At 40.6% G+C, this 72,089-nt stretch overlaps 2 protein-coding genes across 2 annotated transcripts; both read right to left on the bottom strand.

The window, feature by feature from the left end:
• Positions 1 to 26,396: 26,396 nt before the first annotated feature.
• Positions 26,397 to 41,010, bottom strand: ERP27 (endoplasmic reticulum protein 27). The gene is made up of 7 exons (XM_016197499.2): positions 40,917 to 41,010; positions 40,445 to 40,536; positions 38,678 to 38,815; positions 31,823 to 31,939; positions 28,206 to 28,331; positions 26,916 to 27,113; positions 26,397 to 26,510 (listed from the first exon to the last, which is right to left on the bottom strand). Exons 1-7 carry the CDS (start codon positions 41,008 to 41,010, stop codon positions 26,463 to 26,465), a joined length of 813 nt encoding a protein of 270 aa, XP_016052985.2. The 3' UTR covers positions 26,397 to 26,462.
• A 1,080-nt stretch (positions 41,011 to 42,090) lies between these two features.
• On the bottom strand, positions 42,091 to 60,059 carry ARHGDIB (Rho GDP dissociation inhibitor beta). The gene is made up of 6 exons (XM_016197498.2): positions 60,021 to 60,059; positions 50,881 to 51,066; positions 50,100 to 50,183; positions 48,090 to 48,166; positions 44,950 to 45,013; positions 42,091 to 42,766 (listed from the first exon to the last, which is right to left on the bottom strand). Exons 2-6 carry the CDS (start codon positions 51,056 to 51,058, stop codon positions 42,567 to 42,569), a joined length of 603 nt encoding a protein of 200 aa, XP_016052984.1. The 5' UTR covers positions 51,059 to 51,066; positions 60,021 to 60,059; the 3' UTR covers positions 42,091 to 42,566.
• Between the last annotated feature and the right edge of the window lie 12,030 nt (positions 60,060 to 72,089).

The following is a 72,089-nucleotide window of genomic DNA, read 5'->3' as shown; positions in this document are numbered from 1 at the left end:
TATGATTTGTCTTGGTGTGGGTCTCTTTGGGTTCATCCTGTTTGGGACTCTTTGTGCTTCCTGGACCTGTATGCCTGTTTCCTTCACCAAGTTAGGAAAGTTTTCTATCATTTTCAAATAGGTTTTCAATTTCTTACTCTCTCTCTTTTCCTTCCAGTACCTCTATGATGCAAATGTTGGTTCTCTTGAGGTTGTCTCAGAGGCTCCTTACACTGTCCTCATTTTTTGTATTCTTTTTGCTTTTTTGATTGGGTGTTTATTGCTTCCTTATATTCCAAATTGCTTTGATCCTTAGCTTCATCTACTCTACTGTTGATTCCCTGCAAATTATTCTTTATTTCAGTTAGAGTGTCCTTTATTTCTGAATTGTCCTTTTTCATGCTATTGAAGATCTCACTAAGTTCATTGAGTATCCTTATAACCAGTGTTTTGAACTCTGCATTTAGTAGATTGCTTGTCTCCATTTTGTTTGTTATTTTTCTGGAGTTTTGTTCTGTTCTTTCATTTTGGACATGTTCTTTTGTTTTCTCATTTTGGCAGCCTCCCTGTGTTTAAACTTCTATATCTCCTAGGCTTGGTAGAGTAGCCTAATGTAGTAGGAAGGTCTGTATTTTCTTAATTGAGATATCTTGTAAAGACTAGACCACATGAAGCTCCAACTTACATTTGAATTTCAAATAATTATAAAAGACATTTACATAGATATCTCCACCTAGCTAAAGAGGAGTATTCTTCAGTGGAGAGAATATCTGAAAACCCTCTCAGAAGTGATGACAAAGGTATGAGAGAGACAATAATATGATTGCCAAGTGTTTTTTGTTGTTGTTGTGAATCCTCACCTGAGGATATTTTTCCCATTGATCTTCAGAGGGAGTGGAAGGGAGGGGGAGAGAGAGAGGGAAGGAAACATTGATGTGAGAGAGACACATGGGTTGGTTGCTTCTAGAAGGCACCCTAACCAGGGCCAGGGATCAAATCTGCAACCCAGGTACATGCCTTTGACCAGGAATTGAACCCTTGACCCTTTGGTCTGTGGGCTGATGCTCTAACCACTGAGAAAAACACCCAGGGCCCAATTGCTTTTTTTGATTGTACAGAATCTCAGGCAAGATTGACAATGTGGTGCAACCCAGGCAACAGAAGTCACAGAATGCTGCAAGATCTCTTATTCCACCAGCCCTCAGTAGGAAACGAGAAGCATAACCACACCTTTCAAAGCCAGAAGTAGTCTCATGGTTTTAGTCCTTCCTTATCCACTCATTCAATAAAGTATTGAACATCTATTGTTTGTCAATTCTAAGCTGGAAATATAGTAGAGAAAATAAAGATATAGAACTTACTCTTATGAGTCAAGTGTGCTATTAGATCACAAACTTAATTAGTGGCTTCTCTGCCCAAAATGAGAGGCCACCATGGACATCCCTGCATCCCCTGTTTGGGTGGAGGGTTTGGGGGAGGTCTTCTGAGTCCCCCTGTGCTGGCAGCAGTGTTGGAGGTTCCCTGGTGGTTTGTAAGGCTGATCCACTGCCGTCTGTTACAGGAAACTAGTAGGAAGAAGGGCCACTACCAGCCACCTGCAGTTGTCACTTGGCTGGCAAGTTGGCCCTAACTCTTGAGTGTTAGTCATGGTGACAAGAGTAATATGTGGGGAATAAATAGACACCATGACCTCTAAAAATATGTATTTAAGCATCCAATTTGTCCTAGAGAAGGCCAAATGATATGCATTCTCATTGGGCTTACCTTTTTTATGGGCACTCAGGAACATCTTTGCAGAACATTGCAAAAAACAATGAGTACAAGCTCAGATAATTCTGACTTCAGGGAGAGAGTGGAAAAGAGGAAACATTGGCAGAGCTGCCAGTAATTATTGTGGGGGAGAAGCTTCTCAGAAAAGCATCTTTGCTGAAGGATATCCCATAGAGTTATCCCTTTTCTATAGTATTTCCATGACTAAAATGATGGCACAGTGATAAGAAAGTGAATGTATTTCCCCACCAATTCTACTTCTTCCTCTCTGCCATAGCTTATTCTTTCTCTAGTCTTTTTCAGGCTGTTAGGCATTTTGTTTCTTTGAGAAATTTTCCTAACTTCAGTCAGTTTTTTTTTTTTGTGTGTGTGTTTTTGTTTTTTTGTTTTTTGCTGTTCAATGATATTCATCTTAAAGAATGTTGGTTTTATGGAGTTAATATTATTATTTTACTGGCAGCAATAAGACTCTTACTCTTGCCAGTAAAGAAAAAAGGCAAAGGAGAGGAGAAGAGAAGAGTTAGGAAGCAGCTGCCCTGAAAATAAAAACAGAAATTACTTTCTAGGGCATCAAAAGACGACACATGAGAGACAGAAATTCAGCCAACTTCATGGGACAGGGCCGACCTCTTAGTTATGTTTTTTTAGGGAAGCCCCTTGAATGGAACATCTCATATTTCTTTATTGACATAGCTTCCCATGCACCCAACCCCTCAGTCCTTCTGTTAATTTGTCTTAGCTGAACTAAGTGAAAATAAATGCTTATCAAACTCAGGTCTGGGAAGAGCATCTAGGGAATCATGGCTAGAAAGTTCTGGGAAATGAATGATGGAGAAATCTGGATATTAAATAAACTGAGCTCTCAGTTGGGAACAGCTGTAATTTTTCTTTTCTTCCCATAGATAATTTATCTACCCTTTTTATTTCCATTAAAAACTTCAAATTTTAAATAAGATAGCAGATATCAAATGAAAATTATACAACTATCCAAATAATATTATCATATATCATGTGCTTACTATCCACCAGGTACCATGATAATCACTTTTTATTGATTGTGTTATTTACTTCTTATAATAATCCTACAAACTGAGTATAATTGCCCACATGCATATAAGAGAAAATTAAGCTCAAAGAAATTATATATTTTATCCAAACTTACACAACAACAAAAAAGCAAAATCAGGATTCAAACACAGGGTTGTTTGATTTCAAAGAATATAATTTTAACCATTAATACAATCATGCAATATTTCCTAAGTTTTTGACAGCTGCTCAAATAATTCTGTAATTATGTCTATAGAGATTCTTGAGTCCTTGGTTTCAGAGCTAAAGTTAAGTTATATAAAGATTATATGTATTTTAAATGATAAGTTCTTCAATATCCTTTAAAATAGGACAATAGGAATAAAAGATTATCCTATTGCCTCTTAAGCTCATTTGGTTAAATGACTTGAAAAATCAGAAAAAAGGATGATCTTAATATTGGAACCCAACTCCCCCTTTCTCTATCCAGAACTCTGCATACTAACTTTTCTGTCCAACCAAGCTCCAACTCAAATAAGTTGTTCCTAAAACCTTTAAGTTTACTTCAGGATTCACCAAGTCTCATCTCAGTCTATGACCACTCTTGTTTGCTGACTGTCACCTGGCACTAACCCTGGTTTGGTATAAAAATACAGGCTCCGCTGTGTCTACAAAGTCAATTTCTACAGTTACTTGGACCCCAAGCAAAACTGGAAATCTAGGCTCAATTTACAGCATGCTTCTTCAACTCAAAGTGAAATAGAGAACAGGTTCGGTTTCCTGTCCTGACTGGAGATGAAGTTAGGAAAGGCTGGCTATTTACTCATCAGACCCTGGATACTTTTTCTGGGTGAGGTGTGAAGTTAAACCCAACCCAGAACTGTTGGATGGATTAAGTAAGACAATAAATGTAGAGCTCCTAGATTAATGGCTGGCATGTAATGCTATGGAGTACACACAAAACAAATGTTATTTCAAAAAAGATTGGTTTACCTCTATTGGTTTAGTGTTACTTTCAATTTTCCCTAGTAGTGGAGGAATAATAGATTGCTGAGGATAATCTAAGCAAAAGAGAAAATGCAAAAAATGGGAATGATTGAACCAGCAAGATCTCATACAATGGGAGTCAATTTGAGAGCTGAAAGAACTCAATTTAGTTCTGACATTGCCAGGTGATGCCTGTGTGACTTTTGAACATATCACTTAATTCTCTTTTAAACATGAGTTTGAATAAACTTCTATAGTTTTGTGCTTTTAGATTATCTCATCCTTTAAACATAAACAAGATAAATTATTGTCTAATCCAGTGTTTAAAGGAACACTGTTCTTAATGCTCTTGTGCAAGTGATACTCTTAAGGGTAGGGCTGTTGACCAGTGTTTGGCTGTCCATCGCTGGCCCTGAAATCCACAAGCAAGACTCCATTCAAATCACTGCCTGCTGAGTAGGCCCTATCTGCTGTTATTTCCCAGGGTAGTCAGATAACTTAATTCAATTGAGTTGGATGTTGAAATGCTTTGAAATCATTCAGACAAAAAAGGCAATCTTTTTATCCAGGGTTTGGTCAGTGAGCGAAAAATCTTGTGGAAGAGATATGACACTGCAATTTCTCTCCTTGTTTCATCATCTAGTCATTGTAACCCCTGAAAACAGGAGGAAATTCAAGAAAAAAAGTTTAGAGAGGACAAAGAAAAAATTCAGGTTAATATTAGGGAGAGTATAGTGCAGAACAATCCTTTGCTGATCAAGCCACGAAGTAAGCAGACTGTGAAACAGATTATTTCCACATCTGATTTCTTCCTGGTAGGCCTGCAATGGAAAATGATACAGTGACATGTGGATTGGGATGACCTGTGGAAATTTAATTCAGCTCTGCTCTATGGCATTAAGGTAAACAGTCCTACCACCAGTGCTTATCTGAATCTTAGGGAGCCTCCTCCTGACTCTGATTCTTCCAATTTGTCATTCTCTGTGTTTCTTGTCTTTCTCATAATATTAGATTATTTCTTTTCTGCCACTATGGAATTTTGAAAAAGACTTTTATTTTGTTGATGGAATAGAAGGATTTTTAATTGGAGTTCTTTCTCTGGCTTTTGGTAGAAGATAAATGAGTGGGAGTAAGAATGGAGTCAAAAGGAAGGGGAAGATAAACGATGGGAACAAGATATAATGAAGTTTCTTGTTTTGTTTGGAGACAACAATAGAAAGACGGGTGAAATGGATATGGGCTGGGGTGTGGGGTTAGTAATGACACCATGAATGCTTGTTTGTTTTGCTCTTCCACCAGACTGTGAGGTCTTTAAATTTAGCTTCTGGATCATATTCATCTTAAAAACATACAATAGCGACCCATTGCTTGAATGAAGCCAATATCCCTCTTATCTGCACCCCCAATTTTCTGATGACATTACAGATAGTGGAAAAGAAGAAATCACATGGTGACTGGTAGGAGGCATGGAGATGAGAAAAGGGCTAGTCCCACATCTATGAGTAGCAGATGAAAATTGGGAGGGACATCTCAGCTGTGGAGGTCCTCCCGAAAGAGTGAGCATTCCCATATCCAGACAAGGTCCCCCAGACCAGGGTGTGAGTGTCAGGAAAAGAAGACCCCATAACTTTTGGTTGTGAAAACCGGCAGTGATTGTAGCTGAGGGAGATGGAGGACTACTGGAGTCCCAGGCAGTTTCTCTTAAAGGGCCCACATACAGATCTACTTGGACCCAGTCCCTCTGAGTTCTAGTGCTGAAACAGCAACTCAAAATGCACCAGGGACATATGGGGAGGAACTGAATTATTATCTGGCATCAGGGCAAGAGCTGGGGGATCAGCTTTCTTTCAGACAGAAGTGCTGGCAGAGGCCATTGTTCCTTTTCTGAGTCCTTCCCCTATAGAGCCTGCAAGTGGGCACTATATATGAGTTTCCATCAACCTGGCTATCACTATTTGCCTTTCCCTGGTGATTTCTTGAGACCCCGCCCCACCAACTTTTGGATCCACCCAAGCTGTTTCCAGTGGCTTTTCCACATGAATGGTCTGTCTTGGCTCATGCTTCAGACTTTCCTAAGATCTCTCAAACAAGCAGCATCTGGCCTTGGTGTGCCCTGTACCTCTCACTAATTGGTCCCAGGCTTAGCACTAGAGGCAGCCAGCCTTGGTTCACAGCTTGGTCTCTCATGGGCACCTCCAAGTTCAACACAAGCAGCAGCCATCTGCAGACCACTTTGTAGCTCATGCCGAGTGGCCCTGGGCAGAACACAGGTGACTGTTGACTTGGCTTGCACCTCCCGGGAAGCTTCAGAGCCAATGCTCCACGTGAATAGCTTCAGCCCACACCAAAGCACCACCCAACCACCTCCACAATTGACACAGTGGAAGGGAAGACTCAGAGGCCACTGGAGCCCCGCTGAAGTAAGTCCTGCTCTGTGGTGTGGGCCCCTGCACAATGATCCTCCATGGTGGTTGCAGCCAGTCCTTGCAGCTGATCAACCTGGGGGTAAATCCCTTCTGTTGATGTGCCAACAGCAATCAAGGGTCAAATAAAAGAGGAGGGTGTACAGAGCCCACACAAGGAGAGGTGGGGGCACATCTGGAGTGCCCAGCTCAGGTGAATGGGGAGGCTGTGCCACTGAACCCTGCAGGACACATACTATATTAGGCCCCTCTACCAAGCCTGGGAGACATAGCAGCTATATCTAATACACAGAAAAAAACACAAGGAGGTTGCCAAAATGAGGAGACAAAGAAACAGGTCCTAAATGAAAGTACAGAACAAAACTTAAGAAAAAGAACTAAACAAAATTAAGAAAAGCAATCTACTAGGTGCAGAGCTCAAAACACTGGTTCTAAGGATGCTTAATGAACTTAAGGGAAGAGTAGATGAACTTAGAACTTCAACAGCATAAAAAAGGACCTGGAAACCATAAAAAAGAACCAGTCAGATCTGAAGGATACACTAACTGAAATGAAGAATAATTATAGGGAATCAACAGTAGAATAAGTGAAGCTGAGAGTTGAAACAACGATTTGGAAGATGGAAAAAAAAAATATATATATATCACATACCACCCAATCAGAACAGCAAAAGAAAAAAAGAATCACCCCAAATGAAGATAGTTTAAGGAGCTTCTGGGACAACATCAAGCATGTCAATATTTGCATCATGCAGGTGTCTGAAGGAGAAGAGAGCGAGCAAGAAGTTGAAAATCTATTTGAAAAAATAATGACAGAGCCTGGCCGGTGTGGCTCAGTGGTTGAGCACTGACTTAGGTCATGTTTCGATTCCCAGTCAGGGCTCATGCCTGGGTTGTGGGCTGGATCCCCAGTAGTGGTCGTGCAGGATGCAGCTGATTGATGATGTTTCTCTCATTGATATTTCTAGCCCTCTATTCTTCTCCCTTTCTATGTCTCTAAAAATCAATACAAATATATTTAAAAAAGAATGACAGAAAACTTTCTTAGCTTGGTGAAGGAAATAGACATACAAGTCCAGGAAGTGAAGAGAGTACCAAACAAGATGAATCCAAAGAGACCCACACCAAGACACATCATAATTAAAATTCAAAAGGTTAAAGACAGAGAGAGAATGTTAAAAGCAGTAAGAGAAAAGCAGTTAGTTACCTACAAGGGAGCTCCCATGAGACTGTCAGTTGATTTCTCAACAGAAACTTTGCAAGCCAGAAGGGATTGGCAAGAAATTTTCAAAGTGATGAAAAGCAAAGACCTACAACCAAGATTACTCTACCTATCACAGCTATCATTTAGAATAGGACAAATAAAGAGCTTCCCAGACAAGAAAAATCTAAAGAAGTTCATCATCAACAAACCAGTATTACATGAAATGTTAAAGGGTCTTCTTTGAGAAGAAGGAAGAAAAGATAAAAAATATGAACAATAAAATGGCAATAACTACATATTTATCAATAATTGACTCTAAAAAACAAAATAAATGAACAAGCAGAACAGAAACAGACTCATAGATATAGAGAATATTCTGACAGTTGCCAGATGGGAAGAGGTATTAGAGGGATGGCTGAAAAAGGTGAAGGGATTAAGAAATACAAATTGGTTGTTTCAGAATAGTCATGGGACTATACAGTGCAGCATAGAGAATATAGTCAATAATATGTGAATAACTATGTATGGTGTCATATGGGTGTGGAATTTATGGGGATGGTCACTTAATAAGTTACGTACTGTCTAATCACTGGGGTGTACACTTGAAACTAATATAATGTATGCCAACTGAAATAAAAAAATTAAAAAATATATAAAAGCATAGAAAACAATAGGGGTGATAATGGAATGTAGTTTATAGAGTTGTCGTGGGATTAAATGAGATAATGCATGTGAACATCTAGCTGGCACAGTGCTGGCATAGAGTAAATGTTCCATGAAAGTAGCTATTATTATTATTATTATTTTAATGAGTTATGTGACCTTGAATAAGTAATTTTCTCACTGTAGAATGTGAATGATGACAATTGTTACATACATTGTTATAAAGATATAATGAGATAGTCCTTGCAAAATTTCCAGTGTCTTTAAGATTGTAGTTGCTCATTAAATGTTGGTTCATGTGCCTGTATTCCCAGCTGCCTTTCCTGTACTTTGCTTTCACTATTTCCTAGCATGTAACCAATACTTAAGCCAAACTGAGCAACTTTTTCCTAAGATGCCCTTCACACCTTTGTTCATTTATTGCATATTCTCTTTTTCTGCTTTCCTGTCTCTGTCTGAAACAATATTGGGCATCTTTTAAGGCTTATTTCAAATACCACCTACTTCCTGATGTATTACATAAGTAAGCTTCCCAGCTAGGTTATTTTTCATTCTTTTCAACACGCCCTTAGCACTCTTTTAATTTTTTGCTAGCACATATCTTCTTCCTTTTTGAATTACAGGCATTTCTGTTCTCCATCTTGCCTGAATGGAAGAAAAACTGCAGGACTGGTTTGGACAGTAAGCCTTGGTTTGGACACAACCTTTTCCAATCAATGGTATCTTTTTCTTCTTCCACCCCAAACACATTTATCTTAAAATGAGCTTAAAATTCAGTGTAAGAATTTCAGCAAGAAAGAATTCAGCCTCCTTAGAGATGACAGCTTTTTAGATAATAAATCAGAGTCTGGTTTAAAATATTGAGTTAAATGCCTCCAGTGTGTTCTCATAGTTAGTCTGGGACATCCTTTCATAGATTACTTAATTTCAGTACAGAATACTGAAACTGTTTGCATTACTGGGTCTTACACTGAATTTTAAGCTCTCTAGGGAAGTCAGGGCTTGTATTCTATTCATTGTTGCAGCTCCCGTTCCATACACATTGTCTTATGTGCAAACCTAGTGCAGTGCTTGAGAACCACAGTGCTCAATGAAGTTGTCTTTAACAATCCACTCCAGCAGGCTCAAAACACACTCAAAATATCTCTGACCTTTAATTGAAGTATAAATTTAATTTCTTGTGAAGTTAGGAAATTGTTATAATTTGAAAAACTAAATAATTTTAAGTATGCTCAAAGAAGAGAAAAATGCTCATTCACTCATATTTTTTTCCATCTTTGGCTTATGTAGCAATTAAATTAAATTAGCCAATTATCCTCAGTGAAATAGCAATATTTCCCCAAAATTTCCAGAGAATAACATTGTAAAGATAAATTGTAGTGTAAATACATGGAGAAGTATATTCTCTTTCCCAGGAAAATCATGTGAACAGCAAGAATTCCTCTGGAAGAGTAAAACAGGAAATGTCCTCTTACTGTGTGTGGGCTGTATACTCTCCCTTATGTACTCACCTTTACTTCTCCGTATTTATACATTGATCTACCGGAGTAGGCCTGTGTATGCAGCTGAGGTCATATAACGAAACTAACTCCATGCACAGTGCCAAATGTTTGCAAATTATAGATATAAGAAGTTCAAGGGCCTGGCCAGCGTGGCTCAGAAGTTGAGTGTTGACCTAGGATCCAGGAGATCTCGATTCCCGGTCCTGGCACATGCCCAGGTTGTGGGCTTGATCCCCAGCAGGGGCGTGCAGGACGCAGCACATCAATGACTCTCTCACCATTGATGTTTCTATCTCTCTCTCCCTCTCCCTACCTATCTCTGAAATCAATAAAGACATATTAAAAAAAAAATCTCAAGGGAAAGAAAACAGGAATGTCTAAAAGGTTGCCAAAGGGCAGAATTAATTAATTATTCATTAAATTAAAAGTGAATAATTAATCTTTATTAATTAAATTGTGTTTCATTTATTTCTTTTCTCCACCTTTTTTCTGGTCCACTGAAGAAATCTCTCATCTGTGCCAAACAGCTTAACACAAAGCACATTTTATAGTTTGAAAGGGACAAATATGACAGCCTTATCTATAAATAATGGACAAAAATTAATTCCTGAAAAAGAGAGAGTATAGCAATCCAAAAGCTTCTCCTCTCTCCGTACATGCAAAATTTTTACATTCACTGAAAACTTACTAAATAGCTGAAAAGAAGAAGATTTTGTACCATTCTCTTTTCCCAGAAGCTGTGCTGTATTTGTTAGAATGACTTTCAGAACTCTCTTCCCATCTTCAAATGATGAAGACATGAACTTTCTCACAAGGTCAGCAGCCAGAGCTGGAGGATTTGTGGGGATGCATGTTCTGAAGCCAGAGATTTTTGGGAAAGAGAAGAACTTGGATATAGATATTGACTGTTCTCTGTACTGTGGACACTGAAGAAAAGCAGTGCTTAAATACCTAATATTTTGGTGCCAGAAATAAATTAAATAGACAATGGCCCAAAAGTAAAAATGCCCCTGGAACAACTGGAGGTCAATTTTGACCTTAGCTAGTCTGGTAACCTTAACTTGGATTTCTCAGTCCCCACATTTGGTTTTCATAGTGTGTTTTGTACATGGACTCACCCCTTCTAGGGCCAGACACGGTTCATCTGGCTGGGATTTTCCCTGTGTATACTAAAAGATAAGCACAAAACTGACTCACTGCTCTTCTTGCCAGCGTGTCTCACTGTTGCACAAAAAGAAAGCAACAACATAGGCTCCCATGAATAGATTTGGCAAGGCTGACTTGTAGGAATGACTTCCATATGGTGTAAGATTACAATTAATTATTCAAACACATGGCATTTGAAGAACCCTAAGGCACTGTGAGTGTGCTGAAATCAAAGATCAAGAAAGAAAAAAATACTGAAAAACTTCAGTGATTTTCTAAATAACTTTATACAGTCCACGGTATATAGTCAATTATTTAAACTACTTGGGTTTAAATGATTATTTAAGAAAAAAAATTCCCACTGATGGCATGGGCCAAAATGGAAATAAAATAAAATAAGAAAGGCAATTTTTTATTACTTGTCAAAGAGGAGTAGGAATAAAAGATATGTAAACAGCCAGGCAAATCTATAATAAAATTGATATATGCACATGAATATAAAATATAGCCCAAATATTACCTTGCTGTAGAAAATATCATTTATTTTTATAGGGTTCTTATGGGCAAATGGAAGCTCAGAGTTGTCAACTGACTTGTCCAAAGGGGTACTATGGACTTGCATGTTTCTCGTTTTACCTGACTTAGAACAGTTCTCTGTGTACATATTTATATGTTTATGTATAAATCATTTGCACTAGATTGTATATAATTCATACTGTTATAGACATCTGAAGAGTGAAGATTGTGTTCAACTCATATCTGTATTCTAACGTAGCACATGGCACATTGCTTGGCAAATAGTAAGCACTTGGTAATTATTTGGTAAATAGAATTTATAAAAACAAGTTAACATTATTAGTGACAAGGCTTTCCAAGCACAATAATGATAATTCATTCACTTGCTCATTTATTTTACAAACACTTACAAACTGTCTACTCTATTCCAGATACCATATTAATTAGAATTCATATTGGTCTTCAACAAAATTACAGTCTGTAAAGGGATAGAAAGATATATAAACAAATAATTGTAAGTACTGTGAGAATTACTTAATATTAGTTCTATACGAAATTATACTGTAGAAAATAATCCTAATATAGTGGTAATTCCAGTGAATGTAAATGGGCCAACCTCACCAATTAAATACAGACTATCAGAATATGTTTTTAAAAATAATTCTAATAATATATGGTCTCTAAATAACACATTTAAGACAAAACATATAGGAAGGTTTAAAATAAAATAATGGAAAAATTATTTCAAGCAAATTTAAACCAAAAGAAAGCTGAAGTGTCAATCTCAATGTCTGACAAAATAGAAGTCAAGGAAAAATGTCAAAAAGGACAATGGAGCATGTTTCATACTGGAAAACACCAATAGAACAGGAAAACATAACCATCAGTAACCATCAGGAGGGGTACAGTTAACATTTTAACACATGTACACCCCACCTTGCAACCCGAGAATTAACCAAACAATAAGTTAATTCTAAAACTGGTTAACATACCTTTCTTTGCTTACCAAACAAAGAACATACATTTTGTTACTATATTTTAAAGTTATTCTGTATCATACCACAAAGGAAGCTTCAATAATTCCAAAGTATCAATATAATATAGGCTATATTTTTTCATCATAATGCAATAAAATTAGAATTTAATGCCAAAAAGATAACCAAAAAGCCAAACATTTGGAAATTAAAAATATGTCACCAAAGAATCCCTAGGATAAAATGAAATAAAAGGTTAAAGGAAACAAAGGAATGCTTAGATCTGGGTAATAATGAGCACTGCAGCCCTGGCCGGGAAGCTCTCTTGGTTGGAGCCTACTCCAGATGCACTGGGGTTGTGGGATCCATACTCCATTGGGGCACGTGCAGGAGTGGACGGCGAATGCATGGATGGGTGAAACAACAGATCAGTGTTTTTTTTCTCTCTCTCCCTTCCTCGGTAAAGATCAATAAATAAAATTTAAAAAATAATGATAGCGCTACATATCAAAATTTGTGATAGAATTAAATTAGTGCCGAGAGTGCATAGCTTTGCATACATTAATCAGAAAACAAAAGAGGTTGAAAACAAATGAGCTAACTCAAGAAGCTGGAAAAAGAAGAGAGCAACTCAAGAGAAGAAATTTTAAAATTTTATCTGGACATTCATTTTTCAGACCATCTATTTATTAAGCCCCCTCCTATGTGCAAGTACTGCTGCTCCAGGCACTGAGAATACAGCATTGAGCAAAGCAGGCAAAATCCCTGATCTCATGGAGATTAATTTTTGCAGACAAACAGTAACCTAATAAAGGTAAGTAAATCGTTTTCTATAAAATAGTGGTAAATGCTAAGAGGAAACAAAAAGATTACGGGAATTGCTTTGAGGCTCTGCACCTGTTCCACATTACCTGCAGTTCACTCACTCATGCTTGGATGTTCCTTTGGATTAGCTCACCCCATCTACCTCCAACACGTGTTCATCAATGTGTTGTGCTAAGCTAATGAGCAAGCTGGATAGAGCTCTACCCTCGTGGAACACGTAGGTGTGTGGAATGAGATAATTATGAAAATGCATGATCATAAATTTTGATAAATATGATGAAGAAAAGGTACTCCCAGTTAAGAAAGTACATGACAGAGGATTTAGGCTTAGTTTAGGGGGTTGAGAAGAAATTTCTTGAAGAAGAAAGTTTGATCTGAAATTTGAAGTACAACTAAGAGTTAAATGTATAAAGAGGGAAGTAAGAACAGGAAGAGAAAGAGTCTTACAGGCTGAAAGAAAGGTAACTGTATAAGTTATAAGGTGGAATGAGTCTTCATGTATTAAAACGCACAAGATCTTAAGTGTTCTCACTACACACACACACTATATGAGGTGATGGATGAGTTAATTAATGACTATGGTAATCATTTCACAATGTGTATTAAATCACTACATTGTATACTTTAAAAATTCATGTTGTGCAACCTAAATATATACAATTATTATTTGTTAATCATGCCTCAACAAAACTGGGCAAAAAAGACACAAGACAAAGCTAAGGAAATAGGCAGGACCATATGAAAATGCCAAAGATGTAACTTTTTTGTCTTAAAGGTAACTGAAAACCATTGAAAAACTGTAAGAAAGAGAAGAGAGACATAATCAATATATTTTTAAAAAAATGACTCTAGATTAGAAAAGGGCAAGAGTTAATGCAGGAAGATCATTTGGGGGTCATTGTAGTAGTCCAGTGTTAGGTAGTTTAAACTAAGATGATGTTTAAAAAGGAAAACAGGAGGAAGGATGTGAAAGTTACTTAGAAGGTAATATTGAACCAATGAATGTAGAGATAAAGGTGTGGAGTAAAAAATGGCTCCTTTGCTTCTGGATTGCGTAGTTGGTGCTAATCTAGAGTAGTTCACAGTTTACAGGGAGAAATGAAAATGGGCATAATGAGTTGGTGTGTTTTGTATTATCTAGATAGAAATATAGATTACGTGGTTGGGTTGGGGTTCAGTGTCTGATCTGAACTGGAAATACAAATTTGAGAGTCTTCAGCCAACCCAATAAGACACTTACACTTATTTTTAAAAATATATAAAAAGACACACTTCCCTAAATGGTTCCACCTGTATTGCTTCATAGAATGAACGAACTGCTTTGTATTCAGGGATGTATGAAGGAGATGAGTCCTTAGGAATAAGTGTCTGTCATTTTATTTTGCTTACTATTTTTAACTCCTTCATGAGTAATAATAATAAAACCAAACAGTATGTTGCATAATCTCAACAAAGTTAAGTTATATAGAGAGAGGTTAAACCACATAAGTCCATTGGGATGATTTGCTCAGAGTAGGCGATCGATACATATTTGTTGTTTGACCAAGTCACACTCAACATATTGCTAAATCGCTTTTATAATTGAGTTTGTTGTATGAAACAGGACTGTTACCAAAGATACTTCTAGAGTCCCCTTTAAGAAGACAAGAGAAAGCCCTTCCCATTCTGGAGAGGCTGACTTTGGCTACATAGTTCAGTGACCTGGCATAACCTCACAACCAAAGTTTCAGTCTGTCACTTAGCCTTTGGTGGGCCATCGGCCCTCTCAGCTAATATAATTTGGCAAACATGAAGTGTTTTATGAGACAGGCTATGTGGAAAGAACTCTGTAATTTTGAAAAAAATTTTGCCAATGTTTTTAACCACTCACCTTCCCAAATCCTCTGCCTCAGTCGAATTCATTTATAAATACCTTGTATTTTCCATGTCTTTTTCCATTCCCTCTCTAGGGACTTAGTACTCGGCATAAACCTTAGCTATAATAGCCCCATGGGATCAGGCTGAGTTATCAGCTGGAGGGACCAGAAAAAGACACTATTTAAGGGGCAAGTTCAAATTATTATCAAGAAAAAGGAGTCAGGGGATAAAACAAGCAGGATAGTGTTACATGTTGCACCCTAGGGTAAGTTCAAGGCTGTATATGGGAAAATGTGGCAAGAAGTCAAGGGATCAGCATTAGATCTCTGAGCTATTGTAAGGAAGCAAGGAATTAAGAATATGGACCAAGGTCCAGAATGTAGCTCTGGATAAAGCAAGAGTGTCAGGAGTTTTTTTCAATGGGCTGGGAAGTGGGATGTTTAGAGGCTCAGAGTCATCTCAGACACCTGTATCCCTTTTCTTCCCACCACTCCCTTCCTTTGAAATTCTTTCCCTTTGCCCATCTAAATCTTTTCTATTTGCTGTGGACCAGCTCAAGTCCTACGTCTTGTATGAACACTGATATAATATTTAATTGGCCTGAGAACAATTGGCTGAAAACCTATTCCCTAATAAAAATGCCAAGTCATTGTAGTATTTGTTTTAGGAGGTAAATTTTGCAACTTTTTATGTCTCTCTAAGCATATTGCTTTCTTTTCCCCAGAACTTTCAGAGGGTTTTTCTCTTCTTTTGCTTTTAAAAAATTTCTATTTTCAGGAAATCATTATTAAAGATGTTTTAGTCATATTTTTAAATGTAATGTATCATATACTTACTGCTTATAGACCTGCTTAAGGTTAAGGCTCATGTTTTATTTACATTGCTTTATATACTTGCTAATAATAATAATATACTTGATAATAATAATAATATCTATTATTTATTAAGTGCCAGTTATATTTAGATACTTCACTTATATCATTTCTAGTTTTCTTAAAAATTCTTCCAGGTATGCATGTTATCCCCATTTTGGGCTTGGAAACGTTAACTTGTTCAAAGATTGAACCAGTAAGTCCTGAGGCTGAGATGAAAACTCGTATCTGAGCCCTCTTCACTACTGCAGGCTGCCTTGGAATATCTAAATTTTTGGTTATGTAGTTTATGTCCCTCATCTCCTGGAGCTTCTGCGACCGTCTCCAGAGCCAGTCTACACAGACACCAATGGGGGGTGGGGAACGTTTTATGCTTCCTAATTTCATCTGAGAAAATCTCCAGTTTTTTTCTCCTTTTTGTTTTTTATTTTTTTTCTCTTTTGCCTTCACTGTTCTTTGTCTGTTTCCTTAAAGACAAAGAACAGTGAGTTCATAAACACTCATTTATTTAAAAATGAGTTTAGTTCAACCCTTCCTCCTAGCTCCCTATAAAATTTCCCCTCAGTAAATACCAGGTCTAATCTATACTTAGAATTTGCCAAAGGCTCTTTAGGTAACTGTTTAAATTCCAAAAAGTTAATTTGCCCAGCAGTGGCTCATATGTATGGCCTTCAGTAGAGGTGGGAGAATGGAGGTGGGGGCATTGTAACATTCAGTTTCTTAGAGGAGAAAGTAGGGGAGTTGTGAGGGTTCACGCGGTGATGAAGTAGTAGAACCAGGCTGTGTCACCCCAGCGCTTATGTGCCTAACCGCCGCCTTATATTGCCTCCTATCAGGCTCTTCCACGGGTTTGCTCAAGAAACAGAAATCATTATTAATGGAGTTCCTTTTTCAGGTCACTTGTGTACTTCGTTAATTATAAGCCCCTATATATATAATATATGTCTTTATTGATTTCAGAGAGAGGAAGGGAAAGGGAGAGAGGGATAGAAACATCGATGAGAGTCATTGATCGGCTGCCTCCTGCACTCTCCCCACTGGGGATCAAGCCTGAAACCCGGGCATGTGCCCTGACTGGGAATCGAACTTCAATCTCCTGGATCATGGGTCGATGCTCAACCGCTGAGCCATGCTGGCCAGGCACCCCTATATTCTAACAGCACTTCACAAAATCCCCTGAGGAGGGAAGGAAGAGGCAAACCCAATAGGAAAGGAAAACCCTAAAAGGTCTAAGGGTGAGAGCTGACAACAAATTCGATTCTGGATTTAGTCAGGGATCTGAATACCCTGTTGGGACAGGAAGTGATAAGGGTCACCGTCCTTAATTAAGCTAGAAGGGCAGTGAATGCCAAAAGTCATGGAATGCAGGATCCAGACAAAAACCTGTCTCATTCACTGGGATTAATGTGCCAGCTTTTATGAAAGGAAAGTAAAAGAAATTACGAGGGTTCAGGTAGTTATTTTTTTGTCATGTTCAGCTCGTGTTACCGTTAGCTGCCTTTAAGAACGCCTTGTATTCTTGGCTTTATTTTTCACAAAGGGGTCAGGTGTTCAACATGGATCTGGGGCAATAACCACACGTGGGAGCCTGGATTCCAAGGGTTTGGGGAGCGGATTTGTGAGAAAAGAGTGGACAGGAAATAAGGAGGAGGATGTTTATTTTTAATAAAGAGAACCTGCCCTAACTTCCTGAACTCCAACCAGTCTAGACTTGTTTTTTTCCATTTTACACAATGTCCGCAACAACAGAATAAATTTATTAAAACCAAACAAAGTGGGGGTTGCGTTTGGCATTGAAAATCAGACAGGAATAGAATCAGCTGCTTTTGAATTGAGTCTAGTGGCTGATTTACAAACAAGTGGTAGATTAAGGCTGCATTGGCCTTAACTGAACCAAAACTATTTTCACTACGAGGAGACAATGGGGAGGCAAAATGTCTGGCCAGAGGCCCAGGACATGAACTTGTCAGCTCATCAGGTCTGCTCTCCTTTTCCTACAATTTTCAAAATTCAAAAGTCAATGAACCCTTACAGTCATTTTTCCCATCACCTTATTTTGTGTGGAGGGAACTGAGACTCAGAGAAGTTAGATGTTTCCCTCTTCCAGTCACAGCATTTAGAGTAAACAAAATACTGCTAAGTTACCCGGGTGTACCTACCAAAGGGAAGGTTCAGTTTGGGCTCTTCTGGGTTGGGGAGAATAATGTGGAAACGATTTAATTTACATATACTTAAGCATAAATTCATGGTCGACTCTATTAATTGCTAGGTTCTGTGTTTGAGGATTCCCCAGTTTTCTCCCATTTCCTTCTTAGCCATCTCAGGCCGCCTTTTGGGTGCTTTGGCATCTAGACAAGGGGTGCCTGTGTGTTTGTGGAGTGCTCGTTCATAGGAGTTTCTGAGTCGAGGCCAAAGTCAATGTGTATTTTTACATTTCAGAATGCTTTCCATTCCTCATCTCATTGTATCCTTGCTCTATACTTGTGAGGAGACAGAAAGTTAAAGCGAACTCCATGTTTCACATGTAGGGAAATCAGACACAGTGATGTTCCCAAGATGACGTGATGAATTGAATGGGGAGTCCAGATTTGAACCCAAATATCCTCTCTCTTGCTTCAGTTTTTCAAACAGCAGGGCACACTTTCCCACCTCTCCCTTCTGTTAATATGAATTAGAGAAGTTGTACAATAAATGAATACTGGAAGGTCCATATGCTTCTATCTTCATTTTTACAAAAGATGTTTCTAGTTAATTTGTTTTGGTTAATTTTGAAGAGATGTATGGCATTTAAAATCGTAAGAGTCACTTCTTCTCTGGAGCCCATTGTTTTAAAATTTAACTCTCCAGGCCTAACGAGGCAGAGCCTTTCCCGGCCTTTTTGTGATGAACACTACTCCATGGCTGACTCTTATAATGTCCAGTCATTTTACTATGACCTTATAAAAGACAAGATGTCTTAACTAAATGAAACCCTATGACAGTCTTTCATGTGCTGAGCAGAGAAATAACTCCAATGGAAGGAGTAGCTGCTTGGAGCAGTGACTTTTTCTTAGATTTCCTAGTCCCTTCAAGTTTTTCCCTTCATACAACGGTGACCACTTTGCTCAGATCTTAGAGGCTTGATCTCTACAGAAACAAACCAACAAAACCCTTTTATCTTGATGGATTTTTGAGTGTCTGTTTATTCAAGGGGTATGTCCCTGGTCAAGAATTTGTAGAGGTGCATGAGAAATTAACAGTAGCTCCAAAAACAACAAAGCCTTTGCTGTGGTTAGGTTCTCTTTTGTTTTTGGTGACTAAGAACTGTAACTAACAAGTGTCCTCTTTCAAATGCATCCCTTTTAAGGTCCTGCTTGATGGTTATCACAGCTTTCCTTACTCGAATCAGTTATCTAGCAACAAAGTCCTTTGAGTTTATTGTTAAAATTTCTATCTCTACTTGGAGCTCAAAAATTGTGCTTAGAACTAGGCATTTCGAGAACGATGTGGAAATTGTGTGTCGTGACTTGAGCCTTTTGGAAAAGGCTGCGCTGAGGTACTAAGATGTAATTAGAATCACACAGATTGGAAAATGGTGACTTTCTCCTTGAGGAAACCCAGATAAACTTGAGTATTCTGTAATTTGGAAAATTGGAAAATGAGAAGGTGGAAGAAGAGCTAGAGGGTCATAAACGGATGACAGTTCTAAAACTAGTCCTTAGAAACTCTCCATTTTAGCACTTGCTCTGGCGTCCATAATTGTATTCAGCCTTAAACTCACTGGCTACCATTCTTTTTCAGACAGCAGCTGGCCCCAGCAGAGCGATGATTCTCTGCCCTTTAGCCCTCACCTTTTACAAATCAACATCACATTATTGGCCACTACCATTCTTGCATTTCACAATCATGTAAATACCTCACCACAAACCACATTCCTGCACGAACACCTAACATTTCCACTTGTTGACTGACCTAGCCCCTTCCCGTCTCCGCCCCAGCATATCATTAGTGGCGTGAAGGGAAAAGAGCACGTGGAGTACACAGGATGAGTCAATCCAAGAGAGGCTGCAGGTCCGAGTTAAATCGCAAGTAAGTATTTCCCATTTTCATTCTGCCCCATTTTCACATGTTTGTAAAAGTGTGATGAAGTGCCCTTTGGAACTAGGAAGATTCTCATGGTCACGGGATTAAAAAGTAGAGATTGCAGGTCAGGGCCAGAGCTCTCAATATACTGTTCAGTATGTGTTCATTTCCCTTCAGATAATTCTTTCCCTGACCATGTTCCCTTTGCACTCAGCCTTCATACTATATAATTCAACCTGCTTCCACCTCTGCCCCAAGCAGTGACCTGGAGCAACACTCTAGGAAGAGGTGCAGATGGAAGAAGAAGCAGAGACAGAGGCCATGAGTTGGTAGGAAAGTAATAAAGATGGACCACAGGGTGGGGAATTATTAGCAAAATGTGACTATACCAGGAGTGAGGAGCAGCAGGAAGTGAAGACAGGAAGGTAAGGCACTGTTCACTCTGGATATAAAAGGAGATGATATTTAACAAAAAATATGATAGGGTCCATGAAATTTAGTTGGTATAAATAACCATTATGATCAGAACTTGGAGTTAAATCTAACATTGGTTTTTACTCACAAATTACTATTCAAGTCTTTGCTTTCTCTTTATTGAGCACACATCATCATCACCATTATCATCATTAAAATACTTGACTATCTACTCAGTACATCAGAAATTCAGACCATGTTGGAGGAGGTCATTGAGAGGACATGACCTGAGAGCTGGAACTGGGCAATTAGAGCTCCTTACTCCCTCTCCTGTCCTTGGAATGTACGTGCTGCCCACAATTTCCCATAGTGGAAGCTGTTTCAAAGACCTAGCTTTGAGAGAGAAAGGTGTTGTTGAGAATGTCTGAAATGAATACGTGGACTGAACTTAGCTATGGCCTTTATATAAACTTTTAAGATTGGGGTGGGTGGGTGCAGAGACCTTGGTGTGTTTTTTTGGTTTTTTTTTTGGTCTCTTCTTACCCTCTGTGTACAGGTACTGATTTCAGATCTCACTCAGGGAACTCCCAAGTTTGCATACCATTCCTCAAAGTTTTGGTTAACTTCTTATTTGTTTCCCCCTGGGGAACCAGATGACTGAGGATGGGAGGGGGTGAAGTCAACATTATGCTTTGTGGGGTCTGCTCTGTTTCCTGATACATTTTATCTCATGGTAGAGGTACTCAATAAATGCTTGATGAAGGCATGAATGAGTGAACGACTGTGAGAATGAGTACTTAGTACTGTCCTTGGAAACCTGCTCTAATCCTTATTGTGAATTAACTCCAGTTCAATAAAGGGGCTACATATTGTATTTGATAAAATGAACTTCTCATTCTTCTGCATGGCATTGGTATGGTGATTTTGGTAGTCTGAAAGAAAACACGTTTGGGCTGCTATAAAAATATCACAGACTGAGTGGCTTACATACAACAGAAATTCATTTCTCACAGCTCTGTAGGCTGGAAGTTTGAGATTAGGTTGCCAGCATGGTCAGGAGGAGGAGCCTCTTCTGGGTTACAGACTTGTCATTGTCGCCTCACTCACATGGTAGAAGGGGAGGGAATATCTCTGGGCCGTCTTTTATAAAGGCACTATTCCTATCCATGAGGATGCCACTCTCATGACCTGATCACCTCTCAAAGGCTCTGCCTCCTAATACAATCATATTGGGCATTAGGATTTGGCATATGACATTTGGGGGCACACACACACTCAGACCACTGCTGCTGGGTGTGTCGACAGATGACAGTACTTTGCCAAATCCCATTCACCAATGTCTAGCCCAGAGATTGCCCTTTGCTGAGGTGATCACGCACCTTTCCAGTGTACAGCCTGTACCACTGAATGTTCAAAGTGAGCATCTAAAGCCCTGGCCTCCATTCTCCAGTTTGGGACAACTCTGCAAGGACATTTCAGCACCCAATATCGTCATGGGATAACCTGAGCTCTTGTTGTGACTACATCACTCAGCTTTTCCTCCTGCTTAATCCTACTTTCTTCATTTCCCCACAAGTCCCAAGAGTACTCCCCATGAAACTTCCTGCAAGGAAATTCAGTCTCAGGGTCTTCTCCCTGGGAAACATGACCTCTCACAACATGTTTGTTAATTTTAAAACTCTTACTTCACCAGAGCTAAAATGATGTCAAATCTCTTCTATTTTTTTCTTCCTTAAGCCTCAGCTAATACCACATTACCATTTTGAGACCAGAGGGCTTAATGTAGAAATTGAATCTAGCTATTAAGACTTAGAGCAATTTTTTTTTGGAAAATAAAACATTGAAGTCTGGATTCCACACGGCTCTTCATAACCTATACAAGTAGCTTAACCCCTTAACACTTCACTCCCCATTACTTCTACTCCTAGTGTGACTCAGACATTTCACTGTTAAATCCACAGAAACAAAGCCTCCTGCTTGCAGAACGGAAAGGAAAGAATAATACACCGGCCTCCCTTAGGAATGGTTTGAATGCGGGTGACAGTTCTTCACATTTACAGAGGTATGATTTTTAAAATTTATTTGTTTCTTTGATTTTTAGAGTACCTTTTCTTCAAAGGTTTGAAACTCAAAAGGAGTTTTTAACTTTCCTCTTGCTCTATTCTCTCGGTTTCTCCCTGTAGAAGTACTGTAGTTAGGAGTGTGGGTTGGATACATCCCATTTCCTGTTTCATTTTTCTCTGTTGAGAAAACCACAAACTTTCAGGAAGGTGAAATAAATAGGTCTGGTTCCAAACTCAGTTGTGACACAAAGTTGGTTCCTGACGAACCTCTAGCCCTTTGTGGTAGACCCTTTCCCTTTGTGGTTTCCCTTCCCCAACTCTGGGGCCTCCTAAGCCCACTACCAGTGGGCTGTCTGTCCACCCCTCTCCTCAGCATCTGTCTTCCTTACCCAGCTTTCCCTGTCCTGCTGATCTCTGTTCATGACCCAGAATCAGTCTGATGGCTCCCATGCTGTCTATTGTCCCTACAATGGAAACTTCCCTGCTCTATAATAGCTTGTCATCCAAGACCAACTTTGCTCTCTTTGGAGACTATTTTGCCTGGCACACTTGTAATTGATTAGTAAGTATTAAATGAATGAATGAGGGCATGAATAAATAAACTGTTCTCTCGATACAACACTTGGCACCCATCCTACCTCCACCCACCCCAGGTGCATATATATTAACAGGGGCCTGATAAAAACAGCATATCTTCCTTTGTAGCATGGCCAAACTAGGTGAGTTGGGAGAGGAATCCCATGACAGGTGGTTGCTGGTACTCTATTAGCTATGTGCTTCTGATGCTTTGACATCTGGGGCTTGCTGATGCTGGAGACATTGTTCCTCCCAGAGCTAGTCAGTTCCTAGAGAGAGTAAACAACTCACCTGCTAGAGTGTCTTTCATATACGAATCAACCAACCCACAGCCCGTATTCCAACCACCTCCTCTACTGAGCTCTCACTGGGCTCTCTCACTCTGGGCCATCAGCTACCTGCTCTAATCACCACAGGGCCAGTTTCCAGACAACTCAGGACAGCTCTTAAGCCCCAGAGCCTGCTCAAATGATTCAAACCAGTCAATCCTGCTGTATAGCCTGCCTCAGTCCTGCTGTATACTCTTTCTACAGAAACCACGATAAAGGCCTGTGTTTTCTCTTTGCTCCTTCTGCCTCCTGACCTCATGCGTCCCTGCGCAGCATAACATGTTCCCCCTTCTTGGGAACGGTAACAAACTATCTTTTCAACGGCAATTGCCTCCTGACCTGCTGGCCTCACCATACCTGAATAATACTAAAACTTACCTTTTGAAACAATTATCTCAAATACTTCTCTAATCTCAAGTGTGAGGTCTCCCATGCTAATTCTTTTACGATCCTGAAGAAAGCCTCTCCTTTCCATAAATTCTGAAATTGGAGAAATGACTTATACTCAGAGAAGGCAATGTAGTATTAAATAAAAAATAAAAGTAATGACAGACTTTGTTAATATGTATTATCACCCTGGGATCTCAAAAATTTTTATAAATTATTGTATTATTCTCAATTACTGAAGTTCAAAGATACACAGTGATTTTCTCAAGGTCACAGAGCAACATACACAGAAGAGGTGAGACTCAAACACAGACTTTCCTGGCATTCCTCTGACTCATGCCCTGTTCCCACTCCTTCCTTTTATCACAGTCTTCCAAATCTTCCAATATCTTTTACAAAGTTTTCTTGCATAACTTCACCATTTCCTTCATACTTGAAAGAAAAGTATGGCAGTCTTTCCAACTAGGGCCAATAAATGATTCTACAATAAAAAAATAGCTGAGTCCTAGCTGGTTTGATCCAGTGGTTAGAGTGTCAGGGTGGGTGTGGGAGGCAACCAATCTATATGTCTCTCTCACATTGATCTTTCTCTCTGTCTGTCTGTCTCCCTTCCACTCTTTCTGAAAAGCACTGGAAAAAACATCCTCAAAGAAAGATTAAAATAAAATAGCAGAGGTATTTCAACAATAATGCAGCCTTGGGGAGATGAATGTAGAGTTTTAAAAAGATATTACCAAAAACCAGAGATCTATAAATTACAGAAGTTTATAATACTAAGTCTGACCTTTAGTGAATTAATTAGAACCTTCATAAATTTTCTTTTTGAAGAATTTTCATTCTTTGGTCATGAGTCCCCAGAGTTACGAAGAACAAGATTGGCTATAAAGAAGACAGGGAAAAAAAAACACCTTGTAGTTTTGGAAACATGAACTGAAAAGAAATACTTAAATTCCCTACCATAAAGATAAAAATAAGCATACAAAAAATATAATTAAATTATTAATGAGTGGCCATCACATAAAGATGTTAAAACATATGGGGCCGGTGTTAACCAGTTGTTGGGGCGACACTTCAAGAATAATAATTGAAAAATTAACTCAACATTGAACCAAATATAGTTTGTGGAAATTTATTTGTTAGCGTTTACCAAATTCCTACAACAGTTTTAGAATTTCATTGTTTTAAGCAAGAAAGAGAGAAAGGTGAGAAAGAGGAGAGAGAGAAATATAATCAAGTGAATCTAATGATTTGGAAATAAAAAAAAAAACTGATGAAAGAGCTGGATTGTGAATGAGGAGAAGACTGACTGGACCAGGGGCTGAAGAGCAACTGACAGGGAGCTGAAGTTGCTTTTTGGAGATGGTGAGGGGCAGCCGTTAAGAATTTCCACAGCGCTGGGCAAGAAGAAACAGGCTTGTGTGCCCGGGGGACCTCAGCTGGCTATCAGGAAGAATTGCTGACTGTACATGTCAAGGGCTCTGGTTTACAGGATCAAAGGAAGGCTTCTGGGATGTGCCTATCCTTGGAGTATTTTTCAGCCTCAAGCAAGAGACTGTTTGGGTGGTTTTCTGCAACCCTGTGGATAGACTAGATGGCCTGCCGGCCTCAGAATCCCCTGGTCTCATGTTGCTGAGAGGCGTGCCCAACACAGCTGCTTTCACAATGTCCTTGCCAGCTGCTGACTCCCAGCTCAGAGGCTGAGAGGAACAACTAAGTCTTTCACTCTCTGTTCCTCACTTGGACCAGTCCTTAGGTGTATACTGTGGTTTTTGAGCTCTTGAGCACTTAGGTACTTTCCTTCTGAGCCAAGGGCCTCCTGGGAACAATGGAGCATCTGTGTGTTGACAGTAACAGCCTGTGAGCCAGAGACACTTGGCGGAGCTCTCCCTCCCACATGGGCTGGATTGCACACCTCACCTGCAATAATCCATGCTTAGTTAGCACTAGCCAGCCCCAAGGTCAAGTTCCCCCTCCTCCTACCCCTTCTCCAACCTGTTTCGATTCTGAGCAATTTGGCCACATTTATACTAATCCTCACTCAGGATGGTCTCTACCCACCTCCCATCCCACCCACAGAGTGAGCAATAACACATTAGTGGCTCATAGACTGACACTAAACAGTGGGCACCGAAGGGTGAGGTACCTATTACTTGGGCAGCTGGGTATTTACAAAAGGTTTGCAAAGAGATGCCAGTCTTTTCCTATAACATTATTGCCTTTTATTTATTACATGGTTGTTGATTTACATGGGGAATTAGGAACGCTAAACAAGCATAGAGTTTTTACATGGTCTGTTTCTGCTGAGTTCAGAACCTTGAGAACATCATTTGACTTCTGGCAAAAAGATAATTCCACAAAGGTGTTTAAAACCATACTTTTGTTCTTGGCCACAAATCAGAGAGGGGGACATGTGCTTATGAGGAAAGTAGAGTTTTAACCCTTAGGTAACTCCAATAGAGAAGAAACTGTGTTGTGTGTAAGTCTTGTGCAATTTCCAAATTCGACATTAATTGACAAATCGGAACAATTTCCTTTGACGCATGTCTCTTCTTCATAGTGGTATCGGTATCACAGTATTTCTCTTAGAGCCTCTATCCAGTGGTTTCATAGTGCTACTACAGTATATGGTCCTACATGGTATGAATGCATAAGAGAAAATTAGATGGGTAGTGAGAGAGTATAGGCAAATTAAAAGAAAGGACAAGGGGAATAAATGAGATTTTAAGGAACAAAATGGAGGGGTGTGTGTGTGTGTGTGTGTGTGTGTGTGTGTGTGTGTGTGTGTGCATTTAGGGCCTGATGATTTTGTTGTTTAGTGTCTTTGAGTTGCCCCTTTTTCTTCAGCATAAAGTAGACACTTGGCGGTATGCAGAAGTATCAGGGAGAAATCAGAGTTCCACCTTTTGAGACTTTTCTTCTGATTCATGATTTTCTCTCTGAAAAACACCATGACAAGATATTTAGATTTGGAGTCCACTCTTGTTTTTGAGCTCTAAGTTTAGAAAGCTGAGCTATTTAGTTATTCTTAGACATCCTAAATCTACCTGCAATTTTTGTCTCATGAACTCTTTATATAGAATTTGATTTGTTTCCCAATGATATTATATACAGAATGGTGAAATCCAAAATTCAGCTCTCTTTTGAATAGGCAAGACCTTTCTCAAAATGCTTTTGTAGTTCTGTTCCCATGACTATATCCTAACAAGCATCCCAACTGTCTACCACATCCTCATATACCTTTGCTCTTAAATCAAGTGGAGCCCAGTTTTTATTCAATAGGAATAACAGAGACATAGAGAGGAAGAAAACTCAACTTGCCTTCCCTGTAGTCTCACACTTACCAGCCTTTTCCCATTTAGGAATCCATCACAAAAGTTCTGCACGAGCTCTACTGAAAGTTCTGCCACGGGCAGTGTATCCCACTCCTCATCTAGAGTCCGGTAAATTGCCAAAGCAGGCAGTTCAGACTTCTTTAGTTTGAAAAATGATATCACCTTCTCATTTTCATGCATACCACTGTCCACCAGAATAAAAAGAATCTGCAGTTGGAGAAGTTTGAAAGAGAAAGATGTAGCTGAGGTCCTGGGGAGAAAGAGACACCCTGTAACTGTCGCAGTTTACTCCGATTGAACTTATGGTTTGTGCCACACAATTTAAAACTCAATTGAATCAGAGTAAATTTGTTCTTCCTTTGCATTGCTTAGGTATTTTATCCCTTTGATCAGGTTGATTTAATTTTAAGAACATAGAATTGGAAGAGATTTTAGTGATTAACTAAGTAAAGCCTAATGGTTAAAAGTGGAGAATAAATTTTAAATTTTGCTTCTGGTACTTTTTAGCTGTGTGACTCTGAGCATATTACTCAGCCTCCCTGAGACTCAGTGCTCTTATGTTCAAAACGAGCTTTTGTTGGTGGGAGATTAAATGAGAGGGTGCATTTAGTATTTCTAGTACTGTTTTTGGCATATAGTAAGTGCCTGACAAATATTAACTATTTTATATTATTAAATCAAACCTTCTACCCAAAGTAGAAGTCTTCTTTATAATATTTTGGTTAGAGGATTATCTTTATTCAGTAACACTGAAAACTTACAGTGTTATGGATACAACCACCAGACAGTTCTTATCATTGAACAGGTCATTTAGCTCAATGCAGTAACCTTGAAGTTGCTTACTGTTAAGTGATATGAAGCAGAACTGCACAAAGTATACAAGGGAAAGAAATACATATTTATTGTCCATTAGGTACCACATACGTGATAAGTGTTTGATATGAGAAATAAGCCCTAAGGTCTAAAGCTGTAAGAAATTACGGCAAGGAGAAAAAAATTGTAACAAATAAGTAATTTTTATTTTCAGTATCTTTGAGTCTGTTTTTGTTTTCACTTCTCAATGTAGGAAAAAAACAATAGACTTTACCACCAATGGAAGATATAATTATACAGGTCTTAAATAGTACAAAATAGAATATCTTTAACTTTAAATCAGAGTAACTGATTTATTATGTCCCAGTTCTTTATCTCTTAACCATACTAATTTCTCTTATTTTTCTCGCTTCCTTAGCCCCATCTCCCTTTTTCTACTGTCCTGGTGCTGAGTTTTCAGAAGGGTGTCTCCCACCCCAGACTTACCTTCCCCTGGAAGAGCTTAGCTGCCTTCTGGTACCTGTGTATGCTTTCTTCATACTCCGGCGAGGCCTTGTTCATCATCAGGAGAAGATGGATCTGAATCATGCTATTAAATAGGCCAATCACAGTCTGGCAAATTGAAATGTATTACAGTAGAATGAAAGAGAGAGGGAGAAAAAAAACCCATTAGTGGCAACCCAGGAACTAGGTAGACTGCAACATAAATGAGAGCTGTTCACCCACAACACAAATGGTAACTAGCCTCTAAGATGCCTGTCAGTGAGGCTCACCCTCTGGTTCTCATGCAACTGTGTTGCTCCCTTCCCCCCACACTGAATAGGGCTGAGTGGGGTAGCCGGTGGGATATTGCAGAAACGATGGAGTGTGGCTTCCAAGGTTAAGTCATAAAAGACATCATGGTTTCTGCCTTGCTCTCTCTTATATCACTCATTCTAGGGAAAGCCAGACCCAGTGTTGGAGAGATTCACACAGCAAGGGACTAAGGCCTCCTATTAACAGCCAGCATTGACTTGCCAGTCATGTGGTTGCACCATCTTGGAAGCAGATCTTCCAGCCCCAGTCTCACCTTCAGATGCCATTGCCTCCCTGACCAGTGACTGTAATCTCACAAAATGCCTAGATTAGAAGCACCTAGTCTAGCTGTTCCCAGATTGTTGATCCATAGAAGCTGTGTGTAATCAAGTATTACTGGTTTAAGCTGCTAAATTTTGGGGTAATCTGTTATGCATCAACAAGACAATAAATATACCATGTAATATATTAGTTACTTTGACTACATATTAATAGTACATACCTTTGAGTGCCTGCTATTTGCCGGGCATTGTTTTCAGGTTTCTACGTATAACAACGAATTTAATCCTCAAAGTCCCAGTTTTATAAATGAGAAAATTGAGGCAAAAAAACTCTGTTAAAGTCATATAAATGGTGGACTGGGATTCATACCAAGCTGTCTGGCTCTATAGTCTGTGCTCTTAACCATCAGGATGTACTGCATCATACACAGCTGATTACAAAACCCCATCTGAACCAGTCCATCCCTCAGTGTGGCTGAACCAGTCTGCCTGAGGTCAGTAATATGATATGCTCTTCAGGAGACCAGAGGTGTTGGCCCTTTTTTGCTGATTCCCCATGAAGCTGTCAGTGATGGAGAGGGGTGGGGAGTGAAACCAGGGCACTGCTCCCCTCATTTCACTTTTCTGAAATAGTGCGACAAGTGTCTTTATTTAAAATAAACCCCATTCCCTTCCACATCTTCCTTTAAAATACAGAAAGCATTGCTGTAAAACCAGCACATACAGAGGAAGAGAGAGTATGGGGATTAACAAACCATTGGGCAGAGTCCCAGGATGGTGGGAAGGGGAGTAACCAGGTGAGATCTTTCTGGAAGCTGCACGTTGCTCTCTAGAGATTCCCTGGCTCTCTTGGCTAACACATAGGCAAGGAGGGCCCAGTGGGTTCTTTCCCCAAAATTTCTCCCTATAGTTTAAACCAGTTCTTAGATTTTAAATTTGGGAGACTGGGTGTTAAATAATAGTCTCCTGTTTGATTAGATTCGGCTACTTATATTTAGAACATGCATCTACCCTCCTAGAGCAGACATGAAGGATTCTTCTTGGGAAGAGTGGAGAAGTCAAACTAAGGAGCTAAAAGTTACTGTTGTCTTAGCAAAAGGGATTGGACATATCAGAAGTGATTCATTTAATCCTAATAGATACAGCCTGATTTTTCGCCTTGAGGCCAAGGATTGAGTACGTGCGTTAAAAGTGCACAGCAGGACAGGTACATGGCTGTGAGTTTCTGCCCAGTTGCTACCAGTGCAAACCTCTGCACCAGAAGCAGCTGAGAAATAGCCATGTAGTGTGGGCGGGTATCTAAATGAGAAAAGTACTACTTTTGGGAAATGAAGTTACAATAAAAGTTAAACTTGCTCCTCTAAAGAAATCCTTATTTAATTTCTTTTTGATGTGGTTTGCCTTCACTATAAAGCAAAACTTAAAAAAAAAAAATCTGTTACTCATCTCTAAGATAAGAGATGAACCAGACATAAGAATTCAGGAAGGCCAGTCTTTGCCCCTGCCTTAGCCAGCACAACTCCAGGACCCTGAGACCATCAACTCAGGGACCATAAAATCAATTTTTCTGGTTCCACATGCACTTCTGGAAGCTCTATAGACACAATGGTGAGAATGACGATGGTCTAGGAGAAAAACATCTTTTCAATGATTGCTGCCAACACCCCCAGGGTGCATGTGTTTGAAATCTTAGCAAAAGTGGAAATGGAGTCACCACTCCACGGAGACAAACATGGTGTGAGAGGTGGACAGGAATTTAGTCAACAGGAAAAGGGGTGTTTTCTGTTGAAGGCTGTGTAGGGCAATGGAAAAACCACAGGATTCAGCCAGACAGACCAGTCATGAAAAAAGCAGGGACAAGTGCAGAAAGCTGTCTCTGAAGCTCAAATTGCTAGTCATATGGCTTTGAGGAAATTGCTTTACTTTCCTGAACTCCCATTTCCTGTACTGTAAAATGGAAATAGACAATATGAACTAACGCATCATGAGTTAAATTTTCTTCCCTTAATTATGTCTTTCTACTTACTGTGTGGTCTGGAATAATTCACTTGGATCTTGAATGTTCTCCTCTATAAAATGGGCATTTTAACCTCAAAAAATCAATGTGAGGATTAAATGAGAATATGGTGGGAAAGGGCATTGTCATTTCTAAAAATCATGACATCCATGTAAAATACTGTTATTAGAGAATGAACAGCAATTCTGAGCTGATGTAGAACACTATAAATTAATGCTTTATCGCTCTATGGTCTCTGTCATGGAAAATAAAAGTCAGGTCATGTAAAGCAATTCTATAAGCTATAGAGTGTTAAAAGGCCAGAAGATTACCAGGACCAGTAGACCAACACCTTTACCCAGGCTACATACAGCATGCAACACTAAAAGAAGACAAACCTAGAAAGAAAGCTGAGCCACCATGAGGGTCTAGGTATGTGCAGGTGGTGCCAGACCTGGAACTATTACTGGACCAGTAGGAGGTAGGCACAAAAAATGGGAAGAAGTGCAGACTTTTATAGAAATTTTACATAACTGTGACATCCAAATATGTGATCAGTAAGCTTTATTTTCTATGGTTTTTTTTGTGTGCCTATTAATTATTTTATTGCATTTTACAAAAGTATTGATTCCTGGTGCTTTAGGAAAAAAATAGACCTTCAGCATAGATCGCATTTGAGGGGTGTGGTCTAGAGTGTTGCTAGGATCAGAGTTGTCTTCAGGGAACACTGTCAGGCAGCAAAACTCAGAGGTTTTTGAATCAGTCACCTTCACTTTGCATTATGGCTCTCTTTCTTATTAGTCATGTGATAGGTCATTTAACTTTTCCGATTCTGGTTTTTTTTTTGTTGTTGTTGAAAAGGGATAAGTCTCCCAGCCTTAACGGTGTAGTAAAGATGACAGCATGAATGACTAAGTGTTCAATTAATTGCAGTTATTATTGGTCAAAGGATCAAAACCCCTGGAGGAAAAGATCTGTGGTGTGAAGAAAGTACCCTCCCTCGCACAGGGACTTCAGGGACCATTGTTTACCACAGGGTTGTACTCTGTCACAAAGTGGAGACTGTTGATCTCAATGAAACGGCTTAATTTGGTGTCATCAATGCTTTCAATGTCTTCACTCTCTAAATTCAGTTGTTCGTTATCCACCTGGGTAACACAAAAATAATAAAATTGTCACTGTTCTGTCTTTATTCGTATATGACAAATGTTTCCGGACAATCTACCACATGACAGGCACTGACTACAGCTCCAAAAACAGAAAAGTAAATAGGAAATGTTCCCTATTAAGTGTTTACGAACACACTGTCCTGTCAGATAAAACTGAACAGATATGCTCCACAGAATGTAGCAAGTGTCATCACAAGGGAGTCACAGGCCCACGTGTCATCTGAGGAAGAGCAGAAATGCTTTCAGGAAGAGGTAGCTCCCTTAGGAGGCTCTAAGTGCACCATACATTTTATATATAGATTATCTTATTCCGTTCAAGATGTTTTTAAATTTCTGTTCTTATTTATTCTCTAAACTATTGGTTATTTAAATATGTTTTTAATTGATTTTTAGAGAGAGAGGAGGGGTTTGGGTTAAGGGTAGAAACATCAGTGATGAGAGAGAGGCTTTGATCGGCTGCCTCCTGCACACCCCCTGCTGGGGATCGAGCCTGAACCCCGGGCATGTGCCCTGACCCTGAATGGAACTGTGACCTCCTGGTTCATAGGTTGACACTCAAACACTGAGCCACCTGGCTGGGCTTAATTTAATTTTATGAAGTGTGTAGGAGATTTTTCCTTCCTATCTTTGCAACTTGTTTTTCCAATTTCTTCATATTTTATTTTATTTTATTTTTAATTGTTGTTTTATTTATTTAAACTAAAAAGGTCCAAAAACATTTTAAAAACTGTTTTTTAATCACTTTATTTTACAGCTGTTTTCACAAGTCAAATTTGTCAAATAAATGGTGAGGTACAGAAAATGTTTGTATTTCAAAAAAGAATTTTGAAAAAAATTCATCAAAGCCTCAGGATATTTTAGTTGTTTTAAAATTCACAAAGTTCTGAGTAGAAAGCTTGGGATAGAAATAGAAAAGCAAGAGAAAAAGTCTCATTCGGTGGAGTCCTTGCCACCCTACTACCATCCCGCTCCCCAAGTCAACAAGAGTGAGGGGAAATAAAATAAGCGTATAAAACTTTGCTGCTCAAGGCTTGGTTCCTGAGCTGGCATGTCTTTTTCATACTTATGCGTTTGCTATCTGCAGCCATAAAATCATCATTATTATCACAATCAGGGACTTTGTAATACTTAATATGTCTAAATACTTCCTGATTATTTTTCTAGGAACTCGCAGACCTGGTGCCTGCACTTCAGCTGACTTAGCTGCGCTCTGAGCCAGGAGCCCCCTCCCTCTAGCTTTTTTTTCCAGGCAGTCCCTCACATTTCCCAGAACAGGGAAAACAGGAAACGCCAATTACATTAGGTGTTTCTGGACTTCAGGAATGAGGGATATTGGAGGTAGATGTTAAGTGATAGCATTCTCTAAGAAGCAAAGAGTTTCAATAAAAATCGCCCTCCTGGAGTCAATCCAGTTTGTAGCATTTCTTTTAATGAAACATGCCCGATTATTTTATTATTTCTTAAACTAATAAATTCTGGAGCACTCATGTGTTGGGGTCTTGGAAACAACATTTGAACAGGAAGTCTTTCTGTAAAGGAAATTATTTGCATAATGCTCTGGAAAGAAAACTCTGAACCTGGAACTAAGAGTTGAGAAAAATTTTTTTATGTATTTTTCCAGGTTTTGGAAAGAATTTTACTGGAGATATCATATTATTTTTTCTCTCCAAGTAAAGAGACACCAGAAGAAAAACAGAAACAGTAAAGCAGGAACATTTCCACCTTAAAATATAATTTTGAGTTACCCCAAGAGCATCTGAAATGAATTCTTTTATGTTTTAAACACTACTTATATCATACCAATAGATTTAATAATTCTTTTCTGTTAATTAGCATTTTGGCAATATTCCTTTGAATTGCTATGCATTTCTCTATTTAACCACCCAGTTTTTCATAAAATGTATTAAAGTCATCTTAGTTTACACCATAGTTATGGTATTAACTATCTTGTATAGCACTGAGAAGTTATTTGTTAAACAAATACCCTCATGTCCCTGGGTTTATTTTTATAAGTTGCTTAGCTTACATTATATTGGATAAATATATACTTTAGAAAAATATTTAATAAATTGACATATCTTGCTTCTTGTATTAATGATCACTTTATTTTTATGTACTAGTTCTTTCTGGTGATCTGGCAAGGTGCATTTCTTATTGTAAGTATCCAACAAATAACTGTAAAGGGAATAGCAGAATGCCTCTACTGTATTTCCATTACTATCCTAATGGAGAAAAGTTAGGCTAATATATTTTTAAAAATAGAAGTGACTGAGAAAACCCAAAGCAGGTTAAGTGTTCAAATAATATCTGAAATTCTGTTTTAGGACAGGCTCATGGCTTGTTCAACCCAGGACTGTGTCTGTTAGGACAACAATGAGAGTTCTGTTGGAGGGTGTGGAGGGTCTCCCTGTAGTCACACTCACGCAAGACAAGCTGCCATACATCACGGACAGGCTGTCATACACGATTTATGATTGTTCCATTTTACACACATTTCCCCTGATGATATTTATATAATCAGCTTTCATTGTTTCTGCAAAGTGATACATTCCATGAATACAGATAGCATTTGCTGGTCTCTCATTTTTATGTGCTAATATTTCAAGCATTCAGCCATGTTAACCATGATAGTGTTATTATGTTTTCACTTATCAATATTTTAGTTTATCTCTACATATGTTCTTGCAGTTGAAAGTTCTATATGTCTAAATTCTGAAATTTCCTTGACAAAATATGCAAAGTCTAGATTAAATCTTGAGAAATAACCCTGGAGTTTGATAAGTAGTGCCAGTGGGATAGAGAAATGGTTTAAGAGAAAGTGGTTTTTAAAAAAGCAGGCTTTAGAATGAGAGGCATGAGAGTAGACAGAATCTAGGAGTAAAAACAAGGGTTTTCTTCAGGAATAAGTGCTTTAAAAAGTCAATGTAGTCCATAGAAAAGCCATGCATTGAAGTGAGAAATACTGAGTGTGAATCAGATGTGTTTGTGTCATAGTTGTGAGACTTTGGACAGTTGAATGAACCTTATGAAACTTTAGTTTCCTTATTGATAATGCAGGTATAATAATAATTATTTCACTTAATTCTTGTGAGAATTAAATGGTAGAACAATGGAAAACATCCAGCGTAGTGCCGACAATAAGTTAGGCACTGAAACAAACAAAAGTATAAATCTAAGATGAAAGAAGGTACCAGAAAATTTGCAAAGTTCACGCTTCCCCATGTAAAGAATAGTTTGGGCTGATAATCTCTTTAAAAATAATTTAAAAAAGTATTCCAAACCCCTGAATAATAATTCTACTAAAATATGGACTCAACTTTGAAACTGTAAACTGAGAAAAAAAATGTTTATCTAAAAACTGGCATGGCAGAAGTTGAACCTCTCCCAGACCTACAAATGGAGTAGGGTAAGAGCCAGTATGTTTGCTTTTGGTATGGCACAAAGTAATCCTGTCCACAGAGGTCCCAAGAGTTCATTCAGAGTAGGTCTGTCACTAGTGGTAAATGAAAAACAGATGCTAAAGAAGAGTGAACAGCTCTGGTAAGTCATCATCAGGTCTTTATAAACAATAAATTGTAAGCAAAGTTAATGCACCCACTAGAGGATATTAAGCCTGTAGAGACATTGGAAGCAACAGCACTTGTTTTTCTTCCCCTCATGTGTATCTTGGTAGCACTAAGACTTTAAAATCAGGCCCTCATAAGATCTACAAACAGAAAACCAGGAAAAAAGTACTTCTGGAGCTGTAGCTGGTTAGAATTTTGTACTGAAGGGTTACTACCAATGGTTCAACAGTAACGTGAAAGGCATTAGCCTAACCTGCCATCTCTTTCTTACTAAAGCTTTTCACAGAAGAGCTCGATTGAATCCTTTTTCACAATGGTGAAAATGCAAACCTACAACTCTTGTCCAGGTGGGGAAAAGGCTGCTGAAGGTACTACTCATGTACCTGCAGACATAGTTTTGGAGGAGAGTTAGTTCCTCAAACACTTTCTGAGTGTCTTCTGGGCATTAGCGACATGCGGTAGACCTTTGGAATAGAAAAATGAATAAGTTATGGTTGTTGCCTTTGAATAGTGGGGCTGGAGGGAGATGAGACAGACGCAGAAATACATGACCTACCCTATAAAGTGGCAAATGAAAACAGAGGTATGCAAACCTGGAGGAATAGTTAGGCCAATTTGGGGATTCCAGGAAGGCTTTCCGAAGGATCAGATGCCCAACTGACTCACTGGAATGTGAGGAGTTAGCTGGGTTAGGCTAAGGGAAAAGGGGCACCTGGGGGCGGTGGCATTCTAGGCAGAGGAATAATCTGTGTGAAACAATGGAATTGTATCACCATACTGGGTATAGTTGGGTGTTGAGAGGGTAAAGCCCAGGGTGGGAATGTGCTGGAAAAGGGAATAGAGAAGCAACTAGTGGCCAGGTCATAAAAGACTCTATGTTTAAATATCTTGATTTTTACCTTGTAAGAAATGGGAAATATTAAAAACTTTTTAAGAAGGGAGTGCCATGGTCAAATTTCCATTCTAAATTCATCATTGTGATACCAATCTAGAAGTTACATATGAAATAGTAGAGGGAGGTCAATTAAGAAGCTATGGAAGTGTCTGTGTCAAAGATGCTAAAAATCTAGAAGAAGAAGGAAGTAGAAAGAGGGAAAAATAATATAGGTTCAGTAAGATAGGAGACATAATTAGGAAAAAATCAGAGACTGAATGAACGTAGCCATTCAATAAGAAAGTGTTTCAGAGGGAAGAACATGATTCAGCAGGTGCAGATAATGAATTCAGCTTCAAACATGTTAGGATTGTAGTGCTTATGAGGGTGTTCAACCAGCAAGCATTTGCTTTACGATAGAGGTCCAGGCTAGAGAGAAAACATTCCAAATACTCAGCAAGCACGTAATAGTCAAATGTGAGAAAGAATTATATTGCCTAAGGATTACATATTCATTCATGAACTGACTCATTCACATATTTATTTATTTAACGAACCCTTAATGAGCACCTGATATGTGGCAGGCACTCTTTTTGGCTCTGTGGTTGAAGTAGTGCCTCACCGGGTCTGGATTCTACAACCTAGATGGGGAGAGACTTGGGTCAGGCCATAGTGTAGATGGAGTTAGAGAAGGACTCAGGGGGGTTAAGAAAAGAAGAAGAGGACCAGTAGAAGGGGGCTCCTAGAAGTCAAGAAAACAGAGATTAAAGAGAAAAAAGTGGTCAACATGTCACACATGCCAGGGACATTCAGTGCAGTAAGACCTAAGAGTGTTCATTGGATTTGGAAATATGGAAACATGCTGGCCTGGGTGAAAGCAGTTTTAATGGAGTGCAGGGTATAAACTAGATAGCAGTGTATTTAAGGGCTTAAGGAAAGTTGGAGATGCTGAATATAAAATACATGTAAGAGAGGTTTGGGTGACAAGTGAAAGAGGTAGGGTGGAGGCTAGAAGGGGAAGGACATTCAATCCAGAAATCTTGAAACTATCTTTTGCTCCATTTCTCATTTCCAGTGGACTCTAGTTATCTTCACCTTGATAATCTACCCATAATACAAGCTCAACAACTAACCATAGCATCAGAAATCCCTATTTCTGTGTAGGCCTTCACCATTCCTAGATACTTTAACTTTAAGCTTTGCCTCCTTTCCATCATTTTGATATCTAATCCTTGCAAGACCTGCCTTTTCTTCACTTTCTATTGTGATCTCTCTACTACAGATCCTTAGTACATGATGTATTTTTCCCATTCTAACCAAAGTTCTCTCCACTCTTATCTTTTGCCTGGCAATCCATCCCACCCAACTGCCAAAAATAATGTTGCTAAATTACATTTCTGTTTACGTTACTTCCCCCATCTAAAGGCTGTAGGGCCTTTTCTGTGCCAACCAAATTAAGTGAAAACCTGTCAATCTGGGATTCGAATTTCTCCAAAATATGATTCCAATCAAGCTTCTCTGTCTTAGTCATTTCTCCAAAACATGTACCCTGAGATCCAGATAAATTGGTCTCATTACTGTTTCCCAAGTTACATTTTTGTTCTCACCTTGGCCATGAATTCTCTTCCACCTTGTCCAAATTTTATCTATCCTTTAAATCCCAGTTCAGTTGTCTTTTTAGTATTATTTTTTGTCAGCATACCTACACTGCTTTTATCCTTCGAACCCTTATAATACTTTATCCATAGTGATGCTCTTTGTAGGATAGATACTTGTATATTATATTTACAATCTCTACTGTATTTTAAGTTCTATGAAAGGAGAGAATATACTTAGTGTGTTTTTATTATTAATATGTTGCATAGGACATACAGTAGCTGTTTAATACATGTTTACAAATGTACATGAACTTCCAAAGATATAAACATATACGTTTTAGAGCTGAAACTGATTTTAAAGATAACATGGTCAAACCATTTTATTTGATAGATGAAAGAATTGGAGCTAAGAAATGTTAAGTGACCTGCCTAAGTCACATGACTGGTCAGCAACACGTTTCATTTCCTGATTTTCAGCCCAGACCTCTTTCCATTTCATGACAGCATCTGTTTGGGAAGCTTGAGTCAAGCGTCATCCTTGTCATTGTTGTCCCTGACGCTGGCATCATCATTAGTGTTAAAGACATAGATTTCTTTCTAGCCTCACAAGTTTGTGAGTTAGTTCACAACCTAAGGTATGTAAAACCTGGGAGAGGCTCGAGCTGCCCACCCAACTTACCAGACGAAAGAGGGAGATGGTGTTCTCAGTGATGTTGTAGTGGGCCAAGACCTCAGAATCAGTGCTCACTCCAAAGGACACGTCTTGGAATTTTTGCACCACCCCATGGAATACAGACACTGCTGGTATTTCTAAATCCTAAAAACAAGGGGAAAGAAAACCCCACAGTAGTTACTGCAGAGGAGAGAGACATGGAAACAGAATAGGGAATTGAAATGTGCTCACTCATACCGGAAATCAGAGACTTGATTTAGTGTCTGAGCTGAGTGAGTTAATTTGTTACTACAAATTTGTGGCTAAGCCTGGGACTCCTCTGTGGCCTTACCATAGAACCTGCAATTTGTTAGTAGTTGAGAGGGGCCTCAAAATCACAGGGGCCTGCAAAATTGGGAAACATTGTCACTGATGTACCCAAGAAGGCAAATGTTTTAGGAACAATTTGTGGAAGCAAAAAGAAATGCAAAAATAAGAGTGTTATCAAAAGGGCCAAAAAAAGAAAAAGAAATGAAAATAGAAGGTCAGAAGTCTTCTAACAGAAGTTTGTGCAAGATGCGGCAGAATAGTCCTTCTCCTGTGTGCAAGCCGGAGGTATTGCCCATGAAAGATGCTGCTTATGCGTTGCTCCGGCTCTGGATCCCAGGCCTGCAGGAGGGGCAGGGAAGCCACTCTGAGTAATGAGTCCAGTCTTATAGCAAGCTGACACCGTTTTTGCTGCTGTCACAGGACCATTGTCCACAGCAGCTCCAGGTAGTAAACAGGAGTGAACCTCTTCTTTCCTGACATCTCCCTGGGCTGAAGGGGATGTGCAAAGAGAAAAGAAGATGGCTAGCCTTGCATCTGGGGGCCAGCAGAGGGGCTGGTACCCTGCTCATCTGAAAGGGCCTGTGGAGTTCACTCGAGCCTGTGAACAGTTGATAATCTAGGCTTCCCCTTTTTTATTCTGCTCCTTGAAACGGAATTTCTCACAATGATACGACGGCATCTGGTGGCTGTTTAAGCCATTGCACACTCCTCCAGTTCCACTTTCGTGCCCCTCCCTGCCTTTCCCAGGGCGGCTGTTTTTGCCTACAGCTCAGATGTCTCATCACTGAGAAATGTGCTCCCCTCTTTTCCTCCCGAACTCACATCTCATTACAGCTCTGTCCAGCTGTGTACACAGAACCGGCAGGGTGGTGATGAGTTGGAATTAATGGATGGAAAATGATAACAAGGTCTGCAATGAGAGAGAAGGGGCTTGACCAGTTGTGAGAAACACCAGATGTCACCTCCAGAGAAAGATAAAAATGCCGGAACGATGCTCTCATTTATGGCTGCTTTCATTAGGTTGGCAGCCAGTGTGGAAGATGGAGGCTAATACCTTCAATATATAAAATGTCACCCTTTTTCGACATTCAGAGCAAAAAGGAGAGAGGAGAATGAGGGGCTCCCTATTTGGTAAGGCTAGATGGCGGTCACTATTGACTAAGGCATTGCCTGGATGGTAGAAGTTGGGTTTACTCTGGCCCCTGACTCAGCAGTCAGATACTGACGCAAGTTACAAAGCATCCATAGATGAGTAGGCCCAGGCAGCAGCCTCAGAACTTTCGAGAAAGACGTCATTCAGAGGCTAGAAATGTCTAAGCACGGAGAGTTCTTGAATGAAAAAGCTGAAAGCAGACTCTGAGCCCCTTGGCTTCTAATATATGTCGTCTGGCCAGCTTGTGGCTCCTTTGAGACTGAGCATGTCTGGTTCTTCGGGGGAATAACAAGTAGGGTATCTGGACAAACCTGGAAGAAGCCTATGACAGCCACCTCGGCAGCAGCAATGAATTCCATGGCAGCTGGGACATCTGTGAGCCGCACGGGTCCCTGGGTAGCCCCTGGACAAAGAGAGAGACAATGAGAGAGGAGAGGAGGTGATCGGGAGCTGAGCAAAGGAGAAGCAGCTCTGAATGATAAGCTCTGAATGAGCTGCTTCTCTTCACACTAAGGCCAAGCAGCTCTGGGGGTGCAGTTATTATGCCAAGGCTTTATTTTTTTTGCCAACATATGGAGGGTGATCCCACCTTATGGCTGCTCTCTAAAGGATAAAGCTAGACTTCCCTCTTCTCTTTTCCACCAGGCAACACACGTGTGTATCCAGCTTTCCTGGAAATTGTCTAGGTTTGGAGGAAAAGTGCTCAGAGTACTACCTTGTTTCCTTCCCTTCTCTTAACACTTCCGTCCTATCGTCACCCAAGTGGCTTTTTTTTTTTTTTACCTGGAGATTCTTGAATTTCTGCAGCAACATCTGGGGGCAGCTTGCATGTGAAGAGAAAGAATAGAAACAGGCATCTGGACTGTGTCTCTTCCATTGCTCTTCTTCTACCCCTGATCCAGCCCCTGGCCTTTGTGTGTGGGACACTGACTCAGGGCAGCCCACTCTGCAGCTCAGTGGCTGTGGTGCTGTTAGAGCTTTGGGAACTCCGCAGCTGGCTCTAGCGGGACCTTCAACTTCTGAGATAAAAGGCTGAGCTTAGTGACAGGGCCTCAGAACAAAACCAACCAGAAGGAAGTCAAGTAAGTTCATTTAAATAAGAAAACAATATTCTATGCCAGGTATTGACCTAAGCACTAGGGATACAAAGATGACTGTGATTGGATCCAGCCTCTCCCAGCTTAGATTGTTGATGTGAGAAGTGGACAAATAAGCAGATCATTTAAATATACAATGAAAAAAATATAAATATTAATATATAAATATATACAAATATACAAAATATATAATATACAAAAAAAAAAAAAGAGGAACTCATAAGGCGCTCTGAGAGTACAGACTACAGGTATTTTGGACAGTGGTGGGGTTCTGCGAAGGCCGTTTTTCTGGGCAAGGGGGTGCCCAAGCAGAGTCCCGAGTAAAGAATTTTGCCAGGCAACAAAGATGGAAAGGAAGTTTCATATAATGAACCAAAGCCCAGACATACAAATATCATGTGAGAGAGAATTATTAGTAATTGAGTATTGCAAAGAGAAGGAAATGATAAATAGGAGCAGAAAGGCATGCTGGGGCCAAATCACAGGGCGTGGGGGGCTTATGAACTAAGCATAGGAGCTTCAATTTTATGTTGTAGGTGATGGGAATCCATTGAAAGATCTCAAGCAGGAGAGAAACAATGTCTGATTTGGCCCACAAGCAGTGGGAGACACAGATCTCAACATTAGGAAAACAGTGCCATACGATAATACTATAAAATAAAACGAATTGAGATTGTCTTCCGTTCATATTTTAAAGGTTCATTGTCCATTGCAGGAACAGGGGACCCACACTGTTCCCAGTGATGTAAGTGCCTCTTCTACTATGCCCTGCCCCACCCCCTCTGAGGAAACTCACAAATGTGAGCCATCCAGTTCCCATATTTGTTCAAACAAAGAGAGAAGGCAAATGAGCACCTCAGTCAGGTCAAACAACTGCTTTATTCTCACTCCCTTGTGCTGTGTAAGTGTCTCCCAGAAAAGAAGAACCCAAGTGGCAGGGCATGTGGCTAGGGACGTTCACTGAGCCAGCAGCAACCACAGAAGAATCCAGGGTTGGGAATGAGCACTGGAACCCAAGGCAAAAGGGCGGTTAGTGACTGTTTGCCTATTTCCCGGCCTCTAGTTCCTCAAATGGGAATAAGAGGAGAAATGTTAAACGACTGTGTATTGAGGAACAGACCTTTGACGATCTGGCTGTGATGGGGGACCAGAAGGAGTGGGCAGGGTTAAAGCCTGGGTTTTAGGCGTCCAGTGCCAGGGGCCACTCTGAGAGAGAGGATGTGAGGGGTGTCAGGGGAGGGGCCCAGCTGTGATCGGGGAGGAGGGACAGGGCGGTGAACACAACAGAGAGGGTTCTTCCAGGTGGCAGGGCAGGGGCAGGGAGAGACAGATGTGTTCATTCTGTCCACTCCTTCTTAATGGACAGGTTCCACTCCCAGGTGAGGTGGTCGTGCTTGTCATCGTCGGTGAAGAAAGACTTGTTGTGGTAGGTGCCTCTGGCCAGCATGCCTTTGGGAGCCTCCTCGATCGGAGTCAGGAACTCATACTCTTCTGGCCGAGGCCCGTAACTGCCAACCATAAATGTGGCTTTGTCCACTGGGAAGAAAGAAAAGTCCATTAGGGTAAGAGTCTGAGAGAGAGAAACAAGCACTGCAGACTGGAACACTCGGAGCACAGCTTACAGTGATCAAAGCCAAGAGCAGTGGTTTCCAAGCCTGGCTAGGTGTTAGATTTACCTGGGGCACTTGTTTTTGTTTTTTTCTTAATTTTCTTTTTATTTGAGTGCCTTTTAATACTATAATGTTCCTTTGACCCAAAGACTATGGTTCAGTAACTTGCTGTGGTTCCCAAGAATCGGTGTTTTTAAAAGTATCACAGCTGATTCTGAGTATCAGAAAAATTGCAGAATCACTCAGTGCCCTAAACCAATGGAGATGAAGAATGTTTTTATGGAGATGTAGCAGATTATACCATAAAAAATTCCCAGGTGGTCGAAAGGTATAAAATTCCACTTATAAGTCCTGAGGATGTAATGTACAGCGTGGTGACTATAGTTAATAACACCATATTGTATATTTGAAAGTTGCTGAGAGAGATCTTAAAAGATTTCATCACAAGAAAAAATTATAACTGTGTGTGCTGATGGATGTTAACTAAACTTATTATGGTAGTCATGTAATAATATATACATATATCAAATCATTATGTTGTACACAAAAAACTAGTACAGTGTAATATGTCATTTATATCTCATCCAAAAAAATTCAAATTAGTTGAGACTTGAGTTCTTTTCTCAGCTCTGCAACTACCTAAGTCATCTAACATTTTTGGGTCTCTGTTTCTTTTCTATATAATGAATTTCAAGGATCTTTTATCTAGACTATTATTCAATAAACATATCAATTGAGGTGGATAAGGTAACAGCTGGTAATCACAATTAACAGAATTCATGGATGGAATAACTTGAATGGAAGGGGAAAATCAATAATTTGGTTAAAAAAAGTAAAATTGGGACAAATGGTGAAAATAGCCAACCAACATTATTAGTAGGTGAATAACTGGAATATATTAAGGATAAGTAGAGGATTAGAAAGTACAAATATAGATAGGTAGGTACATAGATGACGTGTAATTACCTGTTAAGTGTTGTGATAAGTCTGAAGGAACAGCTACAGACACATCACAGCCCCATCCCATAAGTGAGGCAACTTAGTCTCTATGCCCAAAGGAAAATAGGAAACTGAACTATTCTTTTCATGGGACTAGGTATTGAGAAGACCAGTTAAGATCTTTCAGGTCAACAATCTTCTGTGGGATCTGAGTGACTGAGTGGTTCTCTGCTTTGTGAATTTATCAGACAATTTCTCCCCTCTCCCTTGTTCGTTGATTTGGTGGGACTGAGGCATTACTGTTTCACACCTCTGTGGGAAGAGAGCCCCCTATGATAAAACAGAACTGTCAGCATGCTCCCATCAGCTTTTCACTTCTCATTTCTCCCTGCCCATACTAATGGAAGAGAACTGAGGACAGGTTCCCAAGGCATATACAGTTTAGATACAACTTGTCAAGAGTGACTGCAGATTAAGTAGTGTCATATTATTTGTTTCAATTAGACAGCTTTTCTCAATTCCAGAAATAATTTTTTTTCTCTTTCTTTATTTAGGAACTTAAGCACTGTCCCTCCCTCTCTTCTCTCCCCCCCTTCCTGCCAACTCTCATTCCAGTTAAACACACATGACAGTGGCTAGGTCTTTTGGTCTTTCCTGTTTTGAATTTCTCTGAATTCAGGTTTTATACTTGTGAACTGCTTTTTTTTTTTTTTTTAAATATTCCTAGTTTTTAAATCTTATTTAATGTTGAAAGTATTACAGATGTCCCCCTTTTCCCCCATTGACAGCCTCCACCCTGCATACCCCCAGGCCTTCACCACACTATTGTCTGTGTCCATGTTTTTTTTTTAGTTTTGAAAGTACTTTTATATACTTTATTTTACTCAACCTTATCTTGATTACTCTTCCTCTTTATGAATAATAAGGTTGAATTCCAGAAGCTGGATGCCCAAGGTTAGTGGCTGACCCCATCTAAACTATGTCTCCTGAATGTGGGTCCTGCTATCAACATCTAGGTCGGAGGTGTATGTGTGCCCTTTCCTAGGGTGAGCACCCACAGCTTTTTATCGGACTCTTAAATGAGTCTATGCCTAAAGCTTCCTAAAAAACAGAAGATGAAGTATCATTGAGAGGCAGATTTTGGGACAGTGTAAAGTGTAGGTCCCTTACCTTTCACCCCAGTCCGGTAGGTGTGCTGAACATATTTCAGGCCCGACACAATATCTCTGTTCACCTGCGGGTGGGAAGGATCCAAGCAATTCACATTAAACAGGCTCTTTCATTTCTCTTCATTATTCATTCTGATCCTACCGAGCGGGGTCTCCTCTGAGGATAAGAAGACTAAAGATTTAGTTCAGAATAAGTGTTGCTATTATTTAGTATGGGGGTGGGGCAGGCGGAGGTTAGAGAGAAGCGTTCACAAGACTCAATGTTTCCAATCCGGTTCTTGAAAACTGGGATTTTTAGATTGAGGAGGGGGTGGTTAATTAAAACACTGTTTCAATATTCTTCACTATATTTCTCCTTCCTCAATGGTCCAAAGAATGGTCTTGAGCTCCCCCTCCCTGATACTACTGGCCAGAAGACCATCCTTGTCTTAGGAAAGCTACCAATGGAAAATATTATGTAAATATTGAAAATCTCAACCTGAAAAATGACCCACCTAGCCTATGAAAACCAAACAATAACGAGAGAAGCCGTAATGGAAAATCAGGTCTAGGGGATGGTTGTGCTCGTAATGTAGATGTATTTGGAGGTCTGGAGCTGAGGAGATGGGCAACACGGAAACCTCCTCCCTATAGACAAATAATGGGTAAAAGCCACTTGTGTCTGGCAAGTATTTTGGTTGTCTGTCATTTTCAGACGTTGTCTGAGGTCGTGATACTTTCCCAAGCCTTTCAAAGAAAATCCACTAAAGCAGAATGAAAATATAAACAGTCCAAGTACTTTGTTTTTCCATTAGTCATTTTACCTAGCACTGAACTGGGTTGTCTGTTAACTTTACATGGTGGTCATGTTCATACAAACAAACTGAAGTGGCCATTGCATCACTAGCTGGAAGGCTTGGTTAATTGTCCACCAATATGAAGAATTTAAACATCTTCAAATGATTTCTCCCCAGCAGTAATTATGGCTCCCTTTTTGTTTTGGACAGAATAATTAAACCAATCTCTCTGTGGTGCATTGTTGGTAGTGAGGTGGCACAGCAGTGAATACTGTCAGCTCAGGTTCTAGACTGTTGCTCTGTAAAATCTGCCATATAACTTATCAAAAGCAGATAAAATGGAAACACACTGAAGAAGCTGTGATAAAATGAAACTCAAATTTTCTAATTACTCTGACTCCCACATGTGGCTCACAAGAATAGGGAAAATGAATGGATCTTTCTAGCAGCCCCTAAACTGGCCCCCTGGGCCTTGTAGCAGATGTGGTCTGAAGGGAACAAGTCCTAAAATCAGGAATGATGGTAGTGTAGAGATAAGGCCCTCAGAATAGTTTCCTGTTTGCCTACTGCCCCATGGAATGCCCATTTAAATAAGTATGTCTGAGGTGGATAGAAGGAAGGTATGAATATTCCTGGTATCTCTTCTTCTGCTTGAACGCCCTTCCCCATTGTCTCTGCCACACCAGGCCGAAGCAGTGTTGGTGATATGAATGAAATGAGAGCAGTGGAGGTCAGACATACCACCTTTCCTCGGGATACAGAAGAAAGAAAAGCAGAAACTAAAAGAGAGATCCCAGGCCAAATTTTGGAAGAGCATTGTGAAGTTTTGGGGGAGAAAGAGAAGAACATTGAGAGCAACTAAGAGAGATAAAAAAAAAAGAGGGTTTTAGGGTATGTTGCTGGTGTTATACACGCAAACTTTCTTGGACATTCTAAAAGAGACGTCAGTATCATTGCTTTTCAATTATTTTTCATTCTGAACTGGTGTTCCTTCCAACTGTAGCTCCACGCTGGGGCAGGCCGCAGGGGGTTCAGCTTCACGTGGGTTACCAAAGAGAATGATCTTCCTCTGGTCAGAGACAAGGCCAAACCTCTGGAGTGGATGGGACTAGAAAACTCCTTTCTGTGCCCTCCTCCCCCATCACCTTAACGTGTAACCCTGACTACCAAGGACCCACACCCCTGATTCCTCCTCGGCCTCCCCACACAGAAGTGCATGCTCCACATCTTTCTCATCTCATTTACATCAGTATTTGCCTTCATGTTTCATCTGATTTGATAAAAACTGGCTTACTAAATTGACAAATTAAGGCAGTAGCATTAATGATTGAAAGTCAGACTGCTGTGTAACCTAGTCTAGGCGTATTTGGGTACAATGCCTTACCACACTCTCAGGTGCTTTAGCAATAAATAGCACTGCAGGAAACCAGGAAGCGAACCGTAGCTCAGTGCCCATTATAGAGTCGGCATCGACAAATATTTTCAGAATGAAACTATTCTGAGGCATATTTGTGGAGGTGGAGGGTGATTGTTGATGGACCCTGACTCATACCCTGCACCCAGGGAAAAGAAAGGCTTGGTGTGCAAATAAAGAGGGAGGTGGGGCTCTCCTTGGTGGATCCCAGGTCTGGAGGGAATGAGGGCAATCAAGGTAAATATAAGCAATTAAGAGCAAACAATGAATTTCTGACTTGCTTATCCTCAAAGTCAAGGTTATTTTTCTTCTTGATTTTGGCTGCTCACTGGGGCATTTACTTCCTTCTACGTCGGTGTATCTCCTATTTAGCTTTGTGCTTACCTAGTCACCTGCCCGACAACCAAATTGTAATTTCCAGTTATTTACAAACAACCACACTCCCTGGCTCTATATAATTATTGAGCATTTAGAGCTGAGGCTATATATATGTTTTATTTTCTTTTCCTATTAAGTGATCCATTTATCTATTTCTCAGTAAATATTCACTAAATACCTACCATTTACACAGTTTTGAATTATTAGAAAGAAGGGATATAAAACCTCTCCCCATCTCAAGGTGCTTAGGCAGTATAGGAGAGAAAAAACAGAAATGGTACAATACAAAACGGTGTGTGCCTCATGGATGGGCGCATCAGGAGTTCACAGGGAGAGGATCCCATTGGCTTAAGAGATTAATGGAGGAGGTCCTGGTTGAGAAAAGACAGGAGGCAAGCGTGTGTCTCAGTGGGAAGAGCCCAGAGTTGGAGAAGACAGTACTATCTCCAGGGGAAAAAAAAGAGAAAAAGCCAAAAAGTATGCCAAGGTGATAATACAAGAAATTTGATTTTTTCTTTCTTTGATTGTAGGAAGGATTTAAACTTTATCAAACATGTAGGGCAAGATACTTACTTTGAAGCAAATTTTCACTCTGTATTCAACACCTTCCTTTAGCACAAAAATTTCTTTTTTGAGGGCTTCGAGATCCCCTGTAAAAGTGAATTTAGAAAGAGTTTATTTCCCTCAGAAGGAGATACGAAAGTTGACGAATGAAGTTTAAGCTCCAGAGCTATTTGCTGGGCCCATTGGAGCAGCATGGACTACATGGCCCTCAACTCTTAAGAATATTTGAGATTAGTGGCTGTACAAACGCACACTTGAAATGCCTGAAATCTTTCAGCTAGATATGAAAGAAATGTGACTTAGTTTGACAACAGCCCTAAGAGTATACAAAGCATCACCAGAAATGAGTTATGTACAAAAAATGTCTTTTCTAATTGTCAACAATAAAAACAAGTTTTAATCAACCACCCTGAGGACAGACTGGACAATCTCTCTATACTCTCTATTGAACACGACAATACATGTACGTGATCAAACAAAAAGATGATTAAAGAATTAAAGAACATGCACCTGCACCTCAAATAAAGAAATACAGGAAAAGTATTACATAAGAATACCAGCTATTTGTACTTTTTTAGATTTGATCATGTTTGTGGCATTTTCTAGCTTTTAGAAATCCATCTGTTTTGATTCCTTTTTATCACTTTAAATAAATTTTTTGCTTTTGCACTTAATTTTGCACTTACAATTTCATATTATTTTTCTTAAGGAAAGTCACTTAAGTTATAAAAGCTTCAGGTTCCATAACACTGGGATCTGCCCTTAATTCCTGCACCCTGGTTGGGGAGCTAATCATTCTCTGTTTTCCCCATGTGAACCTGTATCATTGGACATTCAGGAGTGAGCGTGTGTGTGTGTTTTGCACAACTCTGTGCACATGCTTCATGCACAGGGCTGGTACCAGCATACTACATATATCTGGGGTTCATCTCAGTAGCCTCTTTGTGACAGAAAACCAAATCTGGGTTTCCCTGTGCTGGAAAAAGGGACAGAGACCAAGATTTTTCTGCAGTAACATTGAACAAGACCTTCTAAAAAGAACAAGTTTCCTTAGCGCTCATTCAGGCCTTATCTTACAAAATGACAGTTGTACCTGGTCACGTTACACAATTTCACACCGGAAGAAGCCTGAGTCCTGGTGAGTGAGCGAGCGCATCTCTCCTGGAGAGACGCTCGTCTGTGGGGGGTAGTTGAATTTGTGTGTCTGCTCTAATGATTTCAGTTGAAGAGGAAGCATCTTCTCAACCTCTGATTTCCTCCCTCTGACAAAAGAGCCCATATAAGGTAAAGAGTGGGTATGTTCTGTGAGAGGGGAACCACCTTGCTGCTAAGCCTACTGCTTGAGAGCCATGCTTTGCTCTGACTTAAGGGTTCACTTTTTGAATCTGATAATACTTTATTTTTTTATTGAAGACTTGCTTTTAATGGTCCAACCTCCTAGCTCTGTGGCCCTGTCCTCATTTCTCTCGGATGCCCACCTTAGCACCTTAATTTGTACATTTTGTGAGGGGTTGGGGAGTGGGTTATTTAAAAGAATCAGAGCTTTAAGTTAAAATAGTACGTATTTAACAGTGGAATTTCTAATATTGTTCAAGAGGTCTTAAATTGCTTCTTGCCTTCAGGTAAGTTATAGCTGATGTAAGACCAATACTGTCTCTGAGGTTTAGGTTGTGTAAATACAATTCCAGAAGCATACAACGCGCTTCTTAATATTTCCATCTTTTTACATGAATAATACTTCTGGTATCATGGGCAGATAAAAACCTGAAGTAAATCTGATACAAGTAACTCTGTCCAGTCCCTATGCCTGCACTCTCTTCAGTTAGAGACAGGGGTTGGGCCATCAGTAAGCACGGCCGGTACTGTGCACCCCGAGAGGGTGATTTGTGAGCTGTTCCCCGCACATGTCTCTCAGGGATTCACCTTGCTAGTTTCCTTTTTCGGGGATAGGGGACAAAGAGGAAGCTTCTCCAGTGGTATCATTAGCGCCCTTTGAACAGAACAGGTGTGTCCACTTACCGGTGAGGTCCATGGTGATCGGTCCTGGGGCACTCTCACAGACCAGGGTGAGGCGGGTGACAGTGACATTGGGGGCTTTGGGGTCTGCAGGATTCAAAACGAAATGTAAGCATCGGGAAGAGACGTGTAGTACTGTGTGTGTGTGTGTGTGTGTGCGTGCGCGCGTGTGCGTGCACATTTCAAGTAGGAGAGGGAGAAGATAAAAAGAAAGGTGCTATCTCGATCTGCAGTAGAGATAGAAACAGCAACGGTAGGTTCAGTGCGTTTCATCACGAGGGCCTCATAAATCACAGGAATGCTATTCTCTGCTTCGGGCACTTGCAGGTCCGTCTTAGTTATAAACAGCAAAGGTTTCCCGAGGGACTGGGGCAAGGTAAGGCGCTCTCCTGCTTGGGCACAGCCCCTCCCTATCTCTGGCCTTGTCTTACTGGGCCACAGGGTGTGCGGAAGGGGTGAGTGGTGAGGAAAGGGGTGGGAGGGAGAAATAGGAGACCAGAGAAAATGTGACCCAAGGGAGGGAACACAGTTCTCAGTGGCGATCTGAAATCTTTCTAAGTCCTCCCTGTGCCTTGTGTTTCCTTGTTTCAATGCTGACCTCCACCTTCTCTCCAGAGCAGACCTAATCATACAGCCCATCACTGTCCTGAGCACACACAGAGCCTGGCCCGCTCCCTGAGCCAGGGAAGCACTCGGTGCCCTTTCCTTCGCCCTGCTGCCCAGGAGCTGAATGTAGGCCTTGTCTGCGACCCTGCACGGGGCCCCATCCCCCCTGCACACACACCTGCTACCACAGGGCCATCCCCCAGGAGCGTTTTCTTGTACTTAGTTAGACTTTCATCATCTTTGTCCATCTCTTGCAGCTCCTTCAGGGACTTCTGAGGGGGAGGCTTGTAATTGAGCTTCCCATCCAGCTCCTCCTCCTCCTCTTCCAGGTGTGGTTCTGGGGCCTTTTCAGTCATTTTGGTCTCTGTCCGAGAGAGAGGATAATACAGTCCATTAGCCAAGAGTCAGTGTATCTGAACAACGCTTCTGAGGGTGCTGCTCCCATGATCTTTGCCCTAACGGGCTTCCAGAGTTCTCAGTATTTTCCAGGAGACATCTCCCTAATTTCACCTGTTATATTTCATGAAATAAGAATATAATGCATTCCAGTCTTTTCTCTGCCATGCCTGATTTTTTTTTATACTGTGATGGGTACCTCCTATTCACTGAAAAAAACGGACAAAAGAAAAGTTCATTTGTGAGTTATATGCTACAAGCGAAGCAGAATAGCACACGCAGGCCTGGATGTTGAGCCAAGAGCCCCAGTTTGAATAGTTATGGAAATTATCTCAGTCCTTCAAACCCAGCCAGCCTTGCCAGTGTCAAAGCGCTCAGCATGTACAATCCCAGATATGATGGTTTCAAGAGACAGGTGGAGAGCTTGCCAAAGAAAGTTGGCTTCTTCCCATTACTTGACTCTTTTCTTGAACTCCTGCAATACCTCAAAGGTAACTCATGAAAAGTTGTAGGCCCCCATGGTACCTGCCTGAGGTATCTGAGGGGTTTCATCGCAACACAACTCATCATTCCTTGAGGGCAGGCATTAGGTTCTATGTTTCTCTTGAATCTCCCATAACACTTGGATATTTCAGGCATTTGATAAATATTCATCTATTGATTTACTAGGTTCTATATCTAAAGATCTTTTGTTCTTCTGAAATGACACAATATCTCAAAGGACTCTAAATTTTTCTAGACAACATTGCAACTATGACTTTTGTATCCCTCCATCAATCTTCCTTTTCTGGACCCACTTCTCTTTTAGTACCTCCCACCCCTCCCCAGATTTTCGGTGACCTTATGCTCCAAGACCTTTCCTAAGCATACCCTGGAGTCTTCCCTAAGTGTTAATGACTGAATAATAGGTTTAAAATTTATTCCTCTTAAGGCATGTATGGTCAGAGCTTTTCAGAGCTGAAATGAACCTTAGAGGTGACATATTCCAACTCCTCGCTTAATCATTGAGAAAAGTGAAATCAAAAGGGTAAGAGAATTGCCCAAGTTCACATAGCTTGATGAGATGCAATGTCCTAATAAAGAGGGAAAAAAAAGTCTCTACTGTAAGAATTTCAGGCCCTGTCACAAGCCCCATTGCTGGAGCTATTTAGGGAAACAATGGAGACATTTGGGCAAAGAGATAATTTTCTAATTTCTATCAGTTTTACCCTGAGGGTGACTCCTTCCTTGCCTGTGGGTAAAGGCATCATTGCTTCAAAGTGGCACAGCTGTAAGACAGTATCTATCACCCCTCATCCTGAGTGACTGCAAACTTCTGTAATGCGCCCTGACAGTGAAGTTATCTCTGGCCAAAATCAGTTGTGGTTTTGAGTTTCAAAGTCACTATCCTTAGCAACAGGAAAAACAATAACTTGGAAGTAAAGATACATAAAAAGTAATTTTAACAGGAAAAAGAAAGGAAAGGAAAATGGTATCTCCTGGCTCATTGATTCTCTTCTAGCAAAATAACAAGCCAAATGCGATGAGCCTTGATCAACTCTGCAAACAGCGTTGCAATGCCCAGGCCCGCTTCCTGGGCAGGAAGGAAGCATGTAGGCCTGTTCCTATAGCAACTCCTGCCTCAGCTGAAGAGCCAGCACCACTCAGAGTTGAACGTTTAGAGAACAGCACAGTAAACACAGTGACTAACTCAGCTCATGTTCCAAAGGAAACTCAAAGAAAATGAATGAACTGGCTGGAAAAACAATGAAGGATGCAGTGGGCGGAGGTTGTAGTTGTGGGTAGTTTAAGGACAATCATTAAGGGGCAGATGAAGAGCGACCCAGAAGAGACCGATCAGATGAGACAGGTTCTCGCCTGTTGATTACCCAGGAGCCTGTCCAGATCCCCAAGGTGGAGGTCACGTAACAAACTTGTGGATGGAGCGTCAGGAAGGTTATCTACACATGAGGGTATCTCAACCCCCACGGACAGGCCTTTCTGGAATATGCTACATGGTTCTAACAAGTCCTCTGCTTGAAGTCTTGACTATTAGACTTCACACCCAGCCACTAACCAGCTCAAGGTGATTTCAGTAACCTGCAGGGAACTGTAATTCTGCACCCTTGCATCTCAATTTTGAAATGTGAATAAGAGAGAGAGAGATGGAGACAGAGAAAGATCTGATCTGGAACAGGATCTGCTAACCTCTAAAGTATGATGATCATTGGCAAGTCAATCTATCTGTCATCTAGATCTTGACCTCATTAGTAAATAGAACTTTTATCAGTTCTAAATTTCCTTAATTCATTGCAAACAGATACAATCATTGCTCCATAAAAACGAGACACCAATTTATTTAAAGACATCGAAGAGCAGAGGGTAGTGTGGGATTACTGAATGAATTTGTTGCAGTCAAAAGGAGGACACTCAGGACCACATTAAAATAATTTAATCTAATTACATAGCATAGGAAAAAGAGGTATGAAGCCAGACAATCCAAAACCAGTTCACTCTAGTAAGCTGGTTAGAAAAAGATGAAAATGTCATATTATAGCAAATAGTGGACTGGAAAAGCAGTTCTCATGGAAAGTCCCTTTAAAGCAAAACTAGGTCACAAAAATTTGGTGAACTTGCTGTTTGCAAGACACCATGCTTTAGCATATACCGATGCTTAAGTTGCTCTTCCAAGTGAAGAAAGGGTTGGAGGGTGGGCAATCTAATCGCACAGAGAAGGCCCAGCTGGTTTGACTGATTTTTGGAGATTACAGGTCTCTTTAAACATATAATAAAAGTCATGGTGCTTATAAAAGGAAAAGAAAGGAATAAACCCATGAAATTGTACATGCAATTCAGGGGTTCATGGACCCCTGAAGTGCTTCACAGACTTTACTGGAGCCCAGGGTTAGGAACATAACCTTGAAACTGTAACTTTTGGAAATATGAAACAGAGTTGAGAAAGTTTCCTTCTCTCTGGGGCCTGGTAGACCAGTGACACAACTTAGCCTCAAGCTAAGGATCAAGTTCATAAACCCGAAATGTTGGGTGTATAGAAGCAGGAGGCAATATCAGGTAACATCTGCATCTGAGGGAACATGACCACAGGTCTGGCAGAGGAACAAAGGTGCCCAGGCAGCAGGCCTTTAGGAGAAGCATTCTGTGGCCCATCTACTTGATTCTGGATTATTATTTCTTCACTGAATTAAGCTTCATCACCCATAGGTTTTGTTTCTGGCTTTGCTACTAAACTAGCTGTGACCTCACTGAGCAAATGATTCAACTACTCTGGATCTTTCTTTCCTCATCTGGGGAGGTGAGGGGTGAGAGCAGAACACATCTAGGTGCTTTCCTTTTCTAAGGCCTCTATCTGCGTGTTTCTCCTGACTTGAAGTCAGTGTCAGCTAAGCTGGCATTCAGTTACCCTATTTCTGTCACTGTGTATATAAGAGATTATATCTCTGTTTTAGGATTTTTTTCTCTTTTTTTCTTTTTTTAAAAATATATCTTTATTGATTTCAAAGAGAGGAAAGGAGAGGGAGAGAGAGAGATAGAAACATCAATGATGAGAGAGCCATTGATCGAGCCCGCAATCCGGGCATGTGCCCTGACCGGGAATCGAACCCCGATCGCCTGGATCCTAGGTTGACGCTCAATCGCTGAGCCACGCCTGGCCGGGCTGTTTTAGGATTTCAAATGTATGTGAATCCTCCAAAATGTGCTACATTTCAAATTTCATAATTTATCTCCGGGGAATCTCAGATTCTCCCAAAGCCCCAGCTATAAATGGTCTAAATAGTTTGACGATGATTTCCCAAACTATGTATTTGTGTTTATTTAGCCACAAATGGGAGTTTTCTTTTGGGTGCTTGCTAAAGTAAAAATTGAAATTTCGTGGAAATTTTATAGGCCATTTTCTAATCTCATCTTCTAAAGAATTGGATTTATTATTGATGGTGATTATAATAACTATCTTACAGAGCTAAATGCTTTCATGAGGATTACCTCACTTAATCCTCACTACAGATTAGGAAACTTTTCTACAGATTCAGGTAAATAACTTCCTCAGGAAGATATATTCTGTAAGGGACAGAGCTTAGGTTGTCTGGCTTTTAGCTACTACGCTCTGTTGCTTCAGTTGTCTTTATTAAGAAGTAACAATAAAATTATAAAGCACGCCAGACATTTTGGGAATCCATTGGGGCACACAGGCAGAGGTAGATTCTTCTGTGCAACACTCTGCAGGGATGGCGTTAGCAAAGCGAGGCTTTCAGGGCAACTCTGCCCCTTGTCCCCTTGAGCAAGCCTCTGAATCTCCCTGAGCTCCACGTTCATCCTCTGCAAAATTAAATCTGTGCACTAGATGGTCCCTGAGGCCCCTTCTTAGTCCAGTGATCCTAATGCTTCCAAATGTAAAGAAGTCTATGAAATGAGAAAGAAAAAGAGGAAGTGGAGGTGGGGTCGCGAAGCACCCAGCCCATCAGCGCGGACCATCTGGTTGGGCTCTTCTCACCTTCTCGCTCGCCCACTGTTTCACTAAGAACAGGGTTCTTTTGTTTGTTTGTTTGTCTGCATGTTGTTTTTGACTTTGATACTTTACACAGGAAAAACGAAATGGAGAATTAACAATTACATGTTTAATGAGGTTAGTGCTCTGTCCCAGAGCATATGTGGCTTCTTTCACGTGCTTACTGTTTCAGTTTTCTCCATTCTTGATGCCTATATACTGATGAATTTTCACAGTGCAACCTTCACACCCCTGCACCTGCTGTTCACTGAAACAATGACAAGGGTTGGATGTACTATGGTGGAGACTTAATCATTTTCTCCAGCTCAACTAAAATGCCTAATGAAATTAAGATGGTTACTCATGGCTTGAGTATGACATAGCACAAATTGATGCTTTCACTTGCAAATTCGGTGGAATTTCCAAGGCACTGAAAGTGAAATACATTTATGAATTTGCACCAATCTCAGGATAGAGCACATTGTCTGGTTCATTAGTGCAGTTCCAAATAAGGTGAGGGTAAAGAAGAGGTGAAACTGTTGACTTTAGATGAAACGAATCACCTGGTAAATTCAGAGAAAAGTGAGTTTCATGTCTACTGGAGCATGGACTTGGAGTCTGATGGGTCAGAGATTCAAAATGTGGTTTGCTCCTGACTTATTACAGGACTTAAACAAGTTATCAGTCTCACTGAGCCCAAGTTTTACCACCAGTGAGCTGGGATTAATCTTTTTTTATGGGGTTGAAGAGTAGCAGAAAACCTATGATAAGTTCTAGGACGACACTGACGAATAGTAGATGTTCAATAACTATCCAGCCCGGTCGGGTGTGTCTCGGCGGTTGAACATCGACCTAGGATCTAGGAGATCAAGGTTCGATTCCCGGTCAGGGCACATGCCCAGGTTGTGGGCTCCATCCCCAGTGGGGGCCGTGCAAGAGGCAGCTGATCAATGACTTTCATCATTGATGTTTCTATCTATCTCTCCCTTCCTCTCTCTGAAACCAATAAAGATATATTTAAAAAACAAAACAAAACAAGACAAAACTATCCATTCCCTTACTCTTCTCCCTTCCCTACAGTACCGTCTGTTTTGTTGTCCAGCTTTGGTGAAGAGTGGTAACTGACTGCCCAGGCACCAGATGCTTTCCCTTAGATTTGCGGTGTTGACCATGTCCACTCCTTCCTTCTTAAAAATAGATTTTGTTTCTTTGAGGAGTACAGAGGAGACAAGAAGTCCTGGGAATGGCAAAGACTGTTTATTAACTGAATCAGCCTTAAAATGGGACTGTCACTATCTTATTTCTCTACAAAACTTCCACGCGAACAATTTAATTTTAGATTCTATTTATTGCTCCCTATCATAATTGAAGCCAGAGGTCATTCTATGAGTGATGAGAAAAGCACAGCTAATGGAGAGAATTCCCTCTGACTCTGGAGCAAAACGTGACTCGTGTCCTAAAGTCCCCAGATCGTGCATCTGGAAGCATAGGCCACGGATATTAGATAAAAGAGGCAGAGACGAGGAAGGGGGAGAGAGAAATGTGGAAGTACTAGGAGGGGATTTCCAGCAGAGAAGTACCTATGGAAGTAAGCATCAACATTCCCCCCCACTCCCGACCTGATGCAGACCTACTCTCCCCTTATCGGGGGCTATAGCTCTAGAGCAGGTCACAGAGAGTCAGGTCATCTCTGAAGGACTGAGCACATTTCAGAGCCAGCCAGGGATTTGGGTCTGCTTTGCCGCCTGCTCGGGGATTTGGCTTATTTGGGGCATGAGAGTTTATCCCTTGGCACACCAGAGCTGCCTGGGGTTTGGAGTCCTCCCTGGCGTCTCAGCCTTCCCCAGTGACATGGAGGAGCTGGTGCTTCCTGGGGTCCCTGGGGCTCCTCTTTACCACCTCAGCTCCATGAAGAACATTCAAAACTGCAAAGCTGGGTGAAAAGAACCAGCCCAGTGCCTGAGAGGACGATGCCTGGTTAGACACAGTAACATTACATTAAATCCTGAAGAGGGTACAGATCCCTAGAAGCAGAATTCTTTTACATTTCCTTTGGTGGGAGAAACAGCACATTGTTTCTTGCCTGTGCATTCATAGTAGTCCATTTCTCTCCCCAAGATTCATGTGCAAAAGGAGGGAGAACTCAACTTCCCTTAAACTTTTCTGTGTCTAGCGTGGGAAGTCACTGCGCGAGGCGTTTTCACAGATATTTCTTCTAGCAGGTCCTTAAAGAAAACTACATCAAGGAAGCCGTTGTTGGGTAGAAGACTATACTGCAGTAATTCAATACATTTACAGTCTTAAATGAAGCGTGGAAAGTTAGACAGAAGTAAAGACTTTTCTTTATGACCACTTGTGCTCAGAATATCATTCCCTTGAAGAAAACCCATGTGAATTTTAACGAGCTCTGGCTCTGGAAATCAGAGTGTAACACAGCATAGGACAATCGAGTGCTTATTGAATGAACAAATGCTTATGTTTTAGTAGCAACATGAGACCCATCTCTGGATTTGCCAGTGTGGACTCGAATCTAGAATCCCCGGAGGGAACACCACTGACCCAGGAACAGGATGCTCAGAATGTGGGGTTAAAGAAAGTTCTCCCATGGGACATTTCCTAAAACGACCTTCTCAGGCACTGTAGATGTCCCTTTTCTACCCCCTACCAGTGTGTGACTAGTAGAATCACTTAACACTTCTGAGGCCTGCTGTCTTCCCTGTGTCCTCTCAGGATTCAAATTTAAAAGTTTCTAACACCAGACCTGACACATCGAAGGTGCTCCACATAGGTTGGCGCTTTCTCAACCGCCTATATTTTTCTCCCCAGGGCTGTTCTCTTCCCGATAGCTGGAGTTTGTAACCTACTGTGCTCCCATAAACTGGCCTCATTTTTTCTGCCACATTGACTTTGCCCATCGGAGCGTCCACTGAAAACAGAACCTCGATGTTGCTGGGAGCATGCTTCCCTGGGGACAAATGCGTGCCGTCCTCAAACAAGGAAGAACCAAATTTCAGCGCCTGGAAGATGCCAGCCAGGTTCTGTTTGGCTGTGGCACGGTGACTCCCCACGTGCTGGGCCCATGTAGCACGGATGGAGACTGAAACCTCCTTAGAATTTCACACATCTCCCCAAAGGCTGAAATGACCTCCTTATTGTGCTTATGTCATATCTGGATTGGGAGGGATATTTTCTTGTAAATGTAACAGACAAAGCAATGGCAAACATGAATGATACCTGCCTGTGACTAAGCTCTCTGGGGCCAAAACAGATCTCTTGCTTTCTCTTGCTTGACCACACCTGCAGTGAGAACCCAGCATGCTAACCCTGATTTTAGGGGCTTTTGGTCTCTAGGGGAAGGGGTGATGATAGGAACTCCATGTGAGAGCAGCCTGCCTTCCCCCACCTGGAACAGGAGACCAGCTAAGGGTTTATTGGACCCACCCCTTAAGTTACCCTGCATCTAGGGTTTAATTACAGGCTCTGTTTATAAAACATGTTGACTGGGACATCCTGGAAAAAGGAAGAAAGTATTTCAGGTGATGCCTAAAGCCCTTCTAATGGCAGCCAAACTCAGACCTTGACATTTTGAAGACCCATGGACCAGGTGCCCCGGCTAGGTCCACTTGGATTTGTCTAGAATCTATCTCTTGATAAAGTATTCAGTGTCGTCCGTATTTTGTTTCTCGCTCTTTCAGATGTAAAGACATTATATATATACATACATTTGGCAACAACAGCAATTACCTCCTGCCCATCTCACCGCAGGAATTTAATACTAGGTTTTGTTACTGGTAGAAATTCTATGCCTGCGTGACCGAGAGTAAATAACAGTGTATTCTAGCTACCGTACTTCCTCCTTGATCGTTAAATCCCATTGTACCCCAAGGGAGGCTTTCACTATGCATTTCTCTTGTATCACCAGAGAATTCTTTAGTGGAAGGCAGTTTAATGTTTGACAGCTTTGAACCACTTTTTTCCCTTTGCAGCCAGTCTCTTTAAGTCTACTTAAAAACAGGAAACCGCACATCTCCACCCCAGCGCCACCCCACCATCCTCCAACACGCTTCCTATCAGTTTGGATCTATAATCTTTTTGCTTCTGAGCCTGGCCAGATGCCTGCTCCCACCTGGTAGGAAAGCCCTGCGCACGGACACTCCCCGGCGATCGCGCCCATAGCCCGTGTCCAGGACGTGCAGGGCTTGGCCTCCTGGGCTGCGGCTCTCCCCTCCCGCCCTGAGCTGTCTCCCCTGAGTCATTGCTGCCATTCCCGGCTGACTTCCTCTTCTCTGCAGAGCTGTTCCAGCAGCCTCCTTAGTACTTTCTTATCAGAAAGTTTCTTTTAAAGAAGAACTGCCCCTCTAAAAAGATCATACGCTGTAAAGGGCTGCATTTCTCTGACCCACCCGGAGCCTCCCCGACCCCTCGGTATTTCAACTTACATTCAGCGGTTCACGTCTCTGTCCGGGGTGCCTCTGTCTCTCAACTCTGACTTCTGAGTACTGGCAGTTAGAACAGGAAGGAAGTTACTGAGAAAAAAAAAAAAAAATTAAACCTACTAGAAGAGGAAACCCTGGGCTGTCTCAAATCCTGTGCTGCACGCACTATCTCTACATCAGCGAACTCTGCGCAGCATTCCTGTCAATCAATGGCACATGTGGGAGCATGACTGCTCGTGTGAACACGGATATGCATGAATGTTCATGCAAGGGCGTGGAGCCTGCAGCCACGAGTGCTATGAATAATTGTGCGACTGTCTACAAATCAAGTCATTTCAGTGCAGGAGCTCACTGAGGCTCCTAGTCTAAAACCAGTAGCAGTGAATTCCCATAGGCTTTACTTTGTATCGCTAACTTCTGTTCCTGTGGGGTCTCTGCCAACCTCTTTATCAGCCAGATATGTTGAAAGTTTGCTGGCAGTGAATGTAGGGTGCTAAAGAATTACAAATGTTAACTGCATATATTTGGCCTTAAATTTTAAAATTTGTCCTCAAATAGATTTCTAAATTATCGATGGTTATAACTTCAAGAGGTAGCTGTGAATGGCAGTACAGCCAAATGTTACTTGTTGTAGTTTTCACTATTTTTTTTCTTTTAAATAATAAAAATAAAAAAAGCCAAAGTACTGCTTTTGATTAAACCTAGGAATGCAGGTTACAAAGGAAAGTGAAACTTCATTAATTCATATTTTTCTAACTCAAAATTTGTGAGAACTTAACAAGTACTAAAATAGACGTTGCACCACATGTGAAGAAACGGCTTGTGAAGTGATTTAAATGGGAAGACGTTGCAGAGGCCGTGTTTGAACCATTTGAGGGAACGAACAGGTTTTAAGCACCCAAGCCACATGTACTTTGCACATTTCCATAGCTGCTGCCATTGATAAATATTTATTCATGCTAATATCTCAATAGTCAGTATTTGCATTGTTTCAATATGCTTCGAGCTGACCGATCGAGCACATGTAGTTGGAGAGACTGACATTGACTTTGTTGTCATTTACATGCGCTGCGTTTTGTTCACTTAGTTTTGTAAACTGATGCCTCAGATATATCTTATCCTTGGTCAATGGAACCGAAACAATCAAGGAGATGGTGGTCACTGGATGGGAGAAAAGAGATTAGTCTACAAAAATAAAAAAGGAAAACAGTAAAGTAGTAAAATTCGTAAAAGCATTGAAAACCAAATACAGTTTTAGTAATAAATTTCAAAAGGATACAGGTAGAAGATAGCCCTTGAAACAAAGCATCCGACTACTGTATTACAAATAAAAGCAAATATTCATTTACACAGAAGGCAGCAAATTTTGTAGCTCAGTGCTCTCAAGGTGGGGACACGGTTCTTTCTGTATCATGGTTGAGCTCTTCTCTTCTTCCAGTTACTATTGTTCAGTAGATGAAAGGCAAAGTCTCTGCGCTCTTGTGGAACTTGTTCTAAGGGGGCCAGACAATGAAAAAACAACATAGGCGGAATAAAAGATTTGGAACAAGAGAGATATAAAAGTTGGAGTGGCAGATTCATGGTCCATATGATATTTCTCATGTCATTTTTCATGCTATTAGGGAAAAGATCTCACTAGTTAAACAGGGTATTTTTTTCTGCAAAGCCCAGTGTGTGCTCACAATTTTTCTTAATGCAGCACTTTTGACGCAAACATTAGAAGGTATAGAAGCCCCTAAGAAAAGCCTGTAAAATCAGAACATGTATGTGCAGTGTGTGTGTGTTTACTGGGGGAGAAGAGAGCATTCGTAACGTCACTAAATCCTCAAAGGGGCCCTTGACCTCAAAAGGATTCAGAATTGCTAATTTATCAAGGGGGTCTCAGTAAGTTGGAGCACAACTGCTATGCTCTCCTGTATTACCTCCCAGGGCACAGTCAGGGCAGGGATCTACCTGAGATCACCATTTCTCATTTTCTTCTGCTGCGGTTCATTGTTCACATGAATTTTTCAGATGGGAAAACTGAGGTGAAGAGGCTCCTTAAAGAAGATGTGCTAGGTACCGAGGCTCTGTTATTACATTTAAGCTTCTGCAGATGTAAGAACATGCCTGTCGCGGTAGTAAGAATGGCAGTGAGGATCTTAGCCCTGCAATACCAAATGCAATCAAAAGAACTCGTAAACCTGCATGGGAATTTCCAGAAAACCAATCAAATCTTTGAAATATTTTTCAGCTTTCGTTTGTTGTTACAAAGATACAACTGAAAGGTAAATTCTAGGCACATCTTTCATGGGGTGGTACCTTGGCCATGAGCCTGAGAAAGTGACACCTGATTGCAGGCTGTTGAGATGTCCCCTTTCTGCACAGATATGTTTCTTGGAGACGACAAGTATAGACAATAAACTTTCAGGGAAGACTTTCTGCCTTGTAAGCTGTCGGTTCTGAAATGCGCCCATGAGACACACACACAGCAGCCTGGGCTGGCGGGGAGAGCTGACGTTCAGGCGGGTGGCCTGGCTCTGTCTTTCGTTGTCAGTGTGTCCGCGGGCCAGTGCTTTCATGCCCAAGCCTCAGTTTTCACATCTGTAAAAGAGGGATGGCATCGACCTTTAGCGTTGCTGGAAGGGTTGGAAATCATGTATGAGAAAGCATCTGGCAGAGTTCTGACCTCAGAGCAAGGGTTTAGTAAATGTCCACGCTAGGAAAACCATCACCATCATCATTATGTCATGATTTTTCTCATCACATTTTGGTCCTTATTGCTACAGAGCAACTATTAGCATGACTAGAAAAGGGTTTTCCAGAAAGCGACAAATGAATGAACAAAACCAACCAATGAACAAAAACCCTCATGGACACAGACGACAGTGTCGTGGTTACCAGCGGGGAAGGGGGCTGGGGGACTGAAGAGGGTAAACGGGGTTAAACACACGGTGAGAGAACAAGACTGAACTTCGGGTGATGGACACACAATGCAATATGCAGACGATGTATTGTAATATTGTACAGTTGAAACATATGATGTCACCATAATAAATTTAATTTTAAAAGGACAGAAATGCAGAAGTAATAAAGGGAAAAAGAAGAGCTGTTTTCATCTAAGCACTCACAATCGGCCTGGGCATGTCTCAAATATTACTTTTCCTTCTTCGAAGCTTTCCTCCGCTCATTCAGAAGAGCATATGTTTCTCTGAACTCCTGGAGTGTGCATTGTTTATATAATTCAGTACTTTAGTAAACACCGCCTTGTATGAAGTGATTTTTATTAGACTTATGCCTCCATCCAAATATAAAATGCCTGAGGAAAGGGCTGTGTCTTACATACTTTGAATTCCTGGGAGTGCCTGGACTGAATCGTGCCAGAATTTGAGTAAAATTCTTCCGAAGTGGATCTGTCTCAGTTAGACAGAAATGCCTGCATGCCTCCTCTCTCCCCGCTTTCCTCGGGCGATACTATTGCCTTGGGGAAGAAGAAGTATGGTCATGTGTCTGCAGGGCTTACTGACAACAACTTTACTTTTTATATATGTGACATGTTAAACTACACTCTAAGACTCCATAGCGTTGGCATAGAGGCTCATTTCTAAATACAAATCCCCTGTTGGGCAGGCGATTTGCAAATATTGTATTCCAGCATGTAATTTGTCTTTTCATTCTCTTATCAGAGTTTTTTAGACAGCAAAAGTTTTTAATTTTGGTAAAGTCAAATATATTCGATTTTTCCTGTTACAAATTGTACTTTCACTAGCAAATCTGAGACCTCATTGCTTAGTCCAAGTCCCTGAAGAGTTTCTCTTATTTTTTTCTAAAAGTTTACAGTTTCATGTTTTACATAGAAGTCTGATACATTTTGAGCTGGTTTTTATACAAGGTGTGAGAATAAAGTAGGGAGTTTTAGGTGCATAAGGTGTGAGGTTTAGATGTTCATTCTCCAGCCCCATTCTTGAACAGGCTCTTACTTGCCCAATTTCCTTTACACCTTGGTCAAAAATTAATCAGGCTCGGCCGGGCGTGGCTCAGTGGTTGAGCATTGACCCGTGGTCCCGGGAGGTCTCAGTTCGATTCCCAGTCTGGGGCACATGCCTGGATTGTGGGCTCGGGTAGGGGGCGTGCAGGAGGCAGCCGATCGGTGACTCTCATCCTTGATGTTTCTATCTCTCTCTCCCTCTCCCTTCCTCTCTCTGAAGTCAATAAAGACATATTAAAAAAAAAAAAAAATTAACCAGGCATATTTGTGTGGGTCTACACCTAGGTTCTCTGTTCTATTTCATTGCTTGTGTGTCCCTCTGTCAATACCACACTGTCTTGACTACTGTAGTTGTCTAGTTAGCTTTACTATTAGGAAGAGTGATTCCTTCCCACTTGACTTTCTTCTTTCTCAAAATAGTTTTGTATATTCTATAGTCCCTGCTTCCATATAAATTTTATAATAAACATCTATGTCTACAGAAAACTGCTGGAATTTTTATAGGAATTGCAATAAACATAGATCCATTTAAGGAGAATTCACATCTTTAGTATATTGAGTCTTCCAGTCAATAAACATGGTGCATTTCTCCAATTATTTAGGTCATTTTTGATTTTTTAAATTGTCATTTGTAGTTTTTAATCATATAAATCTTATACATGTTTTGTTAGATTTATATCCAAGTATTTTCTTTTCTTTAGAGCTATTATAAATGGCACTACTTTTATTATTTTAAAAATTTAAAAAGATATATTAGAATTTATATACACATGAGAACAAATGTTTTCCCTTCAAACTTGTAATATCTGGAGGCTATTTTCCTATTTCAATCATCTCTTTCTTTTTTCTAAAATTGAGGTATAATTGACGTATAACATTCTGTTAATTTCAGGTATAAAACATAATGATTCAATATTTGTATATATTGCAAAATAATCACCACAATAAGTTCTAGTTAACATCTGTTATACATACAAATTATTTTTCTTGTGATGAAAACTTTTAAGGTCTACTGTTACAGCAGCTTTCAAATATGCAATACTGTACAGTAGTGTCAAAAATTATCATGTTGGTAAAACTGGCCTCATGAAAAGAGTCAGGAAATGCTCCCTCCTCTCTATGTTCTCAGAGAGAATATTGTATTTTTAAATCATGTTATTTTTTCAAGATTAACAATGTTGATCTGGAGAATACATTATCACAGTAGCATAGTAAGGGAAAGAGGGGCTGGCCTTACACATTCTTTCTTTACGATAGTGCATTCCACTCTGGAGTCCTCTGTGCCTCAGTCAGAGTTGGAAGGTCAGTTTAGGAGATTCCAGATGTGGAGGAAATTCAACTTGGATGTGTATCTTTCCACCCACTGGTATTTTAAGAAACACTAAAGAAAGATTAGAGATTAGCACTTGGGTAAACAGCTTATAGGACAGCTTTTAATCACTTTCTAACTCCTTAGTACCTGCCTTTTAATTCTTTTCCTGAATATAATTAATAATACTTTTCCATCTGTCAGAAGGGATCAAGAACCAAGGATTATAGAGCTATGGAATATAAATTTCTTTAAAAAAATATTTTATAGTTTCAAAATTTACATACAGTAAAGCCCCCTCTCTGTGTTGTACTGTTCTATGATTTTGACAAATGCACAGAGTTGTATATCTACTACAATCAAGACAACAAACAGTTCCACGGCCCTTCAAAAATCCCTTGTATTTCGCCTTTATAGTCAGTCCCTTGCCACCATTGATTTGTTCTCCAACCCTGTAGCTTTGCCTTTTCCAGAAGGTCATAAATGAAAGCAGACAGTATATAGACTTTTGACACTGGATTCTTTCACTTAATAAATGTATTTAATATTCATCTATGTCATTATACCTATCAAGTTATTTTTCTTCTTCCTCTTTTTTTTTCCCCCCCAGCAAGTTTCCTGCTGGCTTTATTTCTCATGCCTGTGAAACCTTAGTGTCCAGCACACTCAAAGCTTTACCAGGGAAATTCCTTGGTGATTCATCACCTTGTTTGGAGCAATGTGAACCCATTACCTGTCGATAAGATAAGAGATAGACAATTGACCAAAAGCCAGCCATCTCCTAGGCTAGCCAGCAACCCATGGAATTGCCTAGTGGAAGAGCTCTCCCCACAGAGGCAGTGTACAGTGATTGCCGACGGGCCAGCCTACTCGAATCCTCTAAGCAGTGTTTAAATGAGCAGCCACTTGGGACAGGGAACAGTGGTTGCATTCCCTAAAGATACAAGATGACCAGATCTTTAGAACCTCCCAGGGGTTTGAACAATGTTTCACTCTCCACAGAGCCTTGCTGAGGGTGGTTGAGTTCTTACTTTCACACTTCCCTTTGTATCTCACACTTCTGCTCTTTTCGCTGTTCTTTGTTTCTAGATGTCAACAAGTTCCTTTTGTTATCATTTCCTTTCTGTTTTAAGGACTTCCTGTATCATCCACTTTAGAAGCGTTTTTCAAATGAAATACTTGGCCTTTTCATACACCCGTCACCCCTCATCTCCACTCTTCTAGAACTCCCTTGGAGGAATACGGGTTGTGGCAAAGTACATCTCCCCCACCCCCAGCCCCCATTGAGAATTACGGGGCTACAAATGCTGTTATGGATAAATGTGGCTGATCTCTTTCAGAAGTGTTGGGATGGAAAAAAATTGAGAATGCTCACATGCTAAATCATTCATTTTACATATGAGGAAACTGATACTCAAAAAGGTAGCAATCACATAGCAGAGATGTGCTAAAACCAAGCCTACACAAGGGTCTAGAATAGCACTTCTCAAACATTAATGTGCAAACAAATCACCTTTGTACCTTATGAAAATGCAGATTCTGATGCAGTAAGTCTGGAGAAGGATCTGATATCCTGCATTTCTTTTCTTTTCTTCTTTAATTAATTAGCTTTTAAAAATCCTCATCTGAGGACATGCTGAGAGAGAGAGAAAAACATGGATTGGCCACCTTCTGTATGTGCCCCTACCAGGGATCAAACCTGCAATGCAGTTATGTGCCCTGACCTGGAATTGAACTGGCAACCTTTCATTGCATGCTCTACTAAATGAGTCACTCTGGCCAGGCTATCCTGCATTTCTAAGAAGTGACCAGGTGGTGCTGATGCTGTTGCATTTTGAGTGTAGCATTATTGCTCTTCCCACTGCCTTTATGAATTGCAGTCCTTCATCTTCATTCTCAAAGAAATGAAGAATGTGTGAGAATTTGACAGGTAAGCATCTAAATATTCATATGCCTGGTGTGTAGGAAGGAGTAGAGGGAGATGGGAATAGGAGTGGAGACACAGAGGAGCACAGGGAAAGACCCACCCAGAGACAAAACACTCTGCTGGCTCTGCCTTCAAAACTCCTGCAACTTTAGGTAAGGACCTTGGGGAAAGCTTACAAAAAACCCATAAGCTGTTTAACTGCCCATGTAATCTGCTTGGGGCTGCAGGTTAAGAATCTTTCCCTGCACGAGAGTGACCAGTAACACATGCTTCTTGGCCCATGAAGCTGTTGTGTAGAGAAAGGTGTTCCCAGACTTGGGCTTTGCTTCTAGCTCTGCTACTAACTTGATACACAGTCTTGAATAAGTCACTTAATTTCTGTATGACAAAATTTTCAGAGCTTAATGATACTGGCATATGAGCCAGGTCCACTTAGAACTGTATAAAGTGATGTACAAGTTAATACTAAGTAGCTTAAAGCAACTGGAGGACCGAAGCTAAGTGCCCTGCTGACTTGGATTACAACCTGAGCCCCACACTCTGAACCCTTTGGGAGTGAAGATCCTGCATCAACTCTCAAATATGTGTCATCAGTAGAGAGTTCCCAGCTATCACTTGGGCTCTTTCTTGGTCAAGTATCACTGACTTTTATGCCATTTCTGCTTTTTGGTCCTGTCTGTCTGAGAAAATGCATACATGATAAATTAGGGAAAGATATGGTGTATTTCTCAGTGTCACTGCTCACATGATCAGTGTCTCCACTGCAGCAGGGGGCACTGTGGTTCACTCTCTTCTTTTCAGTTATCTAAAGTCTCAGAAAAAATTTTTCATGGTGTGTGTTTGTATGTGTGAGAGAGAGAGAGAGAAAGAGAGAGGTTAGATACAGGGTGGGACAGAAGTGGGTTTACAGTTGTGAGTACTCGAAGCAGAGTTTATTCTTGTACTATTCTTTATTACTTACTGTATTATTTTCCATACGAACACCCGTAAACCTACTTTTGCCCCGCCTTGTACGTGGGTGAGTGTGTGCCAGGTAAAGGAAGGCAAGGAGGGGAGCAAGGACTAGAGGTGGGAATGGGGAAGGGCAAAAGATGTAGAATCATAAACTGCAAATCCCCTCTTGGACATAACACTGTGTGTGTGTTTGTGAACTTGATACCTATTTGTTGACAGGAGAGAGAGAGAGAGCCCAAGTCAGTTTTGCAAGAGTCTCCAATAGTCTGGGAACTCCTAAGCCTATCCCAGCCTCACTCCCTGTTCTTTCGACCTCTTTGCACCTGGGCTGGTGCTCTAATCTGATGATGATGGGATTAGGTGGCATGCAGGCATTACACAGAGATAAATCAGGATGCCAAAATCCTTTATTCATCCACTGTGAGGAAGGCAACTGGGCGGCTTACGGGAGCAACATTCAGCTCCTTATTTCTCAACTTCTGGTAAGTGTAAACCTGGTATATCATCAAAGGGCTCTGGGGGTGGGGTGGGGGTTGATACGGCTCTAAAACAAAGAAATGGAAGAAGAGAACACGCTGAACCTGCGGGCTTGGACTGGCCCTGGGAATAAAAACAGAAGAAAACATGAAGGAAATGCACCCAAACTTCCTTATAACGCCCTGTGATAAGCTAATAAGTGAAACTTGAGCATTACAAGGTCACTGCAAAACCTTGATTACTTTATTTATTTAGAACGAACCCAAAACAGACCCCCCCCCCCTTTTTGTGGCTCCATAGAAAATGGTATTCTGGGAAAGGAGTGATCTGGGGCACTACATGACCACAGAGCAAACAGGACTTGACTCCCAAGATGTGCTTGAAAACTTGGCTCAGGCACCGGGAGGCTGGAGAAGGGGAGCCAGAGCCGTCGTCGGGGGAATGACCAACCGCAGCGCAGTGCGGGTGGCTGGGCCTGCTCCCTCTGAGGTCAAAGTGTTTGTTTGTTCCAGTGTGAAGCAAGGTACTTTCTGGACTTTTGTTTTTGCTTTTTCACGTCTTTGGGTTGGGGTTTTCTTGGTTCTCCAAATTATTTGATTCTCTGTGCCTCAGCAAGACCCCGAGTGACGTTTACGGGCCCAGCTCCACAGGAGGAAAGAGCGCTCCTGTACCTCTTGCTTCCCCACACCCTCTCTTACTCCATCGACAATCAAATTGTCTACCTGCCAGTAACTTTGCTGAGGAAACTGGAATCGTGGGTGATAATAGCAGCATCAGAAAGGCTGACCCAAGAGCTTCTGAAACTGTTTCTCCTTAGTGGGGATTGACAGAGGATCGTGGCCCAGAGCTTCCTACAGTGTCTGCTGCCTTGGGTCTAATCCTGGCTGCTTCCCTACAAAATTATGCCTTGAAATACTACATTGTTGCCTTCACTTCTTTCTGCAAAAGAGTAGTTTGTATTCTTAAAAGGGGAAGGGCTAATGTTGGTTAAAAAACAGGAATATATTCTGCTTCACAAAGGAATGGATTGCTTGATAGTTTTAGAGGCAAAAATGTGAAACTTCCTCTTATAGCTAAAGGCAAGTCTAGATTTATACTAAATTCAGGATTATTCAGCTCCAGAGATGCTCTTGGAATCCCTAGCAAAGCACCGTTGGGATAAGTTCCGCCTTTGGTGTTATCTGTGGCAGACAGGACTGACTTCCCGGGTAGGAAATTGTCATATCTGGCCTGTCCCTCCCAAAGGTTCTACAGGGAGAAAAGGAAGGCAGATCTCTGACAGAAACACTTGAGACTGTGACTGTCCTAGGACCTTAACAATGAATATTGTACATAAGACACACAATAAACATAGTAACAATTATTATCCATAGTGCAAATCCTGAGGGCCATGATGATCCAGGGATTAACCATGCAACTGGGATGTAGCCCTTTCTGAGGAGAATTCTTTCAAACAATGCATCGCACTTGAACATGAACTCTGTCCAAGCCTAGATGTACAAAATGATATAAATATGAAAAAAAAAAAAAGAAAAAGAAAAAACAAAGAAAAAAATAAATGTTTTCAGGGGAAGATGGAAGTCAAGTGTGATTTTTAAATTTGTTGGCATTAATGTTTGGGGTGTCGAAAGAATCCAAGGAAGGCAGAATTCCTTCTAAGACAGAAACAAGGAATAAGTTAATAGTTGGGGCATTTGAAGGACACAGAGGATTACCTAATAAGAGCTGATGACAATCGCTTCTTGGGTGCATGACAAGGGCTCTTCAGCAGGTGGCCCAAGAAAAGGTGAACCTGTGTTGCAACTGTAGATTGGTTTGCATGGCTTCCTTGACTCCCAGAAGGTCTAGTACTTAGTTACTCTGTTTTGGGCACTTTCCACCAAATGCTATATTTACATTATCTCATTTAATTTCCTCCATAACCCTAAAAAGAAGGTATTGATTCATTTTATAGATAGAATAAAGCCCAGAGAGGTTATGCAACTTATTCAAGGTGACATAGCTAGTTTTATAGAACAGGAGCTGGAAACTATGTTTATTTGATTCTAAAGCACATACTTTTTATACTGTTTTGCCCCCAAAAGGTAATTTGATTAATTTGGTTTATCTTAGGCTCTCACATTACAGACTCTAGATATAACATAGTAGGATCCTAGTTAGTGTTGCCAGATGAAACAGAAGATCCCCAGTTAAATTTGAATTTCAGATAAATAAGAAATGATTTTTTGGTATAAGTATGTACCATTACATATTTGGGATATACTTACACTAAAAAAACTTGTTTATCTGAAATTCAAATTTAACTGGGTGTCCTGTATTTTTACTTGTTAAATCTGACAATCCTAATCTTAGGCTCTCCAGGTGAGAGAAAGGAAAGTTTGTGGTTTCTTATTAGTTTGAAAGAATTGAGAAGTCGAAAAAATTTGATCTTAGAGAAATTCTCTAGTTTTTCTCTGTGGCTTTGGCAGAACTGAGATGTGTCAGTTACTGGTGGCACACTCTGAGAATAATGCCACTCTTGGATGCCCACCACCAATTCCCATGGTCCGAACCACACCTTGGAGAGGCACAAACATTGCCTGTTTACCGGGGCAGGAGAGGGCCCACAGCCCAAGAATGGGCTTCAGTGAGTAGAGGAGCTGGCAGGGTACTCCCTAAGCCACTGAGGGCTTTGTAAGGTGAAGGTCCACTGTCTCTGTGGTTGGATGGAGAAGGTCACAGGGAAGTTCTTTGGAGCTTTCCAGAATCTTCCTTCTGAGAGTAAATATCATCAACATTTTTGATAGAAAAGAAGAAAGAAAAATAATTCTTTAGCTTAGCATATTTGTTTTTAAAATACACCTCTGTTAATCATGTTCTTTGATTTGTACTTGAAGAGTGACAATTACATTTCTTTAACTAAAATGAAAGTCTGGGAAAACCATATTGGATAGGCCCATGATTTGGAGAGGAGAAAGCATTGACGATTTCTGAGAAATGTGTAGCTGAAGAACTTCATGTCTGGATATGAAGTTAAATCACAAATTTACTGCTTAATCGCCCTGCATCGACTTTCCTGTGTGTGTGCGTGTGTGTGTGTGTGTGCGCGTGTGTGTGCGTGTGTACTGGGATGTGCTGCATACTTTCATGGATGCTGGTATACTTGATTCAGAGCTACCCCTGTCCAGACAATTACATAATCACCCCCCAGAACTAGGAGAGGAGTCTTTAGATCATGTGAGGATTAAATAAAATAAAGACTCTAAAGAACAAAGGCCATAAAAATGGGTAAGTAAACATTTAGAGTCAGGTTATTTTGCAGCTCTGTGGAAAAATACATAAAGCTTAAATACGATATCAGGGCTGGAAATATTGTAGATATAATTTAGCCGATTCTCATCCTTTACGGATGCTGGAGCTGGTGAGCACATTGAAAGCCAGTGGCAGATTCACTGGAAC

Source organism: Miniopterus natalensis, chromosome 2 (genome assembly GCF_054644295.1).
Source record: "Miniopterus natalensis isolate mMinNat1 chromosome 2, mMinNat1.hap1, whole genome shotgun sequence".
NCBI classification, from domain to species: Eukaryota; Metazoa; Chordata; class Mammalia; order Chiroptera; family Miniopteridae; genus Miniopterus; species Miniopterus natalensis.
This window is presented reverse-complemented; position numbering and strand designations above follow the sequence as displayed.

What these genes read in the sequence shown, in the direction of transcription:
- ERP27 (XM_016197499.2), bottom strand. Translation starts at nt 41,010, where the DNA reads ATGGAAGAGACACAGTCCAGATGCCTGTTTCTATTCTTTCTCTTCACA. An exon ending in CCATCTCCCTCTTTCGTCTG is followed by an intron (nt 31,940 to 38,677) that starts GTAAGTTGGGTG and finishes TGTGTTACCCAG; the next exon opens with GTGGATAACGAACAACTGAA. An exon ending in TGACAGAGTACAACCCTGTG is followed by an intron (nt 28,332 to 31,822) that starts GTAAACAATGGT and finishes TCAATTTGCCAG; the next exon opens with ACTGTGATTGGCCTATTTAA.
- ARHGDIB (XM_016197498.2), bottom strand. Translation starts at nt 51,058, where the DNA reads ATGACTGAAAAGGCCCCAGAACCACACCTGGAAGAGGAGGAGGAGGAG. An exon ending in GAGTGAAAATTTGCTTCAAA is followed by an intron (nt 45,014 to 48,089) that starts GTAAGTATCTTG and finishes TCCCACCCGCAG; the next exon opens with GTGAACAGAGATATTGTGTC. An exon ending in CTACCGGACTGGGGTGAAAG is followed by an intron (nt 42,767 to 44,949) that starts GTAAGGGACCTA and finishes CTTTCTTCCCAG; the next exon opens with TGGACAAAGCCACATTTATG.